Source organism: Acromyrmex echinatior, chromosome 12 (genome assembly GCF_024713525.1).
Source record: "Acromyrmex echinatior isolate Ae372 chromosome 12, ASM2471352v2, whole genome shotgun sequence".
Classification (NCBI taxonomy): Eukaryota; Metazoa; Arthropoda; class Insecta; order Hymenoptera; family Formicidae; genus Acromyrmex; species Acromyrmex echinatior.
In genome coordinates this window covers 1,296,378-1,356,165 of record NC_141863.1, presented here as the reverse complement: position 1 = coordinate 1,356,165, position 59,788 = coordinate 1,296,378, and the positions used below count along the sequence as shown (strand labels likewise).

Here is a 59,788-nt window from a genome sequence, read left to right as displayed (position 1 = left end):
GATAAATTTTTTGTCACTGTCCGTAAAAATGGCATATCATGTTAAGTTTTTGAAAAAAACATCACGATCAAAGTTGCTAAATATAGGCGTTTTTATTTTTGTGTTAATTATATCTTTCGATATAGAGATCTAGTAAAACTTATAGAATATCAAGGCAAATAGTAATGGACAATGTAATTAAAAATAAAATTCTGTTTTAAGAGATCCTTGGACCGCAACCCCCTCTGCTTCCCGGTTACGCCACTGCTTTAGACTTACAAAGTAAAGTAGATACCGGAAACGCGATAACATATCTGAATATAACATATCTGAAGATATCTGAGTCGAATAAAGCCCAGTTTTGAATAAAACCCGTTTTTACATTTATTATTTTAAAACATGTTTGAAGTATATGTTTAAAACTCTTAAAAGATGTGTCATAGAAAGTAAATAGAAAGGAATTAAAGAATTGGAATCAGTAGTAACATATTTGTTTAACACAACAAAAACTTGTGTATTATATATGAGCCATTTTTATAAGAAATTTGTTGCAAAGTTTACCAATACACATTAGTTCATTATATAATATTATAATACATTATAATATTATATTCAACTTCCTAGTTATGGAAAAAAACATACAAATAAATCAACTTTTTGAAATAAATATAAGTATTTTTTTTAAGCAATGTACTCATTAAATAAGGTCCACTAATGTGATTATTATTATGACTATTGTTATTTATATAAGGTTTATGCCATAGAATTTTTAATGCTGCTTCTTTTCGGAAACTCAAATTGCATTCAAATTGCTAGATATTTCCAAAGATTAAAGAGTTAATTGACAAAAAATAAATGATAATTGTAATGTTTGAGAATAGAATAAGTCCTAAAGAATAATTTTCTTTTTATGATTAATAATCGTTTTAAAACTAATTTAAAAAGATGTTTATTATTTTTATTTGTTATTTATTTTTTATTTGGGTCTTATTATATATTTATATACATGTAATAAGGCCCAATGTTAGAGTTTTAAAAAAATTTTTTTTGTGCGTGAAATAAAGATTTAATTCTTACTTAGTTTATTCCAATATTCCTATAAATAGAATTAAAAAAACAATTAGGTGAGCTTTATTCTAATAATTTCGTCATCTTTTATACAAACAAGGCAAATAAGAATTTTTCGCGAATGGTTACGCTATATCTCATATACAGGGTGGGCCATCTATTGGTACGTTTTTAAAAATGCGATCAAATGAGCATACATTGATATTTTTTATTAATTTTTTTTTTGTTGTGAAGCTAAAAGTATCCGCGTCAAGAATGAAAAACGATTTCGTTCATGTGGCTCCCTCTACTGGCCTTACAGTATGCCATTCGGTCACCCCAATTATTAATGACATTTTGGACTACCTCGGCGCCAATTTCACTCAAAACAGTCGTAATATAATGTCATCCACTAACATCCCTTTCTCACGAACTTTCCTCACCAATTTGCGTATAGCTCCTTCGGTGGGTGCTCTATCACGACCCATATTTCTTTTCAAAATTCGTACAGTTTCGGCGACACAGCACTGACTTTGAAAATAAGTTTTTAAAATTTCAAAACGCTCTTCAAGAGAAAACATGTTGTTTCGTGCCGCGGACGGTATGACTAATAAACTGTCAAAATTTCGGGTCTGTAGCTCGTTCGGTGTTGCCATACGACGAAATTCAAAAACGTACCAATAGATGGCCCACCCTGTAGCAAAAAAAAAAAAAGAAAATTAAAATTGACAGTTTTATTGAACAATAAATAAAGCTAATATATACATATATTTACATATTTTATAAAATTTTATCACTTCTTTCTTTAAAATTTATCTTTACATATCATTAAAAAAATTCTAAAATAATTAAAAAATATATATTAATAGAACAATTAAAATGCGCAAAAATGAGTCCATAAATTAGACAAATATTTTTGTAAAATACTAAGATTGGAAAAAATTCGTATAAAAGTTAAGAGACATAACATAAAAAATTTTGTTCTTTTTTAACAATTTATAATGAAAACTGTCTTCTTTTATTTTTAATAGGATTCAATCTATCTAATTTAGGATTCAATATATTTTTTGATAAAGAATCAGTCTATTTTTTCATAACATAATATTAATTAATATTATTATTAATATTAATTGTTTAATTTTTATAATAAAAATTATTTCAATATGAAATCAAATCGTGATTTATGTGATATGGATAAAAAGTTTATATAATGAATTTTTTTCTTGCGTAGCAACACTGTAAGTTTCATAATAGCGTAGCATGTAATAAAGTCTAATGGAGGAAAATTTTTTTAAAGCAACATCATGTTTATTTATGATCGTGTTTATCTATACTGATGTTCTCTTTCATTACTAATAAGAACTAAATTGAGATATTGTCGCATAATGTCATATTTTAATAAAATATATTGCAAGTGTTAATAAAAATAAAATATAGATAAAACGTTCGTGCACTGAATTTTTTTGCTAACGTAGCAGCACTGTAGATTTTTATAGTGTTGTGGTGTATAGTAGAAAGTCTAATAACATCTTCAGTCCAATTTTGATCATTACCATTTGCACATGTTGGATTTTGTGTCAATAATTGAGAACAGCTTTGCACCATCGAAATAGAGCATGATATTTTGGCAAAATAGAAAATCAGATTTTTTGTGAAATTTAGGAAGAATGGAAGGTGCATCAGAAATTTATGAAATGCTACAAACGGTCTGAAATTTCTGTCCCATACTTCTCCAGTTTTACAAGAAATTTAGTTTTTTGTTTTGTCAAAACATCACGTTTCATTCCAACGGTGTAAAAAACTTACCCTACAATTATTAATACAAAAACTTACATGAGGAAATGTTAGTGTCTAAAATTTTATTGAACATGTTCACTTTCTACTGCACATCATACCAATATAAAAATTTAGTGTTACTACGTTAGCAAAAAATATTCAGTGCACGTTTTGTCTTTATAATTCGTATTTTATTAACACTTGTGCGTTATATCATTTTATTAGAATATGACATTGTGCAATGATATCTCAATTTAGTCCTTATCAGTAATGAAAGAGATCAGTATGAGTAAACACACGATTAAAAATAAACATGATGCTGCTTAAAAAAAATTTTAGCATACATATATATGTATATGATTCAGCTATGTCAATATTAAATTCGTAACTGTGGATGAATGGATCTAGGAATAACAGATATTGTTTCTTATAAATCAGAAATCACTAAATATACGTATATTGCATTGGCCACAAATGTTTTTATTTAAGGTAATATGAGAACATAAAATAATAAAAGGTAACTTCATTTTTAACGGAAAGAATTTGTTGTAATTAATAAAAAAATATATATATGTACAAGGTGCGTCCCAAAATTTTCCGAACTTTTGAAATAAAACAACGGTTTACTTTTTTTTTCAAATTCAAATTGTTTATTCAAAGTAGTCCCCGTCGGACTCAATACAACGTTTGGCACGATCTAAAAGCATTTCAAATGAGTGTTTTATGTCGTTCAAAGGCACGTCCTTCAGAATAGTGGTACAAGCCCTTTGGATGTCTTCTACGTCCACATACCGCTTTCCTTTCATGGACAAATGCATTTTGCCGAATAGGTAGAAGTCACAAGGTGCCATATCAGGCGAATACGGGGAATGGTTGATTGTTAAAATGTGATTTTTAGTCAAAAAATCAGTGACAAATGTCGAACGGTGAGATGGCGCATTATCGTGTAACAAGCGCCAACTTCCTCCTTCGCGATATTCTGGCCGAATACGACGAATGCGGTGCACCAAACGCTTCAAAACGCTTACATAGAATACAGCATTAACTGTTTGGCCTGCTGGAACGAATTCTTTGTGCACAATACCCTTGGAATCATAAAAACAAATGAGCATTGTCTTCACTTTTGACTTCTCTAAACGCGATTTTTTGGGTTTTGGGTCGTTTCGCGCCTTCCATTCCGCGCTTTGACGCTTGGTTTCTGGATCGTATTGAAAACACCACGTCTCGTCACCAGTAACAATGCTATAAAGGAAGTTTTGGTCCTTTTTTGCTTCCTTAATAATGTCCTTTGAATGTTGAATTCGATGCATTTTTTGGTCGTCAGTCAACTTGTGTGGAACAAATCGTGCACAGACTTTTTGTAGGCCCAAATGTTCGGTCAAAATGCGATAAATCGTTGATTTGGGGATGTTCAATTCCATTTCCATGTATCTCACTGAAGATTTTGGCTCACGCTTGATGAAATTACGCACAACTTCGATGGAATTTTCGTTAATTGTCGATTTTGGGCGACCTGTATGTGCGTCGTCATTTATGTCCTCACGACCGTTCTTGAATCGCGTATACCACTCATAAACACTGGCACGGGCTACACAATTATCACCATAAACTTGTTTCATCAAATTATGGGTTTCGGTAAATGTTTTACCAAGTTTAAAACAAAACTTAATATTGGCTCTTTGTTCGAAGTTCATTCTCGTACCGATGTATACAACATACTGACACTTGAGACGCCATAACTTCGTTTCCACTGAACCAAATGTCATGAAATTTTTACTGGAAGTCAGCTAGGGATGTACCTTTCAAACGCGCAATCGAACACACGGATGGCGCCACCCGACCTATCCCTATTGAAAAAGTTCGGAAAATTTTGGGACGCACCTTGTATAAGAGATAGAGAACTCTAATTATAACATTATAAAGATTAGTAATAAATATTTTTAATTTATCTAAATTCACTAAATTTGAATTGTTAAATTTGCTTTTTATATTTTTCAAGGTTTTAGATAGTAATAACATCGAACAATTTTATCTTTGTCTTTTGACTTAATAATACGATAAAACGTGCATATGAAGTTTTCGATTATAGATACTGTTAATGGAATGCAGAAATGGCACATAGACCGATGCTTATTTTTGACTACACATTTTTTTGTAGTTTGACTCTAGTTTCTTTACACCTTGTTAAAAGCCGCAATATCAACGCTTTGTACATATTCTTCGATATTTTGAATCCTTTCCATTAACCAATCTACTGACACTTTGTCGTCTTCTACTACGCATGAAATCTGTAGTTTGTGAATTCCAAAGGCAAGCGGTATGAGTTTAGCTACAAAAGAAGGATAAAGTAATCTTAGTAGAGATAGAGTTTGCATACGATATTAAAAGATATTATAAAAACTTACAAGCACCCCAAAGAAGACCATCAATCTCGATCTTCCGCACTTCTTTTTCCATGTCTTGCATGTCTGTTTCGTCGTCCCATGGTTTGACATCCAGGACGATATTTGATTTAGCTATTAAGGCTTGTTCTATAAGATACAAGTCGATTAATGATAATATAATTTGGATAACTCTGAACTCCGTTACATACTTTTAGATTTCTTAGCAATGTATGCAGCAATTCGTTCTTCCCTAATCTTGGCAGCCTCTGAATCGTCTCCCTATCGAATCAAATACAGTAAGAATTTTCATCATAGGATGAAAACAGACAGATTTTATAATTCGCGAAAGAGACATTATTACATACTGAATTTATATGAATGTGAAAAAAGTGCTAATATTGGATGAATCAGTACTATGGGAATATCTGGTGTATGCCAAATAATAAATATCATATAATTTTATATAAATATAAAATTGCATAATAATATTTGTATTAATTTAGGAATATCAGTGTGTTATGTTTAATTATTCCTGTGTCATATGAAATTAAACATTCGTCTTATACAAAGAGACCAATTAATATCATTTCTACAGTCTTTGCTCACTTGCCTCTGAATCAGAACCAAACAGATCAATATCTTCATTGTCATCTTTTTTTTTGTTCTGCTTCTGCTCTTGTTTTGGTTCCTCAAGTTTCGCAGGACAAATTGCTATCCAAGGTATACGTGCTTCAAGGCTCTCGACACGATGTTCCAAAGTTCCAACAATTTTCACTTGATGCGTCAACTTTTCAACAGTATTCTTCAGGTCCTGAATGACTATTCAGAAAGATTTTCAAATTATACATATTCTTTTAATTGTACTTGCCAGCATCATTAAAATTGTCTATCGATACAATCTGAAGAAAATCATTACAGTTTGATACAATTTTTTGCATTCTTACCTCATATTATCTTTGTACATATTTTTGTATTTGCATAATGTTTTAAAATTAAAAAAGTATATGTAACAATAATTTAAATTCAGATATTATATATAATTAATTCATGCTAAAATTATTTTAGGTGCAACATATAATTACATAATTTACGTAATAAAAGAAATTATAATATAATGATAATTAACTTTATTTGCTGGCGCGTGTACGTGCGGGTATTATGTGTGTGTACAGCCGGTCACAGAAAGGTTGCAACACTTTTTTTTTCGATGGGTTTCGAAATGCAGCCTACTCACTGAGAGATTGGTTCTTATTTGTGGATCCATGAATAAGAACCAATGGATCGGTGAGCAAGCTGCATTCCGAAACTCATCGAAAAAAAAGTGTGACCTTTCTGTGACCGACTGTACATACTACATACGTAGGGGAAGCCCGGGCAAAATGGATGCTCTGGGTAAAGCAAATACCTTTTATTTTCGCTTATCTATCTGCGATTGCGCTATGGATCTCTAAATAGAGACATATAGAAAATTGAATGCTTTCTTGTGATTTTTTTCTTAGGTACGTAGCTTAATTATTGTCTGTAATTGTTCCTTAACCAGTGTGAATGATTTTTTATAAGAATTTTGTCTTCAAACATGTATTCGAGGTTAAAATTTTTCACTTGATGCTTCAACTTATTTTAATCTTTCCAAATTCGCGTCAGATAAATCCTTTGGGCAAAGCAGGTGGGGGCAAAGCGGATGATCCATCCTCTTTACTCGGTATATGATTACAATGAAAATTCGACTCTCCAGGGGAATCGGGTAAAGCGGATGGTTTCCCTTTTTTTATGTTTTAACTAAAACGACATATTAATGTTCAAGTTTTATTTTTTTTATTTTTTTTTAATTTTATTTTTAAGTCCTTTAAGAATTTATGAGAATAAAAATGGTTTCTGATCTCGAATTTTAATTGTGTCATTTTTTCTTCTCAATCTTAATGCGTCCGCACTGCCCGGGCTTCTCCAACATTTCATAAAAATATTTAATGGAATTATAAATAAAAAAGAAATATTAGGTGTTGGAATTAATTCGTAGCGTTTTACAAGTGATGGGAAGTACTTTCATTAATGTATTTTTTAATGCTCATGTGAAATAAATAACATTCTTTTATTAAAAACGCTACGAATTAATTCCAACACCTAATAATAATTGTAATAAAAGTAAATTATATACTTAATAATATAATATCACATTACTTTTTATTATTAATTGCTGATGATTATTATAAAAAATTTTTTGAAACAAAAAATACTTGCATATACGATAATACTGTAATAGTCATAATATACGTACTATTTCGCAGATCCTGATTTTCTTTTTCAAGTTTGACAATACGAGGAGTAATATCTTGATTTGCGGTATGAGCAAGTGCTGCAATATCATCCATCTGAAAAATATGTGATGAAAAAAATATGATTTGATACTATAAAAATTATATTTCCTACTGTAATATAATTAGTGAGATCAAATAAAAAATAAAAATTTGATTGTTGTGTATCCAGTCTTATTCATAGAAATTTTAACATTCGTTAAAGTCATTATAATGTTCTTATAATTAATATATTACTGTTTTAATAATCTCAATCATTTATTGTTATTACATTAATATAACAACATACAATAAACATTTTCACGTGAAAACAAAACATAATAGTTAATAGTTAATTTACAAACATAAAATCCTTTTCATTTTATTTTTCATTCGCAACATTAGTTTTATATTTCAAAATACCTAAAAAGCGATGAAAGGGGATGTGAGAACAGGTTTAAATAATATGAAAATGTTAAATTAGTAAGCGGATTGTGGAAAATTACGTTGTATAGGTTGTAAGGGTGAGCGAAGAGAGTGCAGTACTCACACACTGTAAAGACTGTTTAATATGCTGCCGAGCCTTCGCAACCTCATTGGCCAAACTTCCAACAGGAGGCATTGGGCAAGTGGACTGTTGAGCCTGTATCCACCGAGATTAAAAGTAAGCTCACACCCAGATTGATTATTCGAAACTACATGCCATATCTCCACTAAAGTTTATATTAATAATATTAACAAAATAAAATATTAATTAAAAATCCTAATATACACAGAGATGCATATATTTAAATAAAATATTAAAATATTTCTTTAAAGATTCCTTTTTTCTTTATAATAAAAAATAGAATAATGCAATCTCTAAAAGTATTGACATAAATAAGCATTACTCTTTGGTAATAAAAGTGTTAATTAAATGTTATTAAATTAATATTATCATAAAAGAAGATGTATATATTTATATACACACACATATTTACTTTTACAGAAAATATGCAAATATAACATTTTAAAACTGATATTGAAAATACAATTTGGATATTTATTAAGCTAGCACACATGTGGAGATAGACATTGCGCGTATTATAGCAGAATTATTAAGAAGTGAAATAATACTATCTTTTTTAATATAAAAATGCGGTAGTATATTACAAAAAAAAATAAATAAAATAAAATAAAATAAACAGTATTTACAAATCATTAAAGTAAGTACATTTTTATATAGCTCATGTTTTTTACAGAGGAAGAAAACTTGTTGAATTATTAACTAAACTATAAGAATGCAATTAAAAATTCACTAACGTACACAAATACAAAAAAATTGTCTACACAAAAAAGAAAGCAAAAATTTTTCTAAAGTATTATCCTACATTGTAATGATATTGTAATGATAGTTATGACATAAATACTATTAAGCAAGTTATTTCGAAGTTGATAATGTCAGAAGCATTTTTAAATAAAAAATTTAAATCTATCAGTTTAAATTTATCAATAAAAGAATTATTCTTTGAATTATTAGAATTATTCTTTGTGATTACTTTTTATTATTAAATCAAAATATGCAGATTTTAAACCGCTAACTGGATCCGGCGTTAAACTATAGGTCTCATATATCAGTGGATATATGTATACTCGTCAACACGCATGCAAGCGTGGCGTTTTACTGTCAAATTCTTTCCTTCCATGTATAATGGAAAAAGGTTGGAAGAGGCCGAAATCCAGGAGTGAACGAAATCAGGCTGATGTATAGATTTTACACCTTTCGCGAATATAACAGATCCTTTTTTGTTACAATTATAAATGTATAATTAAATCATTAATGATAATACATGCATATGCCATGCATTTATAGCAGACAGAAATGGTACAAATGTTACAGTAAACCCCTCAGTGCAAAATGAAAACAAAATGGGACAAAGAAACAGATGCCATTCTTTTAATTGCAAAATGTAATAGACGCGCTTTTCTATATGACAATATAATATGAAATAAAATTAACGTAAAGTCAACTGAAAATTTGTCTATGTCTTATCGAAACACACTGAACAGTAACCCACAGATTGCATTAAAGCATGTACCTGGTCGGGCAATTGTTCTTTATTCCTTGCGAATGGCACTGCAGTTTCTTTATTTTCCCCGAGATCAGTTCCTCCATTTCCCCTATTTTTATTTCTTGTATCTTCCTTGTTCTTTTTCTCTTTAGCCTCTTTCGCATTATATTTTTTAGATTTCTCGCTCGGAGAAGTATTCTCCTTTTCCTTCGCGTTATCCATGCTATCAAATTTTTCACATGTCTTTGCGTTTTCTTTATTCTGCATGTTGCACACATCTGCAGTATCTTTATTGATGGTTTTTGCATTCTTTCCTTGGCATTTGGAACGTTTCATATTCGTTTCATTCGACTCATGAGCTAACATGTTGTCTTTAGATTTTTCAGCCTTAGATTTCAATGTATTAGTATTGATTAGATCTTGGCACTTGTCAGTTATAGAATTGTCAGACTTAAGCGTGCAGCCTCCCGCAATCTTACGAGACACCACCTTAAAACATGTTTCAAGCTATGCAAGTATAGGTCAATGTTTTCAAATAACACAAGAAGCAAAAAAAAATCGTTTCTTTTGTGCAACCGATACGTATAACTGCTACTTAACATATATTATAATTAAACACGTTTATGTAATCATGTAAAGTGTTTAAATATGTTGGCATATAAGCATTAGATTTGTATAATGCTTGAATTTTAGACCAAAAGATATGAAAAAAACGTGACTTACAATATCAAAAAATTACAATACTATTTTATCAGGTTACCTTAAAAATGTAGAAAAAAACTTCAGATTACACTGAGAAAGAATTTTACATTTCTCATTGTATAAAAATATTATAGATACCTTGTGTGAAGTATGAAGAGAGAAAGAGAGCAAAGCTAATTTTGTTATCACCAGATATTCCCGCGTATTTGTGTGTTAGAAATGTTAGTAAGTTATACAGTAACACAAACATGATGCATACACATAGGAGAATGACACTATTAGGCGGCACTAGCTATGGATGCTATGATTAGGACTAGTAAATTCACTTGATAAATTATGAATGTATTATACTTTCTCAAAAGATATGGATTTAAAAAAATCTTGGTATTACTTAAAATTCATGGTTATTAAAGACAAACGATTTACCCAATGATTTATATGTTTAAACATTTTTACTCTATCTCATTCCCTGCCGACAACCCTCTTTATTTATTGAGCAGTGGATGATCGCAGCAACAACAATTCCTTACCTTGGCCATTTTCTCAAAATACTGGCGTTCTGCTTTGTCGTAGGATGGCTTATCAAACCATACCTTTTCTTTAGCTAGTGCAGCGGTTGCTATTGTAACGGTTGTCATCTTTTCAGTATATTACTTTGAATGAAGCAAAAATGCTATGAATTTCTGTAAACAAGACAAGAGAAATAAGTAAAAAAACAAATAAAAAAAGGTTCAATTTACATGCACAAACACGATTTTTCAGGTTTTTCTTTTAAACCGTGATGACTAAAAATTAAGATTAAGATTGGATTGAAATTTAATCAATTTAAACAAAGTTCACTAAAATTGAAATTGGCTTTTTTCTTTTGATTGATTAAATCCCAATCTATTATAATTTCAATTTCTCTTCAATCACAGTTTTATTACGTTCAAGATTCAGTTAAGAATAAGGATATCATGAACTATAACATTCATTATACTTTATTATATAAAAATACAATTTTTTATCTAAAGCATAACAATAATATATGTCATATAATAATACGTAATTATAAGACTAATATAATCATAACACTATAAAACTACGGTTGTCATTTTTGAGTCATCTGATAGTGTTTCTGTTTATTTAAATTTGTATTTTTGAAGCTTTAGATTTTTGTAATTTTTCATAATCATGATTAATTACAAGTAATTTTACTTTTATGATGACAATCCTTCCTCATAAAAAGTTAGATTTACTTTGAATCGTAATTGAGTTAATTTAGACCCGCGGTTCAAGTATTAATTAAATTATCATTAAAAATTATCTATTAATTTTCTTCTTTAATTTTAAGAATTGTCTAATCATCTGATATCCTAATTATCATTAGGATACTTAGTCCGTTATTCATAACTTGGGCTTAAGAACATAGCTTTTTTTTTCATAATATAGAAATACATTGCCCTTTTCTTATCTTCTAATTTCATCTAGCAATCGATTTATTGTGTCTTGTTCATTTTCTGGACATACACACGGATGTATCTTTTTTGGTTTAAAATATTGTATAAATTTCTTAAGTTCATCAAAAGAAGCATGCGTGGAGTAACATACATTAAACGTCTTCTCCCTAAATTTATCCCACTCTCCAACTACACTTGTATCATGTCCCTTCCATTTTTTTACTGATGGTACAATAGTTAATATGTCCTGCTGAAGAACGTTAGTACGACATTTTAGACCTGAGCGATTCATACATACATATTTACTCATACATGCATGTATACGTGCATCCAGTGGATTATTTGTAACGTGACATGCCAACTCTGGGATACGAATATAACTGTTGTATACACATTCCTTAACATGAATGAGTGTTTTCAAAGATTCCGACAGTTTCATGTAGAGAAACTCAGAGCCATATAAAGCAGAACATTCCAGAATAACGACTTTCCTTGGGCTTTCATCTAGCCATTCTTTCACAACTTTACACATTACATTTATACTTTCTATTCTTGTTGGGAGATAAGCGAAATCATGACCTAAAAATGTTGTATCTAAATATATATTATCAAACTTTTTTGGAAAATCATTGCAATTCAGTGATTTTATTTTACGATAATCTTTTGGATTGATTCTAAAATCTCCAGTATATAATATTAATTTATTCATTTTTTCAAAAACAAACATCACCGAGCCAGGACAATGTCCAGCAGAAGTAAACGTTACAAAAAGAATATCAGTCTCTTCGCTGTTATAATTACTTCTATATTCAATACAAACTTTTTTATCGACTTCGATATCTTTTACATAAGTTTCTACATTACGCAAGTTTTCATAATACTTATTTTCTAAGAAAACTTTAGTAATATGACTACAATAAAGATACTTATTATACTGTTTCAAGTGATCAAAAAACATATTGTTCAAGCCACACATATGATCGATATGACAATGGCTAAGGAAATACACAGAGGAATTCATGTTTTCTCGATCAAAACGATCCACCGAGATGCCTGGTATCTCTTTGATAAGCCCAACAAACGTTGACATTCTGATGCATAAAATCTTCCTGTAATGAAGAATCTAGATATCAACTAAGTCCATGCAAGCATGATAAAATAATAATGGAGCAACAAGTCATTAAGAATAAATAAATCATTTATTTCATTAAAAATTTAGACATTATTCAATTAATTTTGTTAAAATATTTAGCTTGCAAAAGATGCTCTGAATGACCCGATGGATAAAAATCTTTGATTATATTTATTTTCACAATTTTCCACAAATACTGGAACTTTGTAAAACAGCTCTTTCCAAGATTGAATTAAGATGAAATAATGTATGCATGATGTATATGTTATAAATAGATAAAAATATTAAATAGATAAAAATTATATAGTTAAATAATTATAATAAAATTATGTTTAATTCTAGAATATTTAACCTTTTAAGAAGGTAGCCAAAACATCTCTCTTACATTGTTACTTTAAAAATCTTGCTCTAAAAAAGAAAAATAAAAAATATTGTCTACATCTCATAAGATAAGAATAATGTAAATTTAACTCTTCATCTAAATTTATACTATCAAAAATATAACTAAAAATAAAATCTGGAGTGCTCTAATTAATCCACCTATCTATTTAAAGGTTAAATATATACATATGTATATATATTAGATGTAATAAAAAATTAAAATCAAGTGCTTTATTCTCTCGAATAATATTGTAAAATCTGAACTGTTATATAAAAAAAAGTTTAAATTTCTATTCTCCATTCATCAATATATTCAGATTACCAAATCGCCAGCGATTTTGGAAAACCGTCGAATTAGACACTTTCTCCATATACATGTATCATTTTTAATTAAAACAGTAAATTGACGATATTATTAGACTCGACAGATCGCTTTTCTCGAAATTTCGATGAGATATACATGCGCAATATATTGCATCATGTGCAGTATTGATCGGTGGGTTTGCATGCATTTATGGACTTATATTTTTTGTAATATTAGTCAGATTAGCTAATAGTTGATTAGCAGGAATCAAGGGAGAATCGATTTGACATAAAATAATCTGTTAAATTTAAGTTATACCTCGAGCCACGTCCAGATATCAAATTGGCTCAATAATTGTTCGGTGGCCAAAATTCCAGCGTGCCGCAAGAAAACGTGAAAAACGTGCCAAGACAAAGTGACTACCAGACCAGGGTTGCCAATTATATAATACGTAAAATCACATACAGAGCGCGCTCAAATCGCCCAAAATCATAAAATATGATAAATGCGCCATTTTTTAAAAATGAAGCGTTGAAAATGATATAAGGGTGAAATCACATGATCCGGAACAGATCTGCGGAATACAGAATGTCATTGAAGCAACCAATCAGCGTTATTCCGTACTTTTCACGCAAGTTTTGTGTGCAATTTTATAATTTGAAAAATTATATTTTATTTTAATAAACAAATTATTAATATGAAGTTAGTAGGTTTTAAATTATATTCATGCTGGATACATCTTTGATGCATCATGTGAACATAGCATACAAAACTAGCGTGATGGAAAAGTACGGAAAAAGGCACACTGAAACTGCACGTAATGCATCATTGTTTTTTTGATCTTGGTATCTATATTTATACACTCAGATTTTGTCATTTTGTTTCATTCGTCTCGAAATTATGCAATTCCATCATATCAATCAGCATCAAATTATTTTAACCTCTCAAAATACGACGGTTCATTACAAGAACAATGGTGTTGACAAGAACATCAAATACGGAATAGCGCTGAGTGATTGTTTCAATGACGCATTCTTTATTCCGGAGTCCTATTCTGCACTGTGTGATTTTACCCTAAGGGTGAAATCACACGATAAGGGAATCAGCATGCAGGACAGAGGATGCGTGATTCGAACAGCCAATCAGCGCTCTTCCACATTTTCCTATCCCATGTCTTTCTCACGATTGGTTGTTCGAATCACGCAACCTCTGTCTCGCATGTTGATTCCCGTACCGTGTTATTTCACTCTAAAAAAATAAAATAAAATTCAAATTTTATGTTATACATATATTTCCTTATAAATCAAAGTAAATCATAATGAGAAAAAAATTTTTTTAAATTGTTTTAAATTTTGAATATTTACCGAGCCATTTTTGATGTTTGATGAAAGAAAATAAAACATTACTGTTCATTTTTTCATAGATATGTGAAAAAATAAAGGAATTACTTACATAAAAAACAAACCAAGAATTATGTTAAAATTTATCTTTCAATTTCTTCTCTTTTTTGTAACTTTCTTTATACTTCCGTTAATACTTTTCCCATTTTCCTATATTTTCAAATAAAAGAACACCAATAGATAAAATCCTATAACAGAAAAAGAATCACTTATTAAAGGTTGCTTTCTTTTTGTAAAGCATAAGGCCGGGTTCGTAGAACTCGCGGAAAGACAGAACAAACAAGCGAAATGTATTGCACTACTACTGCAAGTTTCGATTGGCTTCCGCTTTTCCGCTTTTCGTTTTTCCGTCAAGGTGTGAACCCGGCCTGAAACGCAATCGACAGCTCTGAGGATTTAGGGTATATCCACACAACTTGCATAGCCGCATAAACGTATGCAAAAAAAAATTATCCAATCGCATTTCTTCTGTAAAGACGCTCGTAAAATGTGATTGAATAATTTTCTTTACACATCGTTTACACGGCTATGCAAGTTAGGTTAGTTCGAAACTGGCGAACCGAGCCTCCCTGAGACGTAAAAGGAAGGAAATGGAGGACTTTGATTGGTACATTTTCTTATGCACGTGTTATGTAAGAGTCTATGCTCTCCCTATTTAAGGGTATACTCACACAACTTGCAACTATAGCCGCATAAACGTATGCATAAAAAAAGTTATCCAATCGCATTTCTTTTATATAGACGCACGTAAAATTGAATAATATGCAAATTGTGTGAATATATCCTAATGGCCGCAGTACAGACTCATGCATAATGCATAGTGCATAAAGGAATCAACCAATTGAAATTTTTCTTTTTTCATGGAATGAGAGGAAAGGAAAGATTCTAATTAGTTGATTCGCTTATGCATTATGCATTATGCGAAAGTCTGTGCTGCGGCCTTAAGGTCAGAAGATGTTGTGCATAGAACGCACAGAACACAATTGACGTAAACACCAAATATTCGACCGTCGAAAAATGAATGTTATTTTGAAAATGTTTCGTAAAAGTTAATTATTTTTTGTCGTTGTTTATTGCCTGATTTAATATACAATTGATAAGGTAAAGTGATTCCAATAAGCGTCATACAAGATACAAGAATGCCACCGAAATGTAAATTTCAAGAAGGTATAGTTTCTTATTCTTTTTGTAGTGAAGATTAATTGTTGAACTTTTTTTGTATTTTTGATTTTATGTGAATTGAATTAATATTATGATTTGTATATTAGGAGAAAAAGTTCTGTGCTTTCATGGACCATTGATTTATGAAGCCAAGTGTTTGAAGTCGTCTATTACCAAGGAGAAGCAAGTTAAATATCTTATTCATTATGCTGGTTGGAATAAAAAGTAAGATTTTTACACATATGTGTGCGTGAACTATATGTAGGATTTATTTATATAACGTTTTTGTTGGGCTAATGAAGTTGAATCATATACTGAATTATATATTTGAAAAAAATAGCTGGGATGAATGGGTTCCTGAGAGTAGAGTACTCAAATATAATGAGGCAAATGTACAGAAACAAAGAGAAGTCCAGAGAGCGCACTCAAATCAGCAATCTGCTCAGAAGAACAAAAAGGGAAATACAACGACTAAAACACAAGGTCGAAGGAGTGAAGGAGGTCGAGAAAAAGATACTGATAGTAGATCAAGCACTCCTGTCGCTGATAAGAGTATGAGCCGTTTTAGTAAGGGTACAAGTAGTTCAGTAATGCCTTCATCTTCTCACGAGTCTGTGTCTGAACCACCACGTAAAAAACGCAGGTTTGTTATTTAACATCTGTCTTTTTACAATTGTTAATTGCAGTTTATTAAAAGAATTTTTTTTTAGTCGGCTAGAGCCATCTGGCGAGACTGAAGAATATCTTACGAAAATAGAGGTTAAAATCAAGTTACCTGAAGAATTGAAGTTTGTGCTAATAGACGAATCCGAAATAATACTGAAGCATCACAAATTACCTGCATTACCTGTACAAAATACAGTCGACAAAATTCTAGATGATTACGTAGAGACAAAATCATCAGGGAAATCTAATGACATTAGGTATAATGCAACTGAAAGTCAACGATTCTTATTATTCTATTGAATAATGAAGATTGTAAATTATATTTTATATATGTATATGTGCACAACATGTTATGATAATTATCTGTTTATAATCTGAACATTTTTGACATATTTAAAATTTTACTCTCAAATTTTTTATTTTTTAAATCAAAGTTTAATTTTTATAAAATAAACGTTTTAACATTTGAGTTAAAAAAATTATTTGATAATATAAGAATGTCAAAAAGTAATGAAATGACTTTTTACATTTTCTGAAAAAAAAAACAGTAAAAAACTTACACTGGATAAAAAAAGATTACAGACAAAGAGAGCAAAAGGGGAACAAAAAACTATAATTGCAGTTGAAGCATTACTTCTATTTCAGAGAAAGTACGCTGGAAATAACGAAAGGTATTCGGGAATATTTTAATAACACATTGGGCCTTCAACTATTGTATAAATGGGAACGACCGCAGTTTATACAGATAATGAATGACAATCCGGAAGCATTGCCAAGTCAGTTATACGGAGCGTTCCATCTCCTTAGACTATTCGGTAAAACATATTCTATAAAATGTTTGCTGTTTTTAACTGACATTATTTAAATGACAATTTTAATTTTTGTAGTACGACTCGGCGGTATGCTCTCCTATACGCCCTTAGACGAGAAGAGTATACAATTGTTGCTGTCGCATTTTCACGATTTTCTGCAATATTTGCAAAAGAACAACGCTATACTCTTTAATCTTCAACAAGATTACACAGATCCATCACCGGATTATCATCGAAAGTATGGTTAAACTATCAGTTTATTCTTTTTCAAATTTGTATTTGAACGAATATATTACTTATATACAAAATATTTTACATGACAATCTGTTTACATATAGGATGCTATTTAAATTCATTTTTTACACAACTATCATATAATGATTTTAAATGAAGTGATATAATAATTTAGCTAATAATAATATAAATAAATTATTGCAAAACAAAGATGAGAGATATTTAAAAAATTATGATGAAATTATAATTCAAATATATAATGCAAAATTAAGGAGTATGCATAAAATTACCAAATTTTGGCCTAAATGATGGAATCTTTCTGATGTTTCACGTTTTCTTATATTTATTGACATGTATCATTTGCAAATTTTTATTTCATAGTTTATAGATCTGATGGAAAATCGCATTAAAAGTAACACAATTTCGTCGAAATCTGATCTTTGCAATTTTTAATATTTTCCTGCAGTGTCAATTTGCAAATAATTCAGCGTAAAAGATACGAAAAAAGAAAAAACCGTAAGGATTCCATTGCTTAGACTAAAAAATTGGCTATTTTACTTTTTACTCAATGTTCTGAAGAATGAATAAAATAAATCAATTTTGACCAAAACAATAGAATCTTTCTTATGCATGTTTTTTTTTTATTTTTTTGATGTGTTGAATTATTTGCAAACATTAATTTCAAATTAAACTAATAGGAAAATATTGAAAATTACGAAAGTTTCAGATTTTGTCAAAGTTCAGATTTTGACAAATTGCTATTTTTAATGCGATTTTCGATATGTCCTCATAAGATCAGTTTGAAATAAATTGACTTTTCAAATGATTGAACTGATAAAAAAATACAAGAAAAAATGTACATAAGAAAGATTCCATCGTTTAAAGATTAGGAAAATACACATAATAGAAGAAATAAGAAATTAGGAATAAAGAATAAACGATTTTAACTTATCGGATACATCGGAATATACGGTTTCTGATAGATTGAAATCGTTTATTCCTAAGGCTGCTTTTTTATGCTGACGCTCGACGCTTATTTTTAGTGTTAAAACAGATCACGTGATCAAAATTGATGTTTGGTATTCGTGACCTGTTTTGACGCTCGAATCATCAGTATGAAAATGCAGCCTTATGCCTGTATTCATAGTCAGACCTTGTACTTAAGGCTTTCTTAAATTTATCTTTAGATGCTTAGTAGCCAATAAATAATTCGTAGAGTATCTGAAGATAAATTTAAGGAAGTCTTAAATATAAAGCCTGACTATGAATACGGGCATAATTCCTTATTCTTTCTGTTGTGTGCAGGGCCTGATCTTTTAACACTTTTTTTGCTTTATACACGAGCATCATTTTCATTTAATATCATTCAATAATTTCATTCAATATAAAACATTAATTATTTATGAAAGTAATAATTAGAACAATACAATATTTTGTAAATTTGAAATCTTAATAAATTTGAAAAATCAAAGTTCATCAAATAACCAAATCGTGTTAGTTCGAAATAATCGGTCCTTTTGTTGGACAAATGCAACGACCAATCCGCTTAGTCAACACTCACGAACAGCCAATTAGCGAGCGGCACGTATAGTGGTCCCTATAACGGATTCTATCAAGCCCCAGACACAATAAGACACGATAGAAATAACACGATTTCAACCTATCACAAATCAAATACATTGGAATATACAGTTTCTGATAGGTTAAAATCGTCTTATCGCTATTGCTATTCCTTCGCATGATGTCCGGGACTTTGGACGTCGGCCGACCATCTCAGTTCAGCTAGTACGCATCGACGTAATCGAATCATCGAGTATTCGAGTCTGTTCGAGTGTCTCATCAACGTTCGACGTGGAAGTCGGAGGATCGTTCGTCGTTCGCCCCGGGCGAGAATCTGTAGTCGATAACGGCACGCACACGTATTAGGACGCGCCGGTGTTGCGTCTCGCGTCGTGGCGGTGCAAATGCGCGCGCCAGGCGAGTACGAGCCAGTCCGCGAACATCGGGCCAGTCAGTCAGTGGCAGGAAAAAATGGCGGATGTCGACTTGAATATCGACAACTTGATACAGAGATTGTTGGAAGGTACGTGATTGCGACGGGACGGCTGACGTGTTGAAATACGCGTGTACGACGCGCATCGTTTTGCCGCCGCGCGCGTGTCGCCGTGTACATCGCGAGCGTGTTTCCACGCGCGCGATCGACGGAAATTCACTGCGGCGCAGCCGGGACCCGGGTACGGATGCGACACAACGCGATGCGCGACGCAAATCGAACGCTCGAATTTGTCGCGATTGGAACGCGACGCGCTCACGTCCCACGTTCCCGCGCGTCGAATGCACGTATGCTCCAACTCTTGTTCTCGCGATCGTCGCACGACAGTCCCGAATCCGAATCCGAACCGCGTCGCGGCCCTCTTTCGTTCGCCCTCTCGCTCCGTCTCCCTCGCTCTCCGAGAGTGCGTATCGCGCGGGAGCCGTGACGCGGTATTCCGACCGCGCGTCCTTCCTCGCCGCGCGCGACTTCCCTGTCGATCCGATCAAAAGACGTAGGGAGGATATCGATCTTGCCCAAACTTTCGCGGTCATCGCCGTTGCGATACATAAATTGAGATACATAAAAAAAAATTCATGAGACCGTTCGATGTTCCTCTCTTTTCCTCTTTCTCTCTTTCGATCTCCTTCCGAACTATGTCTATTTTTTCATCTCTTTCCCTTCCCTCTCTTTTCCTTTCTCTCTCTCTCTCTCTCTCTCCCTCTCTCTCTTTCTCTCTATCTCTATCTCTATCTCTATTTCTATCTTGTTGTCTTGGTCGCGTTCGTTTTCTCACACTACGATATAACTCCATCTACTTCTCGCGACTTAAAGAGCCCACCCCCTCCCTCCGCGCAAACCGCCACCGCATCACCCCCTTCGCCCTGCGCCGCTGACCATCGCGCGATCTTTTATCCCTCCGTTCTCTTTAGCCGCAGAAAAAAAGAAGAAACAAATCTCTCTCTTTTTGTTTGTTCTCTCTCTCATGCTACGCGAATGCGGGAACCCCCTTGTGCGGTAAAGTATACCACACGCAGAAAGACCAGGTTCAGAAGAAAGCCAAGCTAAAAGATATTTTCTCGTCGGACTTTGTCGGTACGCAGCTACTACACAACAATAACCAGCCACCATCACCACCACTACATTACAGCAACAACAGGAAACGACAAACTCCTCCACATAGAATTATCTTGCATTCTCTAAATTCTTTGGAGTCGAATCTCTTTAAAGAGTGAAAATTGAGCCAGTCTTGAAAAAGAGTGGCTCAGTTTTTAATTTTTAATTCTTAATACACGCGATTGAGTCATTTTTGTTCTGTATTTTTCTTCTATAAACTAAGATCAAGTAATTTGTTATAATATACATTTATACAGAATTTATTTATACAGAATTTTTTAAATAATCTTGCGAATACTTTTTAAAGATGTCAAAGTATATTAAGAAGTATATTAAGAATTATTTAACAATTTTTGTATGTTTGTTAAAGTAATGAAAATTAACTTGGGACACAAATGACCCATCAATGTCATAATAAGGACTGGAAAATTATCGTATGTATTAAGAGTTGAGAGTGAGATTTCACTCTTCAGAATAAGATTCATTCTAAAAATTTTATGGTAAATTCGATCACTTGCACTAAACTAGTGAACATAAAAAGGCTGTTTTGCATAAAGTATTTAAATGCAATGGCATAATCAACTTTGACGATGAGATTATATATATATGTATATATTCTGTTAAATAACGTGTTAGTATTATTGAGTATTTATTATTTAAAATATTAAATTTTTAATACGCACTAATCTAGTATAATGCAAGTGTTAGAATTCGCTATTAAAGAGTTTGTTCGATCGAGCTTCCCCGACTTTTGTATTTTATTATTGTTCCCGCGGCCTTATAGCATGTAAATGTCTCTGCTTACTTGGCGGGTTATCTCTAAGCGTGGCTTCCACATTACAATTGCACATTGTTAAGCATGAGATAAAAATAAGATAATGTATTTTTATAATTTTAAAGTCATGTTTGTCTTTACATCGATTTCTATTTTCCATTTACATGACTTTTTTTAACGACCAACTTGAATCAGCTGGAATGCAGAGCTGGAAAATGATAACCGATAAAAGCTGTTATCAGAAATTGAGGAAGAAGCGATGCATTCAATATAATGATCGCATCAGAAGAATGTTTATTTTCCATTGTTGGAAGTTTTCTTCGCGCTGATTGGGTTATATTTTTAAATCTCGAGGAGTCCTATCTCAGCGAAGAAAATTTCCAACAGTTGCAAAATAAACATTCTGTTTTATGCGGCCATTGTCTCGAGCAACTCAGAAATACATTGATTAAATAACGGTACAATTTGTTTAGATAGACGTAAAAGAGAGACGTAAGTTGATTTACAATTTTATATTCTCTCTTAAAATCTAAAAATTGAGTCACTCTTTTTCAAGATCGGTTTTCTTTCTTTAAAGTGAGATTTCATCTAAAAAAATTTAGAGAATAATAATTACGTCAAATATATAACATTTAATTTCACTACATGAAAAATCACTCTTGCGTGTAATTTGATAAATAGAAGTTGGTTTATTTTTCTTTCTATATTGAAACTAAAACAAAATCAGGCAGACTCGAGTCACCGACACAAATTAAATGGAAAGCAGAGCCGACTCTATAGAAGTCCACTTACCGTGATAAGTGGAAAGCAATTTATGTTTAGACGTTGTGTTTAAAGCTGCAATAATATTAAAGTTCTCGTAGAAACGAGTAGATCGTATGCCTTAAAAGTTATCATTCTAACATAAAGAGGATGATATGAGAATGATTCAAGTGACATTCAGGTAGCCACGTTTAGCGTTAGACCACGCGCTGCAAATTATGGGCTGTTGCCTCTCATTGTCGCGTGCTTGCTCGCTCGACTCCTTTTTCCTCTCTTCTTTTTTGATTTTTTGTTTTCCAAGTAAAGGAGAACTGATCCTTATACGCAGGATCTAAATGTGATCCTTTTTGCTTGCTCTTCGGTCGTCGATCCTATCGAAGCCTCCCTTAGACTTCAGACAGCTACACGCTCTTACTCAAAGACAAATATCTATATCTATATAATCTTATTTGGAATATAAGTATTCACACAAGCGCTTCTCGAACCACTCGAAGTTATTTCTGGATCTGTCGATGCACTTATTTCTATCCTATCGTTTAAGATTTATCACTTTCTTCCCTTCGCACTCGTAGCTTTCTTGTTTGAAATGCTTTATCTACGTAAAAATGGAGCAACAATGGCTGCAGATGTTAGATGCTTAAATGTTAGAGCACGCTGGGTATAATAAATGTTTTTGTGCAATCCGTAATTTGTAGCAAAATGCTTTAATTATACTTCCTTCCCTCGCACTATTATTTGAATATAATACTTTCATTTTCCTCTCTTCTACTTTTATTTCCTCTAAAATGCAAAATCTTAAAGTTATAAACGTATCTGAAAATTGTAATTTTAAATTATTATGGATATAGATGCAGGTTTTGTTGTTAGCTCAAATAATCTTTGATTGAAACGAATATCTTATCAGCGTAATTTATCGTTATCTATGTAAGCGCATATCAATTGTGTTTTACGATGTAATGCCATTATCGTTTAGATTAACACTTAATTTAACATATCTAATATTAATTAATTTTAATGGTTGAGTTAATGCATTTGTGATTGGAGAAAACATTGGAGATACATATTTAAAATGTGTATCTCACGACATTTAAGGCAAGCATTTAATAGCCGTATCATATTTAACTTAATATATATTATGGAACGATATTTTATAAGCTAAGAAAGCAATTTTAATTATATTGCATTGTATATATATTTGATGTTATTTACAGTTCGAAAGTAGCAATTATTAACTTCGAGGAACATATTTCTGAGCTTTAATTAATATCAAGCCTACACGTAAGACTTCAGTTTAACGTGACAACAACGAATTATTTTTAACTACTTCAGGGACAAATTATTTTAAATTCTTAGTGTTTCATGGTGAAGTTCATCTTAGGCGCATGCGTGATTTATAATTGTGATACTGGAAATTTTATCAATTTTGTGATTAAAAAAAATTTATTATTATGTTTATTATTATGTTTGAATTTGTTTAGATTATCACATCGAATGTGACGATACAGTTAATTTAATGCTGAAAATTTAGTAATGAGTACGTTCACGTCGCATGTCCCTGAAGCGATATAAAGTTCGCACTCCAGAGTCATCGTTAACCAGACCTTACAATTATTTTTAACCCCTTCAGGGACAAGTTATTTCTGATTTATCATATATTTTCTCTATATATTCTCTCTATCTTGCAGGATCGATTTTATTTATTTATATAAAGTTATTGAAATTTTACGTTGAAAAGAAGGCTGACAGAGCTATAAAGAAATCCTCCAAAAATTCAATTCGAGTAGATCCGTTTTAAGGATAAATTTTGGAACATATATAAATATCGAGTTTTTCTTGTAATTAAATTTTTACATAAATTATTAACTCGAGCCATACGCGACGAGATGTTCGCATCGTCTATAAAGGATTAGATCTCTGAAGAAATCTGTTTTCATTTTGGCTTATTTTAAGCACTTATTTTAAGCATCCGACTATGTATATGACTACGCGGTGGTGCAATGTGACATTTCCAGCGTTTCGCCTGGAATATGCCTGCCATGTAATAGCAAAATGACAATAGCTTCTCTGCCGGGTAATGGAATCTCTGCATCTTCGCTCTATACCGTGACCTTGCTAATATGCAGTTTTCCGATAGCCAGTATCAGACTAGTTCAGCCGCACCGTGAATTCCCTTTTATGCCTATAAATAACGATTCGACGACACATCCATAGCGTCATAAAGAGAGATGATCTGCACTGGATGTCGGTTAAATCACCTGTTCCCTTTGCCTTCGCCGCTTATTAACGCTTTGAATGTCGAATGACGTCATCTAAAGATATTCGGCACTTTTATCAAATGTTGAAGACTAAATGCGCTAGTGAATTTATTTACTGTGATACGTTTATCGTGAGAATACGTAGACCTGATATAATTCAACTTTTTTTTTTACTGAACTAAATTATTCTTGTCGCATTTTAAATATAAAAGTTTAATGTTGCTATGAAAAAAAAAATATAATATTTAAATTCAGATAAATTCTTTAAAATCATCGGTTGTTTGCAGAAAATTATCGTTTTAACTTATAATTGTACAAACAATTAATATTTTTACTAATTTAATTAGTAAATATATTAATTGTTTATTAATTTAATTAGTAAGAATACAGTCGTGTTATTTCATACGTAGAGATATGCATGGATCTATTCACTGATGTATTTACTCTACGTGGCATTGTGATCGTGCGAAAGATTGAGCTAGGCTAGAAATTAGGAACTTGAGGGAAATTGAATCACCCAGAGCGTTATAGATCCAATTATGATCCAGAATCCAATAGTTGAGTGGTACCGTAACTTTAGGTTTCCATAATGTTGAATCGTACAACCCGTGTCGAAAATAGCTCTCTCCCTTTCTCTCTCGTCGAGAGAGAGGCTCGCACACTCCCGAGACATATCCATTATCCAACGAGCTTATCAGTAATTTCACGCCTTTGACGCTATTATAATATCGATGCGATACCACCGTAGACCACGCCGGAAGTACCGTGATTGTACCCATGTGCAAAGTGCTCGAGAATAGGCAAAGATGATCTGGCCTCACCGTAATCTGTAATCGTGTATCACCCCTATTTATTGAGACGGCTAATACCGGCAGAACTTAATCATCTTCCATGTCCCAAAGTAGAGTTATGCTCGGTGTACCTGTAAGAAGGAGTATCATGACCATCCCTCATTAGTGCGGTGGACAGAAATGGGGAATGCCTCATTAGGCGTTATCGATTCGACTGCACCGGTGTTAGTAACAAGAATGTCGATACAGCCGACCGTGTTTCTCTATTGTTCTCTACTCGACGCGAATCGAAGAATTGCATAACCGTGCGTAACGACGTACGGTGAGTCGAAGGCAACGGGTACTCGAAGGCAACGAGTCTCAATAGAGACTCGTGGTAAATTGACGGGATAATGATGTATTATTGGTGTATCACGCTCGAGTAATTCCAGAAGCAATACGTGCGTAACGGTATAAGTAATGTGATATAAGTATGGCGTTAATTATACATGACAATGGCATTATTGATTTTTTTTCCAGAGATAGATTGCCTATTCTTACGTTATAGATAGACTCTTATCTCGAGGTAAAAGCTTTTAAAAGGAGATTGAAATCAGCTGTAAATTCGTGTTGACAATAAATGTAACAAGTTCGTGCTTTTATTTATTTTACTATTATTTTTCTGAACAAGTACCTAACAGAGTAATTCACTGCACTAATGAAGGATCGTTGCAATCTCGAATAAAATAACGTAATTAACCGCCAACATTTCTGGGTACACAGTCAGAGGATGTCGACCGGGCAAAACCGTTATCATGACGGAGGCCGAGGTACGTGGCCTCTGTCTGAAGTCGCGGGAAATTTTCCTGCAACAGCCGATCCTATTGGAATTGGAGGCGCCGCTTAAAATCTGCGGCGACATACACGGCCAATATACCGATCTGCTGCGGCTCTTTGAGTACGGCGGCTTTCCGCCCGAGGCGAACTATCTGTTCCTGGGCGATTACGTTGACCGAGGGAAGCAATCCTTGGAGACGATATGCTTGTTGTTGGCATACAAAATCAAATATCCAGAGAATTTCTTCCTGCTGCGCGGCAATCATGAATGCGCCAGCATAAACAGGATATATGGCTTTTATGACGAGTGCAAGCGGCGATATAACATCAAGCTTTGGAAGACCTTCACAGACTGCTTTAACTGCTTGCCGATCGCCGCGATTATCGATGAAAAAATCTTCTGTTGCCATGGCGGGCTCAGTCCTGATCTGCAGGTGAGCTAGAGAGATTCTTTTCTCGTATAAAAAAAAACTTATTCAATTGGGTAAAAGTGCAATAAATATATATTCATACTTTGTCTTGTTTAGGGAATGGAGCAAATCAGAAGAATCATGCGTCCAACTGATGTACCTGATACCGGTCTCCTCTGTGATCTTTTATGGTCCGATCCTGATAAAGATGTTCAGGTGAGATGCTTTTATATGAGCAAATCTCAATGCACTGATTAGATTAATGTAAGGATTTCTCTAATCGCATATTAATGTTCTAGGGTTGGGGCGAAAACGATAGAGGAGTCTCATTCACATTCGGTCCAGATGTCGTGTCGAAATTCCTGAATCGTCACGACATGGATCTCATATGCAGGGCACATCAAGTGGTCGAGGATGGCTATGAATTTTTCGCCAAGCGACAACTCGTCACACTTTTCTCTGCGCCAAATTACTGTGGCGAATTTGATAATGCCGGCGGAATGATGAGCGTTGACGAAACGTTGATGTGCAGTTTTCAGGTAATTGACGAGAGAATTTTCCTTTTATTTCTCTTTAATGTCATTGATGCAACATCCAAGTTTACCGTGCCGTGTCTCGCATCTTTTTGCAGATCTTGAAACCATCAGAGAAGAAGGCAAAATACCAATATGGAGGAATGAACACGGGTCAAGCAGGTAGACCATCTACACCACAAAGGAATCCAGCGAAAAAGAAATGACAGCCTTCAACCGAACCTGCACAACAAACGCGATTATCCTTAATGGAGGCTATCATGCTAGGTAAATCTGCTTTATGCTTGTCAAAGCTTACTTAATCACACTAGCTGACCACTTATGTGCATTATTACGAGTCTATTTCCCACGATTATCAGTTAAACAGAAAAAAAGAAAAAGAAAAGAAAAAAAGAAAGAAACGAAAGGAGAATGGAAGGAAGCGAAATGTAGAACGTTGCTCGATATATTTAAGTTTGTACAATGATTCACCGATGATTTAGATGTAATACTTAGCATGCGACGTTTCCAACACATGTACACGCACTTCGGGGCAAACACGATTTAAGTGAACTTGATTTATGGTTCAAAGATACATATTTAATGGAATTACTCGGACACATGGGCTTGCGAAAATTCTTAATGCTTTATAGCCGATGCGCTTGTCGAAAACGTCGAGTTTCTCGGATGCTGTGTATTTGATCTAGCCTTTGATTTTCATGTGTTTCAGCACGAAGACGCCGAGATACAGAATTAACCTAATCTGATAAACATAAACCTAAAAAAAAGTGTAAGATTTACTTCTCTTTCAATTGCATTTTAACGTGATAAGAAATATAAATAATTCGCGGTGAATCAAGTTTCGATTATCATCGTACTTGACGAAGGGATTGCTCTCAGAATTTTACAGCAATTATGGCAATTATCTACCATGAACGAAGTGATCCCTTGTGAAAAGCTAGTGCTCTTTGAAAAGCATTTCATCATTCTCATTTGTATTTATTGCTTCCACTGTTGATGTTGAGTGTAATTATGAGACTCGCTGTTATTATATATTATTAATATTATTTTTATTTTTAATAGTATTTTTATCATTGCTTTAGCAGCTAATTTAAATATCATCGTTTCGTGAGAGATGCGCGTGTATATAGATAGATAGATATATATATATATATATACATATATATATATTTTTGACCATTTATTTTTTCTCTTAAACCATTACCTATTACAAATTTAATTATATCGTCATGTGCAGTATTCCGAGCGTGATAGTGACTGCACGTTCCAGAGATATGTCGTAGACGAATTAGGTTGTTTATTCTCGGGCGATAAATCCGGAGAGAAACACAGAGAGCTAGTATTTTTAAGATAAATATACTTACGCCTTTATTCGAAAGATACTAGAAGGAAGGAAATCGTGAAGAAGAGAAAAATGAGGACATGTCGCATGTATGCAGAATTTCAGCTTTTTATTCTCGCGATGAGAGCAAACATGAATGCAAATACGCATTGTTATCAATTTATGGAAGATTTATCGCATATTGTAAAGATTATTTCAAATTGCGCAAACATTTCGTTAGTGATATTACAGGTGGATCTTATGTATTTAGATTTTGATGAGTTGAAATTTTGCACTTGTTATATATGTTTATGCTATTTAGACATAAGAGATATTCATGTGATAGAATAAAGCTTATTAATTTTTGAACAGGAAAACCTTCGACGGCACACCGCATTTAAACGTTTGGTGCATTTATTTAAACATTTATAGAATATGTTTATCCAGTTTTTTGTTTTCTTTTTTTTATTGATCTCAAATTTCATGTAATTTCTATTCATTACTGTTGAAATCGCTGCAGTAATACGATTATTTTATGGACTTTTAAAATAATGCATTACTTAACGTTTCCTTGCTGCGCTTTTGTTCTATAAGTGATATGTATTATTATTTGCGATCATCTGCGCAATAAAAGTCACTTCTATCGGAAAGAAAGTGCGTTTCGACTTTTTAATTTCTAAGAATATTATTCTGATTTCAAAGAATATTATTATTAAAATATTGCATTATGAAATCTGTAGAGAAGTCTTATAAATCACATTATATACGAAGAATAAAATTTGCATTTCCGGAAGCAACAATCGATTAAATAATGACATTTGAGAGATTATAATCATAGCGAAGATTTTTGTTCTCCAATAAATGCGCAAATGTGTTTTCTAGAGATTTAATATTTACTATTGGCAAAATATTTATGAATACTGCACCAATAAACATGATGTATACAAATCGAAATTTACGAGGTAAAACGCGTTTGTCACCGATTAAATATAGACTGACGATTAATGAGATTGTATCGTGCGAGTTATTATGATTGCGAAGACGATCTGGAAACACGAAGACCGTACATCAAAACTGAAAACTCACACCCACAAGCAGAGATCAATCAAACGTAACGGGCCTTTTCGTGGCAACGACGCCACAATTGGTTCTCACATTATTATGTTATATTATATTTTACTCAATGGTTGTTCATTATTTGATTGCTATTTAACGTTGGATAGCGCTTGATAAAGTATTTATTATTCGAGGTACGAGAGAGATGCAGTGCAAATTTTTGTTTTAGAATTGGAGCCGACGAAACGAAAGATGTCCTTTCCACTCTTCCTTCCCTGCGTTTCTCCCCTAGTCCCCCCCAAAAAAACGCAAGATTAATTAAGTCAAAGGAGTGGTTGTGATTCCTTGATATGCGTTCTTTTCGTCCGAGATTCATATATTATATACAGATATTATATTTGTAAAGGGTTGACCGGTCGCGATTCGACGATATTTTACTAAATAAATAATAAAATGAAAGGGAGGAGCTTGTGACTATCGTGGATTGTTACATCGTTCGAATCGCCGATAACGGAACACGCTATGCAATGGCATCCTAGAGATGTAAAACTTTCAGATAATAAATATGCATATTGTTGTACAAACCTTTCTTTCAGCTTATTCTTCCCTGGCTCTTTAGTAAGAAGGCAAGAAACCTTTTGCGTAGCAAGTTGATTTTTAGATATGTACAATATATATGGTGACTATATGTTCTTTATTGTAAAAGACAGTTCTTTATTTTAGGTAACTGTCCTTTAGATTTATTTGTTCCTTTAAATTTTTTTTCTTGATAATATTTGATGTTTTTTCTCGATGTATATATTAGGTGTTGGAATTAATTCGTAGCGTTTTTTAATGAAAGAATGTTATTTATTTCACATGAGCATTAAAAAATACATTAATGAAAGTACTTCCCATCACTTGTAAAACGCTACGAATTAATTCCAACACCTAATATATATATATATATATATGTATTTTTTTTTCTAAGATGTTAAACTTTTTGATGCCAAAATTGTTAAAAATCTAAGAATTTTTTTCATTTTTACAGATATCACATTACTAATTTAGAAATAATCGACCGAAATATACTTTCAAATTGTTATTAAATCGAATTATATATTTTATAGTTATTTTAATTTGTCGAAATTAATAATGAATTATAAATTGTCATAGTTTTATAATTATTCCTGGAAGGAAAATAAGATTGGGTAAACTGACCGTTCTGTAATAAAATTTTGGCAGTGTTTATTTTATTTCAGATTATGGATGAAAGGTACAATAAATCATATGATGTGGGAAAAGTTAATAAATAAATAAAATTTCGTGAAAATATGCACTATGATAGAGACATCAAAATTCTTTTGGGACATGATGTAATTTTTCTTTCTTTTTTTGGTTGACCTTTTTCAGGTACTATTTTGTTCTTTTTTCGTCGTTTTTTTGTTTCACGCTTTCCGTGTGGCACCAAGCAGTCATCAGTAAGCGTGAGCTGCAAAAAGAAGAATGTGTTGATCAAATATAAAAAGAAGGAACAACAATCACGTGCACTTATGGAAAAATATTTAAATGAGAAAGATAATATTTGAGAAATCACAAATCATTGTCGCAATACGAGAGGTCGAGATAAGCTCAATTCTTGATTTATACATATTATTTTTCCATAAGATCTTATTTCGAGATTTCGACTGGAGGAAGTATACAAATTAAAATGATATGCGACATTAAGATCAATGCGAAATTTTTAGAAATCGAAAATTTGACATTTGCCATGCTTCAATTAATTTTTAAATTATACATGCGTTATACATTCTCCTGTAGAAATCTTCAGAAAATTTAGCAGAACGATTTCATAGAATTTTTATGTACAAACATTAAAAAACTCAGGTTTTTACACGTCCTCGTATGCGGTGTAATGTTTCAACTATTCTGGTGGCAGTTAGTCATTTATAAATACCATATAAACACATTAAGACACTACATTAATATTAATCGCTAAATATGGATCTAAATTCAATACAGCAAGCTAATCTGGCAAATTATAATTCAAACTATTCTACATGACATATAATATATTAGCTGATACTACATCGAACAGAAATATTACACCGTGGACGAGGCCCCCTAGTACTTGTCTGGGGGTATTCGGACATAAGTATTCGATACACAAATGTCTCTTACTGGAAAAACTCAAAATACATATATACACATTAGTCAACTGAAAATATACGTACATGAAAAAAAGTAAAGATTAAAATAATAGTTCGTAAAATATACACTGAGAGAAAAATATACTAAATTTTAATAAATAATTGTTTGAATATAGTACTAATACAACATTTATTTATTTACGGAAAATAAATATTTGTTAAATAAAATATAATAATAGATAAATCAAATCAATAGTTTGTACCAAATAAATATATATTTACATTTAATAAATGTTCAATTGGCACTATATTTGAATAAATATTTATTAAAATTTAATGCATTTTTCTCTCAGTGTAGGCTCTCAAATCATGTACAGACCGTCGTGATAGATGTTGATTGTAAAACAACTTTATGATTAGATGATTATGCTACCGATTACGTGAGGAATTAGGATGATGTTTCGTTAACAAAACCCTTCGGCTACGACGCTTCTGGACTGCCGTTCCTGTCTTCGAGGACAGCCAAGAACGATTCATCTTTATACTAAACATCGATCCCACAAGCGGTGAGTGCTATATGGTTTGCGAATGCTAATAATCGCGAGTGACACGTTGATTTTAACACTAGAAGATATATTAGCTTCCGTTATGTTAAGAAATTGTGTCATATTGACTTTCTTATATTTATATTTTAATAGCAAGATAAGTAAATTTGTAAAATTAATAATAGATATGCGAATACTTATTTCTTTCATCGATAGCACATTCACTGAAATTTAATAAAAAAAATTTCTTGTTTCTAGTTATTTGAAAAAATAGGTCTGTTCGTGCTGTTTGTACTTTTTGCACTTAGTATCTTTGCTTTCTCTTTTTTTAATATTCAAATTTATATATTTATCTCATTTTAAGTGCAAACATTTTTGAGGATTTCAAACAACGCAAACAGATTTAATGTTTAACAACTTATAATTACTTCGGTACTGAGAAGTAAACTTAACCGTAGCTATTCACACACTTTTTTTTATTCTTATATACACACTCGGGTTCCTCGGATATTCTATATTTGTTACCGTAACTTCCATAAAATGAACATATTTCAATTAATTTTTTTTTAATTGATAGAGAATTAATTAAGGAATAAGTTCATTGTATTTAAAAGTCGATAGACTTAAGGAGCTTCGAGATATATAAGTTCAAAGAAAAAGAAGAATTCAGAAACATGAAGAAATCTCGATTTAGCAAATTGCATTGGGGTTTCTGAGATCTCAGTGTGTTATAGCTAGGGTTAAAACTCTTCTAGTGTTAACAACAAATAAATGTGGCGAATGTATATCATGCAGCGATCTTAATTTGCATCATAACAGAGATTTTTTTTAATCACTGTACAAACAACTATTTCACCACTGAGACAGATAGATATTATCGGGCACATACCGCATGTTTGAGATTCTGTCAGCGACTCCTCAGCCGGAGTAATGGCTCGGTAATTAATAGTTACCACAAGGATTAGGGAACATTCTTAAGATGCATTCTGAGGAAAACATTTGGGAAAAATAGTCGAGTTAATATACGAGTGTAATCGGGGTTACGCGAGAGGAGGAACGCATTTCTTGATAGGACTATTGATACAATAAAGATTTACAAAAATGAACAAACACGCGTGGTAGCCCAAGGGTTAAAAGGCCCGAATTCTCTCTTATTCAAACAGCCGTCGTAACACGGGCCTATTAACGATATACAATATACGCTGATCACTTATTTGTTACGTTCTACTTGCATGTTAATTAGCCAGTGTAATACGCTTTAATGTGGCGCAAACGAGGATCGTTTTTGGAGTGTATCGTGATGCCACTACCCCCGCCGATTCTGATTGAGATTATTGATTGTTTGACTTATTAAACGAGTAAATAGGGTGTGAGGGATTCAACACTTCGACCACTTTAATCTCTTATCGCTCACTTTTTTTAATACGTGGTACGTTTATTATACCACGGGCTGGTAAAGTGAAATCGTGGAACTGGCTGCGAATAATAGTAGTATAACGCTCCTGAAATGATAGACATTCGTTTGCTGTAGCATCGATCTTATTATATTAAATCTGCATCGGATATTCTTGGTTTCAAGTCGATAGAGTCGAGTCTGTCGTTAATCACTTGTCGTTGGTGAGATTTCAAACAGGACAAAAATAAAAAAACGCGTCTAAAAGGTGTCTGAAGGATATTTACAATGTTAAGGCACCTTTCGAAAATTTTTTTTAGATTTTGCTTAGGACTTTTATGTTATTCAGTTTGTAAAAAAATTATATAACGTTCACTTTCTAAAGAAAAGCAACTACTTGGCTAATTAAGCAAGAATTTCGCAGTCTGTTGGAAAATGTGGAACGCGTTCAAAAAACAAAGTTGCCCGAAATGTTGACTTTGCCAGTTTTTGGCACCAACTGTTCTCAATTTTACAGTTCGACGAAGCTGATGGCACGGCTTTATGTCTGTGCCAAAATCACTAGCAATATCGCCGATGTGCCAAATATCTCCATATGGTCGCGACGGTTTATATTTTTGATCGAGGTGACAAGTGAAAGAATATTCTGACCTGTTTTCCGACGTTACGACTGGCGATGACTTCTATCACTTAATTCATGCTCGAACCAGCCGACTCAATTTTTGAGATATTTATTATTGTACATATGTATTAGGTGTCTATATATATATATATATCGATTATGATTTTTAAATGACAATCGCCATAATTTTTTAATTTTTTAAATTCCATTTAAGTTTTATACATTCAATCGTTTTGCGTTGAAAAAAAATTTTATATTTTTCTTGAATTTTAGAAGAAAATTTATTGATTCTATAATTAAAGTATAATCGAAAGAAAAGTTTTCGCCAGTAGAAACGCTTTCCTAAATGTCTAATGATTTTGATAAGTGTAAAAAATTATCAAAATCCATACCGAGATGGCTATTCTACTGGTAAAAAGATAGACGGCTGACAATGAGTATGAGTTCCAATAGCTCACGTATATTACGAAAACGAATGAAAACGAAAAACATTTCCTGTGCAAAAAATATCTCGTCTTCGTAAGACTGTGTTTAAACTGTAATTTAATAATGCATATTAAAAAAGTGCATATTTTAAAAAAGTGCATTATATTCTAGACTACTATACTTTGCTATTTGATGAAAATTATACAAAATTTGTGAAAAGTTGAGAAATTGTAATACTAGCTTTTTCGCATCTTAATAATATTATAATAATATTTTTTCTATAAACATTTTGTGATAGTAGTCTAGATCTAGAAATGTGTATTTGCGATTACAAATGTCTTTTTAAGAAAATTAAAAAATAAGTAATCGCAAATACATATATTGCAATTACTGACTACAGGTCTACAAAAAAATTATTTATCAAGAAATTATTTAAATATTTTACATGTCTGCATTTTTTGGTGGGGAAAAAGTACACACATGTTATATTTAACGCATAAAATATTAATAAATATATCGTGGTGATCTAGCGGAAATTTTGCAATGCTTCGATATCTTTTAATAGCATCTGTAGTCAGTATTTGTCAATGACCAATGCTACTCACGTCATGTGAACTTGTGCAATCGTGCGTGCATTTATCGAGCGTACATTTTTATATTTGAAATAAATTCATTATTACTATTGAATATAATTTAATAAATGTATTATTGTTATTGATTTATCAGTCTAATAATTAAAATTGAGTTGGCATTGATCTTTGATCAGCTTGAAAAAGAATACGAACGATACGTTGCTTAAATCAAAGGGCTAAATCTGTCATACATACCGAAAGGCCTGAAAGGATGTCGGCTCCATAGATAGCTACGTTTAATTGGACTGAGATAACTGTCCCTCAGAAAGAACGGTGTGCGGTATTGAGCGTAACTCGGAATATAGGGCGCGTAGCTTGGGTACCACCATGGGTCCCTAGTAAACGCACTGATGGGTGCCATCGGTGATGGTTCCAGGAGATCGAAGTACGGCTTCTTGCGCAGCAAGATCGACGGACGTGAGAATAAGAAGTCGTCGTCCAGGAGATTACCTGCGCGTGAGACGAATTTAATTGAAATCAATTGCAGACTGCTTCGCGGATGGCGCTGAGCTCTTGCCGAGGTAGATGGATATTGTTTATAAATATATACTAGTTATGTAAGGCTATACACGCTGCTGTAAAGCAGCCTTGGTCCTCTCTTGTGAGCTAGAACGAAATATTATTAGCAGTGATTGTTTAGCAAATGCTATCTTTACGATCTATCTAAAGCTGCTAGAATGAGATAATATTTTTATTTGTAAGATAAAATTTAAGAAAGAAAAATTAATTTCTCCTTTATTAAAATTTAAATGATTTAAATCTTTAGGCAGGATTATTAAATTCATTAAAATCTTGAAAAATAAAATTTGTCTTGTTTTTAGAAATATGTATTGTATATGTACGATCGCGAAAAATAGAAAGCAATTTATTATCTCACTACTTTTCCGATTTCTCATAGTTTGAGAACAATAAAACAAGAATTGCAAATTAAGAAAAAATAGTACTAAATTACCATATTTTTGTGACAATTTAATTTAATTTTTTTTTATTTATTAAAATTATATTATTTCATTTCTTTCATGATACAAAAATTTAGAAGAAAATAATAATTAAATATGTTATAATATAATGTATATAAATATTTTTGATTAAAATAAAAGTAAATTTTATTTTTTAAATAAATATAATTTAATAATTTCTTTTAAGTAAAGCGATTAAGTTATTATATACTGACATAGCTTTTTACACAATTAACGTAAAGTAGTATTGTTTATTATTAGTAATGTATATAATTAGCCAAATTGCGATACATTTATCGCAATTCGAATTAAAATTCAAATAATATTTTTATAAGATTTCTAAAATGTTCTTTGAGTAGAATTAATTAATTGTTGTTTAATATAAATTCTAAACATTAAATATTTTGAGCACTGCTATAATTTTTTCTTGTATTTTTATGTTACAGAGAACCATTGAATTAAGTAATATTTTTGCGAAAGTTGTATAAGTACAATGAACTGTAATCTGAAAGGAGGAGAAGGCTTAGAAGGCGATGGCGAAACAAAATCTTAGGGTAAGTAATTTATATATTTTATATATTATTTGCTATTTTAATTGATTATTTCTTTATTTTTCAATTTTATATTCAGATTTAAATTAAAAATTAGAATAAAGAGACTCGTTATTTGTAAAATTAGATTTTTCTATTTAATTAAGAAAAGAGATTTTATAAAAATTATATATTCTTATTTCGTATATTTGATCATAAAATATATATAAAATTTAATAAGTAATATAAAATAATTATTTTTAAAATATAAAAATATTTTGCTAATTTGAATGTTGCTATTTTTCTTATATTTGTATGTTATAGATTAATATCGCAATTACAGCTTCACTGTTGTGCATCATATCGGTGAGTCAAAAATTAACTTTTAGATTAAAGTAGTGGATCAGTGAAAATTGTATTAGTTATATGGAAGATAGTCAGTTAGGAACATAAGAATATTATACAAATAAATTTAATGTCTCAACAGATCCATTGCATTGGATGGATGAGCTAAAAAATTAAAATAAATTATTTATTTGTTGCAATATAAATAATAATTAGGTTCTTATTCATTAAAAATTTAAACTTAAAAAAAGATCTTTTTTGGAAATTATATATAGGTTATGGAAATTATATATAATAATAATTATCTTACGCGTATAATAAATTATTTGAATGTTGTGCAAATATCTTGAATGAACAGCAAAAGAAGATTAAGAAAGAAATTTATCGAAAGGAAAAGTTAAATAACTAAGCACACGCGTTTCGGGAATGTCGTGTAAAGTATCGCGTAATTATATAATATTATGAATTATAACAACCGTTTTGAAAGTATCGTATAAAGTACCGCGCGATCGTAATTTTCTGCATTTTTGCAAATATTGTTTGTGCAACAAATCCTGATCTAAGAGGAGGAGGAGGCCTAGAAGGCATCGCGTGATAGCTAAGCTGTTTATTTTTTATATAATATTTATTATTTTAATTGTCTTTATTTATTTATTCTTTTTTTAATGTTCAAAATTAGATTAAAATAAACATTACAATAAACAGACTTTTCCTTGTAAAATTAATATAAATTATTATAAAATCTTACACTAAAGAGAGAGATTTTATAAAAATTATATAATTATTTTAAATATTTATTTAAAGTACGAATATAAAATTTAACGAGCAAAATAATAATTTTTTTTTAATATTAGTTTTTTTTTGAGCGTTGTTATCATTTTTTCGTATATTTAAATATATATTATAGATTAACGTCGCAGTTATAATTTCGCTGCTGCGCATCACATCGGTAAGTCAAATTAATTTTTAAATTGAAGTAATGAATCCATGAAGATTATGTTAAATATAAGATGTGAATAAGTATGTAATAAGTTAGGAATCATACACTAAGAGAAAAATGTATTTAATTTTAAGAAATAATTGTTTGAAATTAATAATATGACATTTATTCATATAAAATGAGTATTTGCTAAATAAGAATATAATAGTCAAATTAATGGTTCTAATTCTATCAAATTTGTTTACATTTAATAAATATTAAAATGGCATTCATTAAAATTTAGTACACTTTTCTTTCAGTGATGTAATAAAAATCATAGACTTATATTATGTCTATATTAAGAATATAAGAATAACTACTATTTATTCTTATACAATACACTGATTTTTTTTATCCTTCTTTTTTATAGCCCATTTAATTATGTTTGTTACTATTCAATGCGTCAATTTTATATGATATGTCAGATATAATAGATCCAAATGCTGTATTTAGTATAATATTAAGAAAGAACGTGAGCAATTTGGAAATTAAATATTATATTTGCTCTTTATACTCACCGTGAATATCGAATAATCGTTTCGTACTGAGAGGTGGGCGTAAGTGACGAGCCAAAAGTGGTGATTTGCTCGGATAAAGTCTGTCGATGTCCGCCAAGCGGTTCAGGTGATCATTCCAAGCCTTCTCAGCGTCGAAGGATTTCGCTGTATCGTGTAATTTTGCCATTTGTGAAAATGAAAGCAAGAATCAGCTGATTTACAACTTCGTTTCAATCGTTTTTTTCGACGAACACGTTGCGAACACCTTTCGTGATTGATTCGGATATTAACATTTTTTACAATTTTAAAATTTTAACTGTATATAAATTATATTAATATTTTTGCTAAAATATTTAAAGTTGTGTGTTAGATCAAAATGTATTTAATGCATTCGCTACGTTTCGTCCGTGATAGGGAATATATCGATTAATTTATATAACGTCGAGAATCCGCGAAAATCTCATACTATTTTGTTTTTAATATACAAATATTTTATGTAGATATTTGATAAATATTGGAATATTCCGAGTAGTTTACAAAGAATGTATCGGATTTCTCGTCGTTAAATTTACTTTAATAAAACTGGCAAGCGCACAGAGGAATAATGCAATTAATTTCATGAACTAATTTTAAGAATTTATTAAAATATTAGAATTAAATGAAATCATTTTAGAAACCATCATTACTTTAAATATGTACAATATTTAGAAATTTTTTATACATTATATGATTAAATATTGATAAATATACTAAAAATCTGATTACTAAATATCTATAATATAATATAATAACGCTTATAAATAAATCATAGAGAAGTTTTCTATATATGCATTTTGAAGTGTAAAGATAGGATTTTAAATTTGTGTTCGATTTTTTTTTATGACATTTTGTTCCTAAATTACGTTAAATTGAAAATTGGTATTTTCGCAATATTTTTTCTTATTTTGAAGCGTTGCGGTTTGATAAAACATCATCGGAAAACATTTAATAGAAAATTAATAGAAAAATATTTTAAAGTAGGCTTTATAAGTTTTCAATTACTTTTTAGAAAAAAATGTATGATGATTTTTCACAAAGAAGTCGAATTTTTTTGATATATATTAGGTGTTGGAATTAATTCGTAGCGTTTTTTAATGAAAGAATGTTATTTATTTCACATGAGCATTAAAAAATACATTAATGAAAGTACTTCCCATCACTTGTAAAACGCTACGAATTAATTCCAACACCTAATAAAATTTTATTGTTTGAACATTTACTTTGTCTTTTATGATTTTTAACTTTGAAACTATAATAAAAGACTAACTAAAAAAAGACAAAAGAGAAAAAATTATTCTAATGTGCTTGATTCATATAAATTTTTTCAAAATTTCTTAAAAACTTTCTCTAATTATTAATTTTAAAATTAGTTTTTACAATAAAATTTTATGCAATAAAAAATTTAATATCTTTGCGAAAAATCATCGTATCAATTTTTTTAAAAAGCATTTTAAAGCTTAAAAAGTCTGTTTTGAAATACTTTTCTATTACATTTTGTCCGATAATGTTTCATCAAACTGCAGCGCTTCGAAGATAAAAATATTGTAGAAAATCATTTTAATGTAATTTAGGAACAAAATAGATAAAAATTTAAACAGACTTAGAGCTCCATCTTTGCATTTTAAAATGTATGATCGAAAATTTCTCTACCATTTTTTTCATAGAAATATTTAACTTTTCATGAAATACGAAAAGACAAAAATATTAACGTTAAAATGTTTATGGGCGTTACTGTATGTACGATAAAATGTCAGTATGTATAAGTTCCTTTTTGCGCTGCCATGAAAAATACATCGAAGAAAAACAGACACGCGGATTTAATTGAAAATTATCTCTGAATAACATACATATTTTTTTTTATTTGAAAAGAGAGAGAATCAATAATTAATATATTGTAATATAATTATATATAATATAATTGTAATATAATACTTTTCGATGAAAAAATTAACAAAGTCTCATATTCATATAATTCGCTAATGTGCGATCGATTGTTCTGATAGGATCTGAGATAGCTTTTAAAATCTATTTTAGAGCCTAATAGAGCATATCGGTTTGAATTCATTTCATATGGCCCAAAATTTTTGCCAAATCTCTGTTTTTACGCTCCATTTTCTCTTCTCTTAATGTTTTAGCGAGTAGGCGTTTTAACTTCTAATTATTTTTGCAATATTCGTTTTTTTTGCAATAATAATAATTTTATATTAAATACATACACGTACATACATCATGCACGAAACACAGCAGGTATTATTAATTATAATGAGAGAACTATTAAATTAAAATAAGGAAATTATTTGGCATAATAAATTACCTTTACATGAATATATTGTTCAATTCTGAAAAAGTACTAAAAATTACAAATTGCACTTGTAACGCATTTCTTGTTATTTCTGCGTTTAATTAGCAAATGACGGCTTTTCAAAATATAATCAGCAAGTAATTAAAAATTTTGACTTGCGATGTACTAATTTATAGAGAAACTGTTTCAAACTTTCGTTTAAAGTTATTATTCGGTTCATCTAGGAAGATGCGGGAAATTAAAATGCTAGGGTTTCGTTCCTGTTTTTCATATCGTTGTAAGCCGTGCGCGTCTACTGTAAATTTTTGTTTCTATCATAGAAAATCTATTAACGAAAGCTGGCATAAACTCGTGTTACACACGAGGCTGTATGTAAAAAAAATCAGTTGTCACAAAAAATAGCATGACGTCACGTAAAATGGAAAAAAAACATACTAACCTTGTGGGAAAAAAAGCTGCTTCAAAAAGTCGGTGACGCAAAAAAGCTGCGGCGGTTTGTGTCGTCAAAAAATGGCTTGGTTATAAAAATTCGTAATGGAAAAGAAATAGAGAGACGATGATCTGTACTGCTAAAAAATGCGATTTATATGCCTGATTATAGTTATGATGGTTATACTGTAGTTATGATGGTTTATATAAACTTTTTTTTGCGTAATTATTAATTGTGTGCTCAGCACTACCATTTTAAGCTAATAGAAGCTTGGAACTAGCAGTAATTATCGATATCGAGGTTGTCAATTTTCGACTGCTTTTACTTTGTAACGTAACAGCTCTCGTATTACTAAATATTAATCTAATGTTTTTGCACGTGTTATTAAATTTATAATCTAAATTAAATATTTGCTGATCATTTAGTACAATCGTTCTTTAATAAAACGATGATTGATATATTAATAATTTCCATTTCTCCATTTTAAATCTTCTAACTTGTAAGCATTACGATTATATGAAGCATTCTACTGAAAGGGATCTACCTAAAAATAAACTGTTTGGAATCTTCAAAATAATCATGAAAACATGTAAGTGAATATATTGTATAATATTGAAGATAAAAGAATAAGTATTATATGCTTTGCATCAAAGATATTGGAGGTAGTCGTTTAAAAAAATTTCTTTTTGTTGTTATTTGTAACTAAAATTACAAAATACATACAATGTTTATATATAAATTTTTTATAATTTTTCCTATTCTTTCAGATAAAAAAGTTAATTTTAGTGAGATAAAATAAATAGTATGGAAAAAAATCAATTTTAATTTTAAGTAAATAAGTAAATAAAAAATTATATCTATTTTTTAAAATCTAAAAAAATTTTTTTAAATACTCTAATATATGTAAGAATACAATACTATAAAGGAAATTTTAGAATCACAATGGGACCCACTTTTTTTTCAAAACAAAATTCGTTTACGAATGAATCTCACTGCAATTTCAAAATTTTCACTATAATATCGTACATATATTAGAACATTTTTGAGAATTTTTTCAGATCTTTAAAACTGAATATAATTATTTATTTATTTATTAGTTAAAAAATTTATTCATACTATTTTTTCATACTATTTATTTTTTAACTTTAAATTTATTTTTTCTCACTAAAAATTTACTTTTTATCTGAAAGTAGTAAAGTAGGGAAAAATCGAAGAAACTTTATATATTATATATATATATATATATATATAAATATTTTATGTATTTTGTAATCTTTACAAATGATAACCAAAAGAAAATTTCTTTAAATGACTGCCTCCATATTTGTGCAAGACATATAATACAATACTTATTTTTTTTATCTTCAACATTATACAATATGTTTACTTATATGATCATTTTAAAAATCCCAAGCAGTTTATTTTTAAGTAAACTCTTTTCACGTAGAATGCCCCATATACAAATCTTTTCCCGTTATCAATGCTTCAATGACTGACAATCCATCAACTTTCTGCCATTTGTCATAAGTTAGTTAATCGATCACACTGTACTGAAAAAAATTCATGTAATTTTACATGGAAATTACATGTTTATGACGGAAAATTACTCAAATATGATTGGAAATTTACTTAAATTGTAAATTTTCAATCATATTTAAATAATTTTCCATCAGAAACATGTAATTTTCATGTAAAATTACATGAATTTTTTTCAGTGTGCTTAATCTTTCTAAGCTTGAATAAATTACATAAAGTCCTTCGTTAAACGGTACGTACTAAAATCCAGGTGTGTAATCCGACGTAAACTATGTACAGTATTCGTGACGATCCTCTATGAATATTGCGACGATCCATATATGTCCATGTAATCATCATAGCAGTCGTTAATTATGCAATACCAGTCATAAAAAAATTATGTTTGGCAGAGGTGGATCACTTAAAAGCTAGAAAAAAGGGTACTAAGGAGATTGGGGATCGAAAACTAATGAAAGAAAATACATGCCATATCCCGAAAAAGATAGAAATTTCTGGATCTGGTTGTAATTAATTGCACGTTAATTTGTTCATTGTTAGTAAATACGCGTGCATGTATTATTGCCGATTAGAGCGTGTATTAAAAAGAACTTTCGATTTTTCTTTGCATCGCCTTGGATCTCCTATAATCTTTGTATTAGACCATAAAAAGATCTGTTCTTTATGTTTATTAAAGTACAAATAATATAAGTATGTAAAATTAAAATATAAGTATTCAAAGACAATTTCTGTAAATTATATTAGTGTAAGTGTAATTTGTGTAATGTACTTGTACACTATTTTTTATTGCATTTGTATTACATATATATGCATTGATAAAAATTTCTGTGAGAAAACAGGCGACAAGTTGTATCTGAAAAATCGGAAGCACAAATTAGAACGCGAAAGCGTCGAGAGAAAATTTCCAGCTTTTTCAAGTTTTGGCGGCCATGTTATATCTCAGTTTATTTCTTCATCCAAATTTTTTTGAAAATGAGAATTTTTCCGCACGTCGCTTTTTCGCTAGCTCTGCTCAAATACGCATGATTTACGCATATGTAGATGTTATTCCTTTCCAGAGCTACCATACGTCCATCACACACTCTGTGTCAATCGTAATTCCACTTTGTTTTTATATAATTATTTACTAATTTGTTATATGATTGCGTACAGTATGAATGCTGCTTAAAGTAGTGTGTATGACAATCAAGAAAAGTCAGCTTTTCCACCGCTTTATCCCATTTTCTATTCGCTGTTTTACATCTCCTTTTTTGGCTCATTCGCAATTATGCTGCGACCTGCACCTCAGCTGCAAGAGTTAAGGATTCCTGAATAGTGCATGTGCGCATCCTGTCTCTCTGATTATCTCATATTGCAAGTTATATCAAGAATCGAAAAATTGACTACAAAATGTGTTATAAAAAAATTGTATAAATAAAACGAATATTTTTTTACTTTTATCAGATATCATTTTTATAAAAAACATAAAGTGAACGCAATAGATATTTTATTATGTTTCAAATAAATTGTTTTTGAATAATTTGAAAAATTTTTGATATATTGTAATTATTAATATATATAAAAACATTATATATGTTATATTAATAATTATATTAAAATGTATTTACAACGATAAATGAATTCTTTCTTATATTATATATTTATTTTACAAATTTTGCAATATTATTTAACATTATTAGTCTGGAAAAAAGATAAAACATATAAAAGTAAAATGTTTTGCAGAAAAAATTCTTTTGACAAAAAATTTAGTCGTGGTATCTTAAATTTATTTATAAATTTTTAAAAATATAACAATTTTCTTTACTCTTGTAACACATAAAATGTAAAAATACTCTCGAATTTTTTATTTTGGTTTTTAATTATGTATTCGTAATTGTGTATTTCAAAATGACTTCATATTTTTTTTGACGATGAACTTATATTTGTGAAATGTCGCGATATTCTCTCGACGACCGTTTTAATATCGAAAGAAAGGAAGGAAATGGGTATGTTCAGGATTGCGGTATGAAATTGTATCGTATTATTAAAAAGCGGTTAACATTCTGTAAGTAATTATTTGTAAGTAATTGTACTTTACAATGTGTAATTTTAAGATGCTCTAATAATTTAATACAAAACGTATTATTCTGTACAGCATTTACGTCGTGAAAAATTCATAAAAATGCTCTAAATGCGTGATACGATATATATATTAATATTTAACTTATCTTAATGTTTAAATTATTATGCAAATATAAAATATAATTAATGATCAGATTAAAATTGTATAAAAATATAATTACCTCAATCAAAGTAAAATTATTAAAAAGTTTTATTATATACGCGCGCGCGTTAACGAATTTGTCTCTTTATAACATTTCACATTACTATAATTATATTAATTCATTTGATAATTAAATATCACATTTAATAAAATCGTCATAAAAAAAGTGTCATAAAGATTGTGGCCTCGTACTAAAAAAAAAAAGCATTACAATAGCAAAATGCGAATATTGCAAAAACCACGCGGAATAATTTATTTTATTATAGGCATTAAATAGGTTGAAAAATAATTATTGGGTGGGTGAAAGAGTGCACATGTATGTATAGTGTAATATTCGTAAATGTAAGGGTTCGCGTATAAGCAAGGTTATTTGAATCGTGCATGACGTTAGTTTATTGTGTTTCGTAAGCAATGACGTCGCGCTCGGGAGGTGAGCGCGATTCGCTCTTTGGTCTCCCACTTTCGAGAGATCTGTTGGCATCTAAGGTCACTCAAATCGATGATGCGATTCAGTATGAGCCACTTGTTGGGTCTACCGCCTGGAAATCAGAAATCAGAATCTCTGCTCAGGGCGTGCGAGACCGCGCGAATCGTCAATGATACCCCATTCTGATGACTTTGAATCGTTACTGGACATACGACGAACTAGAAAATGCTTTCTCTCTAGAGACGAGTCACAGGGCGACACCTCGGGCACGAGACGCATGATCCACGTGTGATCCATGATCGATGGAACGGTGAACGATGAACGATGATCCGTGATGCCTGAATGCTCGATTCAAGTTAAGCATGGTATCGATAATGGGTCAATTCGTTGATATAATTACTTATTAAAATTAGTAGTTAATTTGATTATTAGAAAAATGTAATGATTATTAGAAGAGAAAATTTTATATATTTATTATTATAATGAAAAAAGTTATTTAAAAGAAATTATTTTATCATGCCGAAAATTTAGAAAAATCAATTTTTTTTATAGAACTGATCGTTTTTGATGTTTTTAAAATTTTCAAATGACAGATTATATTTACGCTTTATAAATGATTTAAAATTTATTGAATTAGAATATTAAAAAGCTGACATGACAATGAAAGGCGATGTTAATTTAATGTAAAAAAATTTGAGGCAATTGTAAAACTTGTCGTAATTCGAATATCAAATATTATATTGAACTCACAGTATGATTTTAATTAAATATTTTACTCTGAAATTATTACAATCCGCCTCAATTTTTTCTAATTGTGTTTATGATAGAGCATTTTATTACTAGTTTATGTCATGTTGATCTGATTGTGAGTTTGATCTCGGTGAATTGATTGGAGGATCGAAAGGCAGGGATATAATTCTAAAGTGGAGCTTCGCGAGGCAGAGAAGTCTTCAGATATTGAAACATATTGTACATATATTTATACGTACGTAAATGTGTTCTCATATAGAGTGATATAAGTATAATAACTTAGATACAAAGAGAGACGCGTAAAATAATTAATTAGTATTACACATGGCGTATGGTATGAAGGTAGACACGATATTATTATTATTACGATTTACAGTGAGAGACTAAACAAACGGTCTGATTTACACGTACGTCCAAAAAGTGCATACACATTTTACACATCTGAGTAGTGACACGTGGCGTAAAATCGGGGTTCAGGGGAGAGTATGAGGGCGAGGTTGGCGTTGGCAGGATGGCGTTTGGCAGATAAATCCATTTTTGATAGTTTCTTTAGTTGATTTTTCTTTTTTCTTCGGTTAAATATGCAGGCAAGGTGGAGGGTAAGAATGTGATGTACGGTACCTCTCCGGGGAGGCGTTTCTGGCTTCTGAGAAAGGCCCGGAGAGCCGCGTGCGTGCGCAAGATGCGACGATGTCTTTCTCTCGAGAATGATAATTCATTCCGCTTGTTTTTTTTCGTCCCCTTTAAAACGCCGGCCAGAAGCCAAAAGCACCGGGTTACACATCGAGAACTTAATCTAGGAAGGTCCATGAGAACAAGTGTAGTTATTTGTTAACACATTTCGGTACGATGCGCCTTGATGATTTTCATAATCCATTCTCTGTGTTCATGCCTTTTCTCGTTTGTTACTCCCGTTCTTCGGTTCTGTTCTATTCTATTCGTTCTGTTTTTCGCGCTCCTTGTTTCTCATTTTTTCTCATTCTCTCTCTCTCTTTCTCTCTCATTCACTTTCTCTCTCATTCACTTTCTCTCTCTCTCTCCCTTTCTCGCTTTCGTTCGACATCGAGGTATTATAAGAGTTTTCGTTTCGTTTCGCGCTTTCGATTCTTTCTCTAAGACGCCGTTCACTCTCTTTTGGACTCTTTTGGTCATAGTTCTTTAGTACGTACCGGGGGTGAAGCGTTCTACGGGTTTGTACTGATGGGGATACAGCTGCCTTGGTGAATAACCGTAGATCTCACGGTGCACGGGTAGATACCTGGAAAAGAGGAATGAAAACGTAATCGTGTTAATATTTCACAGAATCGGAATTATAAAGATATAGTCCTAAATATTTAATTCGCAATACCTGAACACATTTAATAGATGTAATTTAATTATATCTAATATTAATAGATATTTTCAAATTTCTTAATTCTTTGTTTAAATAAAGCATTAAAGATTATAGATTAAACACGTGTCATTATGTTATTATTATCATTAGAAAGTAGGAGTAAAATTTCGCGAAGTAGGCCGGCATAGATAAATTTAGATCTTTGTATTTTTGAATGCCTGCCAAGAATCGATATGTAAGACACATTAAGAATACATTAAGAATACATGACACACAAAAAATTTAAGGCAGCAAGATGTAAGCAGTAAGGAAATCAACATGTTGGACTGGTTAGTGCTTATGTTATAGCCTTACTCTACTGTGATTGGTTAATTCATTTACTGTTTAAGTTCTTTTGTGTTATGACTCTTATTCTAGAATTGTCAAAAACTTCTGCTCTGATTGATTTGTTTTTATGTCTTGCAATTACTGAATGTGTGTGCGGTGATTCTAATTCACGTACACACCTGTATCCGGGAACATTAATACGGTCGGCTGCGTGAATCGGATTTTCGAAGATTGACTTTCCAAACGGCCACGAGGGGGAATGCAGCTCAGGAAAATCCGAGCGGAAAATGCCGCGAGGCCTGTGAGTGTGCTCAGGAGCTCTGATGTCATCAGTGCCTGTTTCCATTTTGTAAATTACAGATTCATTAAAAGATAAATCCTTCCGATGATTTTATTTATACGATAAACTACGCGTGCGATTAAAATTAAATAAAAGATACACAATGATCGGCATGAACAACCTACAACTTAAATTGATTAAATGTTGCGTGCATTGATATATGATAAAATACAAGAAATTTGTAGAGAGGTTTACATCTTGCTGTATATGCGAAAAATCCTATATAATTAATATAAATATGTATATAATACAGAATGCATATTTTTGTTGGAAATTTGAAGAGAAATATCAGATATTCATTCAGATGTGAAATAAGAGTCTTACCTTTCAAAGCCCGTACATAACTCTGCCAAAATTTCGCCTTCCTTGTGATGGGCTCGTTGCGTCCGATCATATCGAGATTGCTTCTGAATCGCGCATCCATTTTGCCACTCTATTGAACTGCTAACCACACTCGTTCGCTATAATGAGGAAAAAAAATAAATAGAGTTAAATTGCATGTAATCTTTACCAAAAACATATATAGATTTATGAATCGCGAGGTTACAAACGAATACAAAATTTTGCTAAATTATTCATAATAATTTCTAATTTTTCGAATTTTTATAGGAATTGCTTTTCCTCGTATGAGAATGTAAAGATGTCGTACATTTAAAGATTCCCGGAAAGAGAAGAAGATTAAGAAGGATATAGTTGCAATATATTCAAATTATTTCAGTTTTCATAAAACTTTAAAAAAATTATTAAATAATTGATGAATAAATTTTTTAACTTGAAATTTTAATAAAAGTAACTTAATTAGGATAATGCTGTGAAGAGGATAGTATTTAATTAAACTTAAAAATTTTGTCTTTCTTTTAATCTCTTGCACAGATCTGGGCATATATTTGAAATCCTTTTAATTTAAAAGTTTTTTTATATTTAAAAAATAGTATTAGGTGTTGGAATTAATTCGTAGCGTTTTTAAATGAAAGAATGTTATTTATTTCACATGAGCATTAAAAAATACATTAATGAAAGTACTTCCCATCACTTGTAAAACGCTACGAATTAATTCCAACACCTAATATTTGTAGATAACTGTATTTTGTATTTTGTATTTCAAATACTAAGATTGAAAATTAATCTTATTATTTAAATAATAAAATTGAATAACTTGACCGAACTCTCACTAGTTAAAACAACAATAATACCAATTTAAGGCTAATAAGAGTCAACGCAGGACAAGATGACTTATCTCTAATATGTCTGTCTTCTTTATTCACAATGAACCGACTCTCTTTATTCCGACTCTCTTTTGAGTCTTCTTCAGCATACAATCGTTTTCTTCATCAAATATCATGCAAATATAATTCGGTAATTCGTCAAGGCAAGACATTTTCCAGGTTTCCAAGTCTAAAGTGAACGCTTAATGAACTCACAAGCATATTGAGAAGCTTTGGATACAATAAATATCAGATAAATTATTAAAACCGAATACAATTATATTCATGGTCTGGAGTGTCTAATATTAATTAGACACGTTTGACATTATAAATAAAGAAGACATCACAGAGATATTGGAGTTAAGTCATCATTTCACATTAAGATTACGCACCTCGTTCTGCGTTGACTCTTATTAATCTTAAATTAGGTATGTTGCCTTATTATTTAAATTACAAAATACAAAAAACTTTCAATTTTTTAATTTTAAATACAAAATACGTAATACTTTTATGTATTCCGCTAAAATACAAAATATAAAATACATTTTTTCTATTGCAAATACTGTGTTTCAAATAAAAGTATTTCAAATATACGCCTAGCTGTGCTCTTGGACATTTGCAATTAGTAATTTAGTAAATTACAAAAGAAATTAGAAAACAATTATTAAATATGGAAAAACTGTAATAAACAAAGTTCGAAAAATGTTTTATATTGAGAAAGTTTTGGCTATTTAATTTGTGAATAGGAATATTAAATTGCAAAGAATATTAAATTACAGAGTCTTTTAAATGCAATCACAGAAAGTTCCCCTATGAGGAAATAAACGCTACACAAAATTCTTGTGGCCTAAGGTGATTGCATAAGCCATCTTTAAATTTAAACGGCCTGCGTAGGTGCGGCTGTGCTTTTTCAACCTTGCCTCGGTAAACTATACTCCATTTCCGCAATCCATTATCATGACGCAGTCATTCCCTTTATTTATTCGTGATACAATTCCGGTAGATGAATTCATAGATCAACTATAGTTTAATTAATTCTCTCTCTCTCTCTTTTCTCTCTCTTTTTCTCTCTTTCTTTCTTTCTTTCTTTTAAAATCACTTCTTTTGATTTGTTAATTTCACGAACCGTTATTGACATTTTTTTACGAAAAACGTATACTTTATGAATTTAATAAATATCTAAAAAATAAAATCATAAATATGCTATATTATTATTATATTTAATCATCAAAAATATTTGACGATATTGGGATATGAGAAAAGTTAATATGAAGCTTCAAATCAATTTTTATTTTTTATATAACATATTTTCTGTACAACATTTTTTTAGATATTTTTCAAATTACGCAACAATTATTACAATACTATTTCGTCATTTTTAAATTAAATTGACAAAATAATAAATTGATATTGTCAAATTCAGATTTGTAATTCGAAATTTGTCACGTAGCTGCGTCCGATCGCGTGAGAAAACAAGATTGGTTTCTCGCGTCGGCCAATAGTAGCTTGTGACACAAAACGGGAGCGTCGTTTTTCTTTTTGTTGACGCAATGGATGCCGCTAATTTTAGCGTCACGCGTACTTTATAGTCGCCCTGGATCGTCCGAGCGGTTTCTCAGATATTCCTGTTTCATTCTCGACGGGAATGACTGAAGGTCGTGAAGATGAAGTGAAAATGGGGTTACTTGTCACGTTGGTCTTATTTAAAAAATCTAATATCTAGCATATTTGTATTAAATGTATATATGTGTAGCATAATTTGTGTATGTGACATTACATTTCCAATGTGAATATCGGATTTACATTGATATAGTTTCCTTCATAAAATAATATCAAAATTATAACATTTTAATACGTTAAGAGTTATTTAATACTTCAAGATTTATATCTATTAAAAATAAGAAGCATCTAATTGTTCCATATTTTCTAAAAGAAATGTATTTAACATATGTATATGTAATATATATAAATAATTTAATCAGAACAAAATTTCTAGAAATAAATGATTCTCATGAATACTGAAAAAAAGTCTAATCATAACTACTAAATGTTGAGTGAAATATTTTAACTAAATGTTCAAGTAATATAACTAAATTTTATTTTTATAAATATTTAGTAAATATTACCAAATGGTATTACCAATAATACTTACCGATAATACTTGCTAAATATTTACAGAGGTAAAATTATGTTTAGTTATATTACCTGAACATTTAATTGAAGTCCTCTCATTCAACATTTAATGGCCAAACTTTTTTTTAATGTAGTTGGAAAAATTAAATTTCAATTAATTTTTTCAAGCTTTCAAAGCATGTTAGGTTGCATTGAATTCTTTAATTCAGTCTTCGAACATTCAGAAAGAGAGAGAGATAGGTGATTTATTCTCCAGTTTGCATTCTCGAGTAAGCAAAAAGGAAGGCGTCGCGGCGCCCACAAGCGACGCGCCGTGACGCAAGAGTCCCGGATTCGCGCCCTCGCGGTCTCTATATTTAGGCTGCCCGGGCCCCGGTCCGTTTTTAGTTGGTAACAGGTGGAAGCGTTGAAAGAAGCTGCACTCGAGGCAGCATAGTCGACGAGTCTCCGTCTGACTTTGACCGATTTTCGCAAACCCCCATTGGAGACTTATGGTACCAGTGTGTCCCAACGATAATGACCTCGTAAAACCCCGCCGCAACTATGGCAACTCCAACCTTGCAAATTTAGAACTCGACGAACGAATGTAATACAAATTTTCGCTTTTATGTTCTTCATTATGTTTATGCCTTGTGAGTTAAGGGTGTATGAAGATTATACTTTATAAATATCTATCTGGAGAACTCAATTTTTTTACACCATTAATCTTAAAACATCTTTTTATAATAAATATTAAAAATTCATAATATATCGGTTAGGTGTAAAGACAAAATTTCCAAAATTGCGTGTTCGGAATCTTAATTCTTTGATTCATCGTAGCTACTTCCACTCTAGATCATCCGAGAATATCTTGACCTTAAAATCGTATCTGCGTGAAAATGGATCGAGACACGAGTGCTTGACACGCTAACCAATTTGCGCACATTTCTACGTCAAAGTTAAGAATTAAGAGATATTTATCAAACATTTCTAAAAATTAGATATTGCAGTAGCAAGTAATATAAATATAAATTGAGTCAGGAGACGAGAATGTCGCGAGAAATTGCATTTTTATTACGCTTAGTCGAGTAATGCAGGAAACGCCGGAAGAAACACGCAGTCGAAAGATATAAGTCGCGTGGTAAAAGCACACGAGGTAGAGAAGGTAGATTAAATCCTCATCCGAACCAGCGTGGTAATCTAGATGGCTTCTAAAAATATATATGGCGCGGTCAAATCATCTGGGACGTAGATCCAAAAACTGCAATACGTCTCACTATCCTTACAGCCGATTTGAGAACTAAATTAATTATCGTTGAGTATCATTTTAATTTGGTTAATGTGTTAATTATTGTTTTTTTTAATCAATAAGCAAATGTTAATCACATGAATATTTTAATTGTAATAGTTAATCGCTTATTTAAAACGATTTATAAATATTATATTGATAATTTTTTAATATTAATACGCTATATAGCACAATTTTTTGGAAAGTCAGAACTAGGAATACAATCTAAGAAATATTTAAACAAATCTTAATTTATAGAAAAATAATATTAATTATTTTCATTAGAAACATCTATTACGTACAATTAAAAATTCCGTAATTAGAATTCTTTTTTCTTTTATCATTTAATAATTTTGTGATTCACTGAAAATGCAAAAATTCGTGTATACATGTTTTATGAATACGTCATTATGTGCGCCATGAAAGATGTGACGTGTGACGAAGAAATTAAGTAATCATGAGGTTTTGGCACTCTTCTTGCTACACGTGCGAAGCTTCAGTTGACCCTCCCAATGCGTTGCAAGAGGATTACGGTTTACGACTGCGCTTCCACCTGTCGTTTTAGCATTCTTGGCTGAAAATCCCGCGCCACGCGACCTCGCAAGACAGCCAAGCTTGACATAATACGGCTTGATTAAATAATAATACATTATATATCCTGTTAAAGTAAAGTCCACTTTGAATTAATTTGAAAATAAACTTTAGTCCTTTATAAAATAAGCTGTCTTTATCATCTCATGTAACTTTATAATTTTTATAACGAATTTTGTTAATAGTTACCGGCTTTTGAAATCACCCTTCTAGATATTAGAAAATATGTTAATGAAATTGTTTACACACACACACATGTAACAAGCACTGTTTAAAGCTACACCATAGGAACATAATTTTCAGTCGTAAAAATTTTCTGATTGGTAAATTCATTTGTTTATATTCACATACAAACAACTTTAGATTTAGTCTATCAGGTTTTTTTAATCCTTCATAATTTAAAAATCATTTTCTTGTTATATTACTTTCGGAAAACAATTCTTTTTATTAGAGAATATAATGCTGTATAATGAACAGAATTATTATTAAGTGTCTGTTTCACGATTAAATATTATAACGATTATTTCTAAAAATGAAAGTGACTTGTGCACGCGGTAGAGTTGGAAAGTGTTAGCTAGTGTTAGAAACTGATGTTGACGATTTGGCAGAAGGTGGGCGGTCGAACGCGAATTTCCTAAGTGCACGCTTCTTTAGATTCTACAGAGCTCGCGTGACTTGTTAAAAGCTCCCGGAATCCGCGTGACTGTCTCGAAGGAAATCACACGAAGGAAAACTTTCACACATCCCTACATTAATCTTTAGACCCTATAACGCCATATGATTTCATGCGATGACTCGTACATATCGAATAATGTATAGTAGACATATATGAATTATTATATGGCTTCATGAGAAAATTATCCATGATTTTGGATTTTAAAATCCCGGCGATATAAAGGCGATATAAAGGCTGAAACTTTATTGGAACCATGGAAAAAACCGCAGTAAGTTACTCAGTCGATAAATAACAACAGTCGCGTAGGAATCCAAGGAACACACAAAAGTTAATAAAAAATCAAAGCAACTACATTTTTATTCTAAATGTCAACAAATAGTATTATTAAATTAGTCAATAAATAGCAAATTTTGTAACAAACAAATCATTATTTTGACGTTTATGACGTCAAAATGAAATCATTTTGACTTTCTATTGACTTGGTGTGTTTTTTGGGAAATAGTAGTGATCGACAACGTCTCACAATTAATCAGAATATATGTATATGCGATATTATGCGATTATAATCGCCTACACGAATTTCCATTAAATAAATCTTGATTTAATGCACTGTTTACATTCGTTTATATCTTCCGAGCATAATTATTATGAGTTTATACGCGAGAGACATCATTTCTATTAATGTTTAATTTTAAGAGGATAAAAAAGCCATTATGACACGGAATAGTGTCATATTTTGAGGAAAAATTACGATGAAATAATGAATTATAAACAAATCTTACTCAAAGAAAAGTTGTAAAATTTTAAAAATAGACCTCCGTCTCTCCTACAAAAGTGAATTTAATATAAAAAAAGATGACAGATTTTTAAAAATGTCCATTTTTTATGCACTTTTACGAATAGAGACGATGAGTAAAGTTTTATACAAACGAGATAATAATGGCAACAAAATAATTCTCAATTCAATTTTATACCACAACTTTGGGAGATCAGTCAAAGTTTATTTTAAATGGAAGCTAAGAACGCATTTTTTGGTATATTTAAACCGATTTGAAAGATTTCTAGATTAGATTTTATGATTGTTATGATAGACGTTAAATCGCTTAGATATCGCATCTATAACAGTGTTAAGTTTGATTTCGACGCGATCAAAAAATAATAATGTCCCAATTCGATCAGACGTGCCGTTTAAGCTCTCGACGAGATTTTTTCTTCTAACGAAAATTATAAAACGAAAAAGTCGATAGGAACACAAAGCTCGAGTCACGACGATTTCTCGACTAATAGATAAATTGTTTTGAGTTTTAACAGTAGAAAGGGAACGGCTATAACAGACGTGCATCAGTCTTGGCGGAACGCACGAATCGGCTATTCTCGGCCAGCGATATAAATACGCAATCCGCGCGCTTGTGTTATGTAAGCTTTAAACAAATCTTTGCCAATTATTATAAACAATCCACCACTTGCGGGCGATTGGCATAAACTCGACGATCGTCAGGCGTGGCGCACTTGTGCCGCGCGAGTCTCAAATTGGTATTGCAATAAAAAGGAAATTGTAGACGACGCGCTGCGGCCATTGCCAAGTCTTGCTTTCACGAAATTAGAATTCACCGGAGGCGAAAATACAATCGGTATGAAGACTAGTGACGATAAATTTCTGACGTTAACAAGGACGTCTTAAAGTTCAAGAGATCGTACACGAGGCATTTTACATTTTTGTATTCCAAGCGATTTTTTTTTAATGAAATCATCGTCTATTAAGAGCAGATTATCTTCTCATAGATTCTTGTAAATTTATAAATATTTAAATACAAAATTTATAAATACAATTTGTAAATTTATAAATACAAAATAATTTGTGTTTATTATTTGCGACATGATGGATTAACATTAATTTTGTAATTCCATGACGATAAATCTTAAATATTGTAATCAATAAAACATTAAAAGTTTTTTCTTCTTTGAATTTTGGAACTTTTATTTGAAAATAAAATAATTGCACTTGATCATCTGTAGAACGCGTATATCTCACATTTTTAATTACATAATAACATATATCGAATAGTTAAGAGAAATGCCAAAATATATCGTATCAAATATAGAAGTAAAATTTGCTTTTTCTGATAGGGGGATAAATTATCGAATAATTGAATAATCTCTTATAATGCAATCAACAAATGTTTATTTGGAATGTAAATGCAATTTTACAAAAAATTGACAATAACGCGTGAATATTTATATGAAAAAGTAGGTACATATATTGCGATACAGATCCAAGTGTATAAATTCATGTTACTTATTCATTTTTCTGAAATACTCGCATATTTTTGCATGATTCCTACTCGATTTTAAACATACAGCTGTCAGAGAGGAACGTCATTTTAAATAGCAACGGGTAGCAATTTGGTCACGCAAAGCAAAAATAGTGTCCTAGACATGAGATCACGAATGAGGTCGCGATTATACATAACTGACAGCGCTCTTGCTAGTAAAGATAACATATATTAAAATAACATAACTATTATATAATATAAACTATTATAATGATTAATGAAATTAGATCAAAAATTCTGAATTCTGAGACAATGAATTTCGAATACTTATCGTTAATTTATTATTAAGCTTTTAATAAACCGTGATAATAATGATAAAATTAATACTCTACAATCTCTTTGTTTATATACATTATTTTTTACATTCTATACATAATTAATATTACGTACATCAATAATGCGTTAATTAAAATTATTAGCCTAAATTGTTTTATCAACCTTATTAACTCTAGTAAGCCATTGTTATTTTTGGTCACATCAGGATCTGTGAAACCTTGCAACTTTTGTCACGCTATATCTCTGGACTGAATACGTATTTTTTAGCTCAAAACGTGTGAAATTTAAACCTCGAAGTTAGACAAAGGCAGATAAATATGAATCAAATAAACAATATTTTATTTTCAATTAATTACAATGCTTCAAAGAAATGTAAAACAGCAATGTGAAAACAGCAAGGCTCCATTGGACCCATGAGTTCGCTAGGGTTAGTGCTTTGCTAGGCTTTCGATAAATTAGTGACATCATTAGTTTGTGAATAAACATCCTTGTGAATACACACGTAAAATAATAGAATAAAATATAGAGAACATGATTGAAAGTTAACGTGATTAGTACGCTGTCTTGCGTGGGTTAGTGGAAGAGCGAGTTCCTACTAAAGATATGCGATGCAATTCGGCAGCGCAGGAGGACCACGTCTGACCAGGCGCTTCTTTCTTCACTGTCGCACAGCAGATCGCGGACGCGTTCGGTAAAATCTCGTTGTTTTTCACGTGATTGAGAGGAAAGCTTCTTGCTCTCCTCCCTTAGGTGCACTCACAATGGCGCTTATATCACCCTCTTTTCCCTTTGTTACCTCTTTTTCAATTTTCGTCGCAGCTAACTTTTCCCCGCAACTTCCGTTATTCGGTTTTTTTTCTCTCTCAAAAAAAATTATTTTCGCCTGTCTCAATTAGCGAGAGAGAAAGAAAAAGAGAAAGATATAGAGAGAAAGAGAGAGAGAGAGAGAGAGAGAGAGAGAGAGAGAGAGAGAGAGAGAGAGAGAGAGAGAGAGAGAGAGAGAAAGGATGTAGACCTTTACCTAAGTATTTCGGGCGACCGTTCGGTTCGGGGATTGGACCTTAGACTGGGCTGCTGCCGTCAAAAGTGTGGACTAGTATATCGTTGGTGGTGCACACGGTGGCGCCGATCTGGCGACGGGATCTGGGATAAGCCACGCGACATTTATGGCACAACCCCCGCCAACGAGAGACGATTGGTCGAACGGGTCCATCGTGAAAAGGAAGATGAGGGAAAGACGGGAAGAGAACAGAATGTGCGCGCCGCAACATTTACTGATGCCTTCGTTGCAGCTCGGTGCAAGTTCGCGTGCACTCGAGATTACGCGTTTCGGATTTAAGACGTTAATACCCGTACGATGATGTCGTATTCGAGGGATGGAAAACACGAGTTCCAAGAACATTGCGCAGAAATATAACGGTGTTATATAACGTTAATGTAAAATTGCGCACGTTCGCGTTCCTGCTCGAACACTTGAGAGACCAGTCCCTTGTGTAGATTTATGAGATTTGTGTTTATGAAACGTATTAGGCGTATGTTTTAACTTATCTAAAAATTGAAATGGCTTCTACGAGGATGTGTATATGATCATTGAAAAAAGAGTCTGATTGTATTAATTGGAATTCTGTTTAAAAATGAACAAATCAGAATTTTTTGCATTTAATATAATTTTAGTTGAGATAATTAGAATTTTGTTTGTTATGATCAGAATCTTCTGATTTGTTCATTTTTAACCAGAAATTTTTTTTAGTGATAGAAGCTTTCCTCTAAGTAAATGTGTACATTGGTATGATAATGTGAGAAATTATTCAATCATTTTTGAAACTTACTTTTAATCATATTTTTAGGCTTTGGAATTCATCATCGTTTTATTTGCGACAGACAGTAACTGACAGTAGAACATTTTCTTTTCTTTGGCTCACTTCAATCAACTCGTTCAGCTTTGCTAGACGTTCGCGTTTTATCCGCGTTCCGCGACATAAATCAACGCCGCCTGCATTATTTCTGTTCCGTTGAGCAATGACTCATTCTAATGTGAGAGAGAAGTTGCAGTACCGTAATACAGATGCGTCGTTACCGTGTACGTAACTCTATTTATTCGTTGCGTGAAATACAAAAGCGGGGCATCGCTTAATTTCCGGAGTGGCCGCAGCGACTGCAAATCAACCTCTAATACACTTTATGAATTAGCAGTTTATTTTTTCCCGCGAAGCTATAACGAGATATCGATACTCGCTTGTTATCAGAATCGTCAAAGTCACCGCCGCCAATTTACAAAAGTGAATCACGCGGTGTCCGATGACGATAGAATACGCGTAGCGTACTCGCGCTGCGATTGCCAATGGCCGGCAATTTACGCTAATTCTAAATATATGCAGTTATATGTCGTTTTTTTAAATATACACGCGTGATTCAGCCACGCACAGATGCGATTCTAAAAAAGGCGTTCGATTGCTCAATCTTGTTCTCTCGCGACGTAGTTTACGTTTCTCTGTCAATGAGCATCCTTGATATATTTTTGCTCCCCTTGAACCTTGAAGTCTACGTACTTACCGCGTGATTTAGGAATACCACAATTAAAAGGGATTTGATTTTTTTTTTAAATGTTAACATATATAGCAGTTTTTATTATTCATAAATAAGCAGGCGACGCTAAGCATGCGGTACCTGGCAGGTGATGAAACACATGGTAAGCTAAATTGACGTTGCCAGTACGTGACGCGTGGATTCTTGAGTGAAGGCCACTCTTGTCAAATGCATTCTCGTCGTGAAGTAAAGCCCAGTGTTTGTATCACGCCATTAACACTGTTTTAAAAATAGTAAAAAATATTTTAAAAGTCATCTTAAGTACACGAATGATACCACTATAAATCTGGTTTA

At 31.4% G+C, this 59,788-nt stretch overlaps 6 protein-coding genes and 1 long non-coding RNA gene across 21 annotated transcripts in view; 3 read left to right on the top strand and 4 right to left on the bottom strand.

Moving 5' to 3' along the window:
* LOC105143749 (podocan-like) overlaps positions 1-3,125 on the bottom strand; it is a 6,806-nt gene extending 3,681 nt beyond the window's left edge. Inside the window, exon 1 of the mRNA XM_011052225.2 lies at positions 1-3,125. This exon is cut by the window's left edge and continues 418 nt beyond it. The gene's annotated coding sequence lies outside the window, so the exon portion shown is untranslated.
* A 136-nt stretch (positions 3,126-3,261) lies between these two features.
* eEF1delta (elongation factor 1-delta) lies at positions 3,262-13,958 on the bottom strand. 6 transcript variants are annotated; one of them, XM_087411693.1, is made up of 10 exons: positions 13,805-13,949; positions 11,821-11,919; positions 10,761-10,913; positions 9,556-10,017; positions 8,028-8,120; positions 7,462-7,555; positions 5,793-6,005; positions 5,396-5,461; positions 5,208-5,333; positions 3,262-5,131 (listed from the first exon to the last, which is right to left on the bottom strand). In XM_087411693.1, exons 3-10 carry the CDS (start codon positions 10,866-10,868, stop codon positions 4,977-4,979), a joined length of 1,317 nt encoding a protein of 438 aa, XP_087267819.1. In that variant the 5' UTR covers positions 10,869-10,913; positions 11,821-11,919; positions 13,805-13,949; the 3' UTR covers positions 3,262-4,976. The 6 variants fall into 6 exon arrangements, with proteins under 6 accessions (XP_087267819.1, XP_087267818.1, XP_087267820.1 ...); XM_087411692.1 differs by lacking the exon at positions 11,821-11,919 and having other exon boundaries at positions 13,805-13,958; XM_087411694.1 differs by lacking the exons at positions 11,821-11,919; positions 13,805-13,949 and adding an exon at positions 12,715-12,737.
* Snm1 (DNA cross-link repair protein snm1) lies at positions 11,190-12,759 on the bottom strand. The gene has a single exon (XM_011052183.2). It carries the CDS (start codon positions 12,757-12,759, stop codon positions 11,680-11,682), a length of 1,080 nt encoding a protein of 359 aa, XP_011050485.2. The 3' UTR covers positions 11,190-11,679.
* Positions 13,959-15,817: 1,859 nt separating the features above from the next.
* Positions 15,818-18,030, top strand: MRG15 (mortality factor 4-like). Its single transcript, XM_011052187.2, has 6 exons — positions 15,818-16,053; positions 16,155-16,272; positions 16,388-16,690; positions 16,758-16,970; positions 17,359-17,528; positions 17,601-18,030. The coding sequence occupies exons 1-6, from the start codon at positions 16,026-16,028 to the stop codon at positions 17,771-17,773; spliced, it is 1,005 nt and encodes a 334-aa protein (XP_011050489.1). The 5' UTR covers positions 15,818-16,025; the 3' UTR covers positions 17,774-18,030.
* Positions 18,031-19,576: 1,546 nt separating this feature from the next.
* Positions 19,577-30,210, top strand: LOC105143724 (serine/threonine-protein phosphatase PP1-beta catalytic subunit). Of its 4 annotated transcripts, XR_015546830.1 has the most exons (7): positions 20,079-20,099; positions 20,724-20,886; positions 26,253-26,740; positions 26,834-26,932; positions 27,016-27,255; positions 27,348-27,516; positions 27,959-30,210. XR_015546830.1 is itself a non-coding variant. In XM_011052188.2 (6 exons), exons 1-6 carry the CDS (start codon positions 19,791-19,793, stop codon positions 27,453-27,455), a joined length of 1,059 nt encoding a protein of 352 aa, XP_011050490.1. In that variant the 5' UTR covers positions 19,577-19,790; the 3' UTR covers positions 27,456-27,661. The 4 variants fall into 4 exon arrangements, 3 of the variants coding, with proteins under 3 accessions (XP_011050490.1, XP_011050491.1, XP_087267724.1); XM_011052188.2 differs by lacking the exons at positions 20,079-20,099; positions 27,959-30,210 and adding an exon at positions 19,577-19,842 and having other exon boundaries at positions 20,815-20,886; positions 27,348-27,661; XM_087411598.1 differs by lacking the exon at positions 27,959-30,210 and having other exon boundaries at positions 27,348-27,661.
* Positions 30,211-30,836: 626 nt separating this feature from the next.
* On the bottom strand, positions 30,837-58,873 carry Mf (myofilin). Of its 6 annotated transcripts, XR_015546831.1 has the most exons (9): positions 57,930-58,051; positions 48,752-48,888; positions 48,267-48,423; positions 47,597-47,685; positions 38,705-38,848; positions 35,569-35,823; positions 33,715-33,802; positions 33,190-33,286; positions 30,837-31,097 (listed from the first exon to the last, which is right to left on the bottom strand). XR_015546831.1 is itself a non-coding variant. In XM_011052192.2 (8 exons), exons 2-7 carry the CDS (start codon positions 48,849-48,851, stop codon positions 33,720-33,722), a joined length of 828 nt encoding a protein of 275 aa, XP_011050494.2. In that variant the 5' UTR covers positions 48,852-48,888; positions 58,738-58,873; the 3' UTR covers positions 30,837-31,097; positions 33,715-33,719. The 6 variants fall into 6 exon arrangements, 4 of the variants coding, with proteins under 4 accessions (XP_011050494.2, XP_011050493.2, XP_011050495.2 ...); XR_845787.2 differs by lacking the exon at positions 33,715-33,802; XM_011052192.2 differs by lacking the exons at positions 33,190-33,286; positions 57,930-58,051 and adding an exon at positions 58,738-58,873.
* On the top strand, positions 35,753-38,698 carry LOC105143725 (uncharacterized). 2 transcript variants are annotated; one of them, XR_015546832.1, is made up of 4 exons: positions 35,753-35,894; positions 36,779-36,886; positions 37,187-37,228; positions 38,115-38,698. It is a non-coding gene; the product is annotated as an uncharacterized LOC105143725 (long non-coding RNA). The 2 variants fall into 2 exon arrangements; XR_845786.2 differs by lacking the exon at positions 38,115-38,698 and having other exon boundaries at positions 37,187-37,390.
* Positions 58,874-59,788: the final 915 nt, after the last annotated feature.

Excerpts from the sequence above, each read along its gene's own strand:
- eEF1delta (XM_087411692.1), bottom strand. The coding sequence starts at position 10,868 with ATGACAACCGTTACAATAGCAACCGCTGCACTAGCTAAAGAAAAGGTA. Across the intron at positions 6,006-7,461 it reads AAATCAGGATCTGCGAAATA|TCATTCAGGACCTGAAGAAT; the intron begins GTACGTATATTA and ends CTTTCTGAATAG. Across the intron at positions 5,462-5,792 it reads TGGTTCTGATTCAGAGGCAA|ACGATTCAGAGGCTGCCAAG; the intron begins GTGAGCAAAGAC and ends TTCGATAGGGAG.
- Snm1 (XM_011052183.2), bottom strand. The coding sequence starts at position 12,759 with ATGTCAACGTTTGTTGGGCTTATCAAAGAGATACCAGGCATCTCGGTG.
- MRG15 (XM_011052187.2), top strand. The coding sequence starts at position 16,026 with ATGCCACCGAAATGTAAATTTCAAGAAG. Across the intron at positions 16,054-16,154 it reads GAAATGTAAATTTCAAGAAG|GAGAAAAAGTTCTGTGCTTT; the intron begins GTATAGTTTCTT and ends TTTGTATATTAG. Across the intron at positions 17,529-17,600 it reads CCATCTCCTTAGACTATTCG|TACGACTCGGCGGTATGCTC; the intron begins GTAAAACATATT and ends TAATTTTTGTAG.
- LOC105143724 (XM_087411598.1), top strand. Across the intron at positions 26,741-26,833 it reads GGCTCAGTCCTGATCTGCAG|GGAATGGAGCAAATCAGAAG; the intron begins GTGAGCTAGAGA and ends TGTCTTGTTTAG. Across the intron at positions 26,933-27,015 it reads ATCCTGATAAAGATGTTCAG|GGTTGGGGCGAAAACGATAG; the intron begins GTGAGATGCTTT and ends TTAATGTTCTAG.
- Mf (XM_011052192.2), bottom strand. The coding sequence starts at position 48,851 with ATGGATGCGCGATTCAGAAGCAATCTCGATATGATCGGACGCAACGAG. Across the intron at positions 47,686-48,266 it reads ATTAATGTTCCCGGATACAG|GTATCTACCCGTGCACCGTG; the intron begins GTGTGTACGTGA and ends CCTCTTTTCCAG. Across the intron at positions 33,803-35,568 it reads ACATCCTTTCAGGCCTTTCG|GAGCGTTATACTACTATTAT; the intron begins GTATGTATGACA and ends CTATCATTTCAG.